This window comes from Callospermophilus lateralis, chromosome 6, assembly GCF_048772815.1.
Source record: "Callospermophilus lateralis isolate mCalLat2 chromosome 6, mCalLat2.hap1, whole genome shotgun sequence".
NCBI lineage: Eukaryota > Metazoa > Chordata > Mammalia > Rodentia > Sciuridae > Callospermophilus > Callospermophilus lateralis.
In genome coordinates this window covers 123,341,554-123,406,619 of record NC_135310.1, presented here as the reverse complement: position 1 = coordinate 123,406,619, position 65,066 = coordinate 123,341,554, and the positions used below count along the sequence as shown (strand labels likewise).

The 65,066-nt window shown below is 40.9% G+C and overlaps 1 protein-coding gene across 1 annotated transcript; it reads left to right on the top strand.

Annotated features, from left to right (window-relative positions):
- Positions 1-20,543: 20,543 nt before the first annotated feature.
- LOC143402022 (MHC class I polypeptide-related sequence B-like) lies at positions 20,544-28,667 on the top strand. The gene is made up of 7 exons (XM_076859542.1): positions 20,544-20,631; positions 22,586-22,645; positions 23,492-23,755; positions 23,992-24,279; positions 24,973-25,251; positions 27,983-27,987; positions 28,539-28,667. The coding sequence occupies exons 1-7, from the start codon at positions 20,544-20,546 to the stop codon at positions 28,665-28,667; spliced, it is 1,113 nt and encodes a 370-aa protein (XP_076715657.1).
- The last annotated feature ends 36,399 nt before the right edge of the window (positions 28,668-65,066 follow it).

Below are 65,066 nucleotides of genomic sequence, written 5' to 3'. Positions count from 1 at the left end.
CCTTATTCTTCCATATATGCATAGCCTGTTTTCCAACACCATTGTTTAAAAGGCATTCTTTTCTCCAATGCATGTTTTAGCACCTTTACAAGGGATCAGATGTCTATATCTATGCCCAAGTGCCATGCATGTAGTATAATTTGAAGTCAGGTGCTGTGATGCCTCCAGCATTGCTTTTTAGACTTAGAATTACTTTGGCTCTTTGGGTCTTTCATTCTTCCAACTGCACAATAAAACTGTTTTCTCTAGTTCTGTGAAAAAAATGTCATTGTATTGCATTGAATCTGAATATTGCTGTTGGTTTTATGTTCATTTAGCAATATTCATTTTGCCTATTTTTGGACATGGGACATCTCTCCATATTCTTGTGTCTTCTTCAATTTCTTTCTTCACTGTTCTATAGTTTACATAGTAGAGGTTTTTTACCTCCTTGGTTTGATTTATTCCTAGGTACTTTCTTTGTTGAGGCTATTGTGAATGGGATTATTTTTCTAATTTCTTTCTCAGGATATTCATTATTGGTATATAGGAAAATACTGATTTTTATATGTTGATTTTGTAACCTGCGACTTTGCTCAAGTTGTTTATTGGTTCTAGTAGTCTCCTGGGGAGATTTTTGGATCTTCTAATTATAGAATTGTTTCATTTGCAATCATTGAAAATTTGACTTCTTCTTTTCTTATTTTTATCCCTTTGATTTTCTCTCTTGTCTGTTTGATCTGTAGAATTTCTAGTAATATATTGAATAGGAGTGATGAGTATAGACATCGTTTTCTTTTTCCAGATCTTCAAGGGAATGCTTTCAGTTTTTTTTCCCTTTCACTATGATGTTGGCTTTGCATTTGCTGATCATAGCCTTTATGATGAGGTAAGTTCCTTCTATGCCTAGTTTCCTTGGTGTCTTTATCATGAATGGGTGCCAAATTTCATTGAAGGCTTTCTCTGCATCTATTGAGATGAGTATGTGATTTTTCTCCTTAATTCTATTTATGTAGTACATTGCATGTCTTGATTTGTGAATGTTAAACCAGCTTTGTATCATTTGGATAAATCCTTCTTAGTTATGATGTACAATCATCTTAATATGTTATTGAATACAATTTGCTAATATTTTATTTTTTGGTATTGATATTTTTGTCTTTTTTTAAAATTAGTTATACATGACAGTGGAATGCACTTATATACTTTGATGTATCATACATAGATGGGATATAATTTCTCGTTTTTCTGAGTATACATATTATAGAATCACATTGGTCATACAGTCACATACATACATACATACAGTAATAATGTCTGTTTCATTCTACTATCTTTCTTATCCCCACATCCCCTGCCTTCCCCTCCTTTCACTTCCCTCTACCTAATCTAAAGTAACACTATTCTTTTGTTGTTGTTGTTGTTTTGCATTACAATTCTTAATTCACATATTTACCACAATTTTTGTATCTCTGTATATAAAGTATGTTGACTCCCAATTCAAGTCTTTATACGTGTACTTTGTATAATGATGTCCATCACATTACACCATCCTTGCTAATCCCCTGCCCCCTCCCTTTTGCTAATATTTTGTTAAGAATTTTTTCATCTAAGCTTATCAGAGATATTGATCTGTAGTGATACAGATCAAATTCATACTATGAATTTGAAGTGTTTATTCTCATTCCATTTTTTGGAATTATTTGAGGAGAGTTGGCGTGAGTAAACCTTTAAAATTCTGGTAGAATTCAGCTTAGAATCATTGGGTTCCTGGGTTTTTTTCTGTTGGATGATGTTTTAGTCAGCCTTTTTGTTACTGTGAACAAAAATTCTAATAAGAACTGTTTTAGAGGAGGAAAAGTTTATTTGTTACTCATGATTTTAGAGACCTCAGACCATAGATGGCCCACTCCATTGTTTTGGGACCTAGATGTGGCAGAACATCGTGGTGGAAGGGCGTGAAGGAACCCAGGCCAAGACCTACTTGGGGCTGGGGGTGGGGGTGGAAATGGGGTTCCTCTAGGTGGAATGGGCTAGGTGCAGAATAAAGGCTAAGAAATATACAGCAAGGGAAAACACCACAGAACACCAAAAAAAAAAAAAAAAAAATATATATATATATATATATATATATATATATATATATTTTTTTTTTTTTTTTTTTTTAAGGGGGAGGAAGGGGGTCAGGGCAGGCTAGCTGCTTCCACACTAAGAAAAAATCAAAATGGAGCCTGTACTTGCTTTATTTATATATTGGGGAACATCAAAGGTTTTCCATGGAGTGTTCCTTGCTGAAAAAGGTACAAGGTGGGCTGTTCAGTTCCCAACAGGTAATGCCCATCTCCAGAGCTACTGTGAGGGATCTTCCTTGTAGAGCAGAGATAAGATTCTGTGCCTTGGGCAATCTATTGAGTGGGAGGAGCCACAAATAGTTCCCTAAGTTAAAACTAAATTTCCTTGGCTTCTATTCCTAGGGAAAACCCTCAAGTAATTCACAGGTGGCCTCAGAGATACCAGGAAGTGGAACTAGGGTGAGAGTGAGAGAGAGTTAGAGAGTGAGAACGAGAGCCAGAGAGTAAGAGCAATAGAGCTAGAGTGAGAGTGAGAGCAAGCCAGCCAGGTAGTGAGAGCGTGCCAGGGGGTCAGGGGAGAGGGAGCGGGGAGGAGGAGAGAGAGAGAGAGAAACAGAGTTTCATTTATACAATATAAGTACCTAAGGTACATCCCCCGTGTCCTAAATCAGGTAACCACAACCTACCTGCCTACAGTTACCTCTGGATTAATCCACTGCTTAGCTCATACCCCTCTAATCACTTCACCTCTGAAAATCATTGCATCGTCTTACATATGAGCTTTTGGGGATACCTCATATCTAAACCATAATAGGTGGTTTTTTCAAATATATTTTTAGTTGTAGATGGACACGATACATTTATTTATTTATTTTTAATCTTTATTTATTTTTATGTGGTGCTGAGGATGGAACCCAGTGCCTCACACTTGTGAGACAAGTGATCTACCACTGAGCTACAACCCCAGCCCCCAGGTGTTTTTTTAAATTGTTGCTTCTATCTCATTGCTAATTATTGATCTGTGTAAGTTTTCTATGTCTTCTTGATTTGATTTTGGCAGGTTATATGTGCCTAGAAATGTACCCATTTCTTCTAGGTTTTCCAATATATTGGAGTATAAGTTTTCAAAACTGCTCCCTAACAATCCTCTGGATTTCTGTGATATTTGTAGTCATTTCTCCTTTTTATTTCAAGTTTGATTAATTTAGGTCTTCTATCTTTTTCTTTTGGTTGTTTGGCTAAGGACTTATCAATCTTGTTTATCTTTTCAAAGACCAACTCTTCATGTCATTGATCCTTTTTATTGTTTTTATATTCTCTATTTCATCAATTTCACCTCTGTTCTTAATTATTTATTCCCTTCTACAAATCAATTTTGGAATTGATTTATTTTTGTTTTTCAAGAGTCTTGAGATGCATCCTTTGATTGTTTATCTGGGATCTTTCTTATTTTCTAATATAGGCACTTATAGTTATAAACTTGTCTCTTAGAATGAGTTCATAGTGTTGCCAAGGTTCTGGTATGTTGTATCACTATTCTTGTTTGACTCTAAGAATTTTTAAATTTCTCTCTTCTATTACTCTTCATCATTCAAAATGTAATGTTCAATCTCCACATGTTTTTATAGGTTCTGTAGGTCTTTTTTTGGTGTTGATTTATAATTTAATTCTATTATGATAAGATAAGATGCAAGGAATTATATCAAGTTTTTTTATTTGGTGTGGGTTGCTTTGTGGCCTCATATATGGTCTGTTTGTGGGAAAGGCCCATAAGCATCTTAGAAGAAAGTATGTTTGGCTGAAGTTAGACGAAACAGTCTCTAGAATCTATTAAGTTTATTTGATTTATAATATTTTTTTTCAGTACAAAGTCTTTACTGAATTTATGTCTGGATGACCTATCTACTGATGAGAGAGGTGTGTTGAAATCAACCAGTATTGTTGTACAGGGGTCTAACTGAGTCTTTATGTAAGTAGTGACTGTTTTATATAATTAGCTATACCACCTTTTGGGTTTTAACTATTAATTATTGTTGGATTTTCTATTTACCATTATGAAATGATCTTTGTCTCTCCTGATTAATTTTGGCTTGAAGTCTGCTTTGTTGGGTGTGACAATGTAAACTCATGTTTTAGGGGTAGGGGGCTCCATTTGCACAATATTTCGATTTCCATCCTTTCATTTACAGCCTATGGCTATCTTTGCCTGTCAGGTGAGCCTTTTACCAACACATCTAGTTGGGTCTTGTTTTTTAGTCCATTCTGACAGCTTATGTTTTCTAATTGCAGAGGTGAGACCGTTCACATCTGATGTTATTACAGAGAGATGTCTATTATTTCCAGACATTTTTATTTATTTCTAATGTTTAATTTGTCCTGTTTCTCATTTGTATAGTGCCACTTCAAATGAGACTTGTCCATTTGTGAACTTTTTTTAAAAAATTTCTTCTGTGTGAATTATGTGCTTAAATATTTTCTATACCACCAGCTCAGTACTCATGAATTCTTTTTGTCTCTGCTGATCTTGGAAAGTTTTCCTTTCCACTTAGATTCTGAAGGAGAGCTTTGCTGTATATAGCCATCTTGGCTGACAGTTATTTTCTTTCAGGGCTTGGAGCTCATCATTCAAAGCCTCCTCGACTTTAGAGTTTGTGCTGAGAAATCAGATGTAATTCTGATAGACTTGCCTTTAAATGTGACATTTAATGGGGCATTTTTCTCAGAGGATTTTAGCATTTTATCCTTGCTCTGTATGTTAGGCATTTTAATTATAATGTGTTCCGTAGAGGTTCCTTTTTGATGTTGTCTGTTTGGGGTTCTCAATGCCTCCTGTATTGGATGTCCTTCTCTTTCTCAAGTTTTTTTCTATTATTTCCCTGAAGAGGTTATTTACGCCATTAGCCTGTCTTTCATAACCCTCTTAAACTCCAAGGATTCTTAGATTTGGTCTCTCAGTCTTGTCCCAGAGTTCTTCTATATTCTGGCCACATGACGTATTCTCTGTAACATTGTCTGAATGTTCAAGGCCTGCCACTGGACCTCGAGCTCTGAGGTCCTGTCTTCAGCATGGTCTTCTCTACTAAAGAAACTTTCAACTGAAGATTGTATTTGACTCAATTTGTCTTCATTTCCAATATTTCTGTTTCTTTTTCAATTCCTCTATCTCCTTATTGAACTTCTCCTTTGTATGCATCACTGACTTTCTTAGTTCATTCAGTTGTTTTCCTGTGTTGTCTTGAGATTCATTATTTTTATAGTCATTCCTTTGAATCCTTAATCTGTTATGTCATCCACTTAAATATCTTTAGAGTCATTTTCTGATGAATTGTGAACTTTAGGGAACTAAGTGTGTTAGCTTGTTTTTTATACTTCTTACATTCCTGTGTTGGGTTTGATGCATTTGGGGGATGGATTTCTCTTTCGCTTTTATGTGTGGGCCTTTTAAGGCATGGACTTCTCCCACCACAGTGACCTCTAGCACTCTAGGTTGAGAACCCTCAGCAGTGTTGTAACCACAGCCTTTGTGATCATTCTTTTTCTTTTTGCTTTGAAGTGGATGTCCAGGAGTGGTACCCAAGGGGCCCCCTAGCCATTCCCACATGGCATTTGTGTTTAGTGTACTTTTTTTCCTTCTATATTTTATACTAAATATTGATGAAGTTTGTGATTGATTTGTGTGTGTATACCAAGTTGTGCTGTCTTGGCTGGGTTTATTTCAGTGACAGAGTGTCTACCCTGTGAACTGTAGTGTCCCTGTAGATTCCCAGCACCTCACAGAAAAAGGGAAACCAAAAATCTCAACAACTGAAACAAATGAGATACAGCATTAAAATCAATACCTGGTGCCTCTTGTGACATCTACAACACTAATCACCACAAAAACGGGAATAGTGGGGTCAACAATTTCCAACAGCAAAAATGTAAATAGCAATCAACTAGATCTGGCATTAAAATCAACAACAGGTGTCACCTATGCCATCCACAGTACTAATAAATGCAATAAAATGAATGGTGTGAGCAGGAGTTATATAAATTAGGCATTCCAAGAAAATACTGTTCAGTAAGGGAGAAGAAAATGTGATAGGATAGTAAAGGGAAAGTTTAGAATATTCAAACTGTGAACAGAGAGAATTTAAAAGAGATGTAGCCAGTATTGGCTGTAAAGAAGAATAAGAAAAAAAAATTAGAAAAAAAGTAAAGGAACAGAGAAAAAGAACAAGAGAATGTGGCTGTTTGTGGGAAAAGAGAGGAGAAAAAGGGAAATGAGGAAAAAAAAAAGAAACAAAAACAAAACAAAAACAAAATAATAAAACCCGAACCCTCAAGACAAGGGAAAATAAGTAGTGTTGAAAAAATGGTAAAAATGAGAAAAAGGAAACAAATACATATGGGTAGATACATTTACAAAATAATCAGCACAGTGAGACCAACCCCTCCAAAAAAGATAGTTCTTAATGAAAACGGAAAGAATTTTCTCCACTGAGGTGGTCAAAACCGTTGATGAGTATGGATGGTCACTGCCTTTGTCCAAGTGTCATTCTTTCTATTTCTTCTTGGGCTTTATTAAGAGACAGAGACCCAGCACTGGGAGTTGTTAACCCCTTCCTCTTTTTCTATTGTTCTCAAAATTGCCAGCAGGAGTGGTCTAAAACTGAAGCTGGTTGAAATAGCTCTCAGCTTCATACCAGTGTAAGGGGTGATGGAATGGGAAGGACTATTGCTTGGAGTTTTCTCTCACAGACCAGATTGATGCACTCCCAGGGTGAGCCTGCTACAGAGCTCTAAGAGGAGAGATCTGGTGGCTGTGGCTTGGGTCTGTTCAGGAACTTGGTTGGATGGTATCTGCTCTGGAGAGATTAGATCAACAACTCTATGTCCAGGCAGATGCGGATCTCTGCTGGGAATCTGGATCTCTGGAGCCTCCCAAGAACTCTACTTGTCGGACAGGGGAGCCAACCCTACACAGGTATCACAAACTCAGCTTCCCACAAATATGGCCTTCCCAGGGTCAGTCCCTGAGTGTGTTCATGCCCTCCTGTTGACATTCCCAACCCTCTTCAGCTGGTCTATTGTGCGACCACACCCAAAGGGAAATGAGTTGCAGTTCTCTCTGTATTTCTGACTTGCATCCCCTGGGTACAGTATTCTCTATGTCTGTTTCACTCATTGTTCTAGGTACAACATAGGCCACACTATGGGTGCTTTTTGAGACAATATGGTGATATTTGTTAGGATTTCCTGAGCTCTGGCAGCAACAAGCTGCAGCATGACCTCCTCAAAATGGTTCCCACCTCAACTGTCTGCTTGCCAGTTGAGAAACAGAGAACTCTTCACACACCTGTTCACTGTGCAGCCTCTGGATCAGTTAAATACATACTGCTTTTCTGATCTCCATATTTTTCTGTGTCAAAGATGTTTTTTCCTCTGATGCATTTTCCCTTTCCCCTGTGGTGAACCAGTGCCACTGCCACAACAAGCTTCATTCCAGTGTATTTTTACTTTCTGTTCATGCACCTGAATTTCTGAGTCTCTACAAGCCACTGACTGATATTGAATTTCCCTGAATTTCCTCTTTCATTCACCATACTGAGAAGCAGTACTCTTACTACTTGAATCCTGATCCACGGAGCAACGGGAAATGCAGACATCTGCTAATGCACCATCTTGAATCTCTCCTCTTTGGCCATTTTTAAGTTGGGTTATTGCTTTGTTATTGGGAAGTTTGAGTTCCTCATATATTTTGGACAGTAACCCCTTATCTGATGTATGATTTGTAAATACTCTCCCAATGTGTGAGTTGTCTTTTCACTCTCTTCTTATTTTCTATTCTGGGCAAAAGTATTTTAGTTGAATGGTATTCTATTTGTCTATTTTCACTTTGGTTGCCTATGCTTTTGGGATCATACCTAGAAAGTTCTGTCCAGATCAATGTCATTGCTCCTGTGTTTTCTTCTGGCATTTTTATAGTTCCAAGTGGGACCCTTTTTTTTTTTTTTCCTCCTTTTAATTGTAAGTGTTCTTGCTCTTTTGCTCAGGCTGGTCTTATACTATGTGCTCATTCTGCCTCAACCTCTCATATAACTGTAACTACTGGCCTGCTGTACTACACCCTGCTTCAGGTCTTACATTTAAATTTTTAATGCATTTGAGTTTGATTCTTGTATAAGGGCTGGCATAAGGGTCCATTATGTTTGTGTTTCTTATGTTTGTGACAATCTTGTTTTCACAACAAGAAATTTGAGATACCCATTTCCCATATTGTATACTTAGCACCTTTGTCAAAAATACATGCACTATATACATGTGGGTTTACATCTGGGTTCTTTTCCATTGGTTATCATGTTAGCTTTCATGCCAATACCATGCTGCTTTATTTGCTGTAGTTTTGTTATCTGTTTTGAAATCTAGTATTGTGATATTCCCAGCATTGTCCTTTTTGATCAATATTGATTTGATTTGGGGGGATCTGTTTAGTCACCTTTTTTCAGCTATGAACAAAAGACCTGACCAGAACAATTTTAGAAGAGGAAAGGTTTATTTTGAGGCTCCCTGTTTTAGAGGTCTCTCTTCTGTAGAATAGACCTCAAGTGCTCTGGCTGACTCCATTCCTCAGGGCCTGAGGTAAGGCAGAACATCATGGCAGAAGAGTGAGATAGTGGAAAGCAGCTCAGAACATGGCACCAGAAAGCAGAGCGAGTGAGCTCCACTCACAAGGACAAAATATCTTCCCAACAACCCACCTCCTCCAGCCATACCCTACCTGCCTACAGTTAGCACTTTGTTAATCCCTCTCAGAAGGTTAATGTGCAGGTTAGATTAAGACTCTCACAACTCAATCATTTCACCTCTAAACTTTCTTGCATTATCTCACCCATTTTCTATCTAAACCATAACAGGGTCTTTTATGGTTCCGTATGAATTTTAGAAGTTTTTGCCATTTCTGTGTAGAATGAAATTAGAATTATGATAACCCTGACTGATTTTGCTCTTTCCTATCTTTTTCCTTTTTTTTTTTTTTTTTTTTTTTTTTGTGGTGCTGGGGATAAAACCCATGACCTCAAGTGCTCTGGCAAGTGCTCTGCCACTGAGCTACACTCCCAGCCTGATGACCCTAAATTTCTGGTAAAGCCTCTGTCTTTGGGTCTCCCCTTCATCCCCACTTCTCCAAGCTCTCACCAGCCGGAGTCTTGGTGCTGACAATCATTGACTGTCAGCACAGTGCAGGGCACCTTGACCTCCCTGCTGTTCTCAAGACTGCATCCTCCATCTTCCTCCAGTGCAGACATCTCCCTCTTGATTATGCCTTGACCACTTCTTCGTCTGAACCCTCACCATTTTGCGGCCTCCATTCTCCAGCCTGCAGGTGCTGGATTCTATCTCTCCCTGGTCCTTCTGCACCTCTCTGCTGTGGGGCCTTTTTCAGCACCCATCCCCTGCCTACCTGTCTTGAGCCCTCACCAACTTTCATGTGTCACAAGTCTGCTCTGGTGGGAACTTTGCAACCACTACAGCTCATCTGCCTTCATCCAGAGCAACACTACTGTCCTCATCCTAACCCAAGTTCTCCCAGGGTCACCTATATGCCACGTTCTCCTCCAACCCACAGGCCACTAATCTCACTTGCCCTTCCCATCCCACTTCCCCATCTATACCAGAAAAAGGCTCTTGGTCCTTTTGCTCCTTGATCTTCCACCTCCTTTTTGGTTCCTAGTCCTCAGAGGACTTTTGCTCCCTCCACCATGAATCCAAAATTTGTGTTTTGCTACTAGGTTGGTCCTGGTGTTCCCCGACGATGGCCTCTCCTAGCACCACTTTTCTCCTGTGATGTTTTTGTTTGTTTGTTCATTTCTGTGTTTGTGGTGGGTGCTGGAACTTGGACTCAACTATGAACTTCACTACTGAGCACCACCCTCATCCCCCTGTGATGGTTTTCTAATCTGATGCTCTTTGGGGGTATATCCAGCTCCCACCACCCTCTCCCAGTCTGAAGGGCCTCCCCCTGGTTGTGCAACTTGTCCATCTTCCTTGATTCTCTCTTCTCAGGCCTCCATTTCCTTCTTTCTGATTCTGCATTAATCTGTAGTACACTGCCCTGATTTCTGTTTGGTGTTTAATTGTGGTAAAATAGATATAATGTACAGTTTTCTATTTTAACCATTTTGAGTATATAATTCAGTGGCATTCTATGTGTTCACACTTTTTATGGAAATTGAAACTCTGTACCCATTAAACAGTAAGCATCCATCCTCCCCTCCCCAGTCCCTGTCGTCTTTCTGCTGGCATTCTACATTCTGTCTCTACAAATTTGACTCCCTAAATGCCTCATACAAGTGCACTCGTACAGAATTTGTCCTTTCATGACTGGCTTTTCCACTTAGCATCATGTCCTCCAGATCACACATAGTGTAGCAATTGTCAGAATGCCCTTCCTTTTTAAGTCTGAATAATATTCACTTTGTATATAAGCTGTATTTTGATTAGAAGTTCATCAGTTGATAGATAGTTGGGTTACTTCTACTTTTTGGATTTCGGGAATAATTCTGTTATAAATGTGGGTGTACAAATGTCTCTGCACTTACCTGCCTTCACTTCTTTTGTGTTTATGTCCAGAAATACAATTTCTGGGTCATTTAGAAAGTATCTCTTGAGCATTTGGAGGAATCACCAAAAAATTTTCATAGCAGCTGCACCATTACATATATAGGCAAGCAATGCACCCGTGGTGCTGTTTTTTCTACCTATTTATGAGCGTGTTCATTCTGCATTCTTTTTTTCTGAACAGTGACCATCTTCATGGGTACAAAGTGGAGTCTTATTGTGCTTTTATTTTCATTTCCCTAATGACTGCTGATATTGAGTATCTCTTCATGGGCTTATTGGCTATTTGTGAACCTCCTGAGCGAACTGGTTATAGAGAGCCTTTACCCAGTTCTGAATAGAGTCAACGTTTTTTTATGGTTGAGTTGTTGAGATTCTTTTTTGTTTGCTTGTTTTGTGGAGTGTGGGTCAATCCCAGGCCCTTGCACATGCTAGGCAAGTGTTTTACAGGTGAGCTATCCCCAGCCCAGCATTTCTTATATATTCTGAAAGTTCATCTCTTAGATATGTGACTTCCAAATATTTTCTCCCATCTTGCAGGGAGACCTCCTCCCATCCCTTCACTCCCCTCTAATACAAAGCACCTCCATACTTACCTATACCCCTCTTTTGCAAAATAAGCATCCACATATCATCATTTCTATGACTATCCTTTGGTTTACAAATGTTTTTATGTTTTTCATTTTGTTGAGTCCAATTTATCAATTTTTTTCTATATTGACTGTGCTTTTGGTGTCATTTCATTGAAAATGTGGTCAAATCCTTTGTTGTGAAGATTATTGCCAATATATTTTCAAATATATATATACACACACACTAGTATGGTGTGTTAAACCCAGAGTCTCTCACATGCTAGTAAGCAGTCTACCACTGAGTTACCTCCAGGACTTTTTAAATTTTTATTTTAAGACAGGTTCTCACTAAGTTGCCAGGTTGACCTGAACTTGCATTCAACTGCTTCAGTTTCCTGAGTAGCTAGGATTACAGGCATGCGTCTACATGTTCAGCTGCCAATGTGTTTTCTTCTAGGAATGTTTGGTTTTCTATTTCACATTTTTTTCCATTTTGAGTGGTTTTTTTTTTTTTGTGTGTGTGTGTGTGTGTGTGCGTGTGTATGTATGTGTATGTACACACTCTGAATATTGAATCCAGGCACTTGCACATGTCAGGCAAGCACTCTATCATTGAGCTACATCTCCAATCTTGAATTAATTTTTATATATGAGTAAGTAAAGGGTCTAACTTCTTTTTTTCTGCCCTTAAGGAATTTACTTCTTTGTTATTTGTTCTTTTTAGTTATATATGATAGTAGAATGCATTTGGACACATTATACATACATGGAGTATAAGTTTCCATTCTTGTGGTTGCACAAGATGTGGAGTTACACTGGTCATACATAAGAACGTTATGTCCTATTCATTCTACTATTTTTCCTATTCCATCCCCCCTTCCCTTCATTTCCCTTTGTCAAATCCCATACATTTCTTTTTTAAAAAATGGTTCTAATTAGTTGTACATTACAGTAGAATGCGTTTTGACACATTATCCATAAATGGAGTATAACTTCTCATTCTTCTGGTTGAACATGATATAGAATTACATTGGTCATGTAATCATACATGTACATAGGGTAATATGTCTGATTCATTCTCCTATCCTTCCTACCCCTATGCCTCCTCCCATCCCTTCACTCCCCTCTGTCTAATACAAAGTATCTCCATACTTACCTAGACCCCCGCCTTTTGCAAAAAAGCATCAGCATATCCAAGAAAACATTTGGCCTTTGGTTCTTTGTAATTGGCTTATTTCACTTAGTATTGTCCATTGTGGTTGGCATATGCCCAGAAATGCAATTCTACTCTTTGCTGATTCCCAAATAAAACCTCTTGCTTGAGATTTGTCACTGTATTTTATTTGACTTCAAATGAGACACAAAAGAGTAGGTGCTGTGTGATTCCATGTGTATAAAACAGACCAACCTAATTTATGTCATTGTAAGGCAGGAAGGAAGCTTCTTGGGCCAAGGGGAGACAGTATCAAGAAAAAGATAGAGAAACATGCTTCTGATCTTCTGTGTCTGTGGGAGTACCTTCAAATATAGCAAATAAAATTGAATTGTGAATAGAGAACTTTGGAATACTTGTTTTACTTTAATTTTAAATTTATTTAAACAACTTGTAGGGCTGTGAAATGCTTGAAACCTTCATTAGAAAACAGGCTAAAGCCAGGTACAGTGGTGCTGGCCTGTAGTCCCAGCTACCAGGGAGGCTGAGGTGAATCACTTGAGCTTAGGAGTTTGAGGATGGGGTGAACAACATTGTGGGAACCAGGTCCAATGAAAAGAAAAGATAAGAGGAGAAAAAAAGAAAAGGAAAAGAAAGAGTCAAAGGCTGTCAATAGCTGGGAAGATCAAAGACACAGCAGAGAGAAGAGGCCCCAGGCCTCCTTATGGGTTTTTCATTAAAGCTTTGTTTCACAGTGCATAATTTATTCTATAAGAAAATAAAAACTGATCAAACAAAGAAAGTATTTTAAAATACACCAAAAAGAAAGATGTAAAACCACCTCTTGTTTCCACTGGGAGGATCCTGGTTAACCTGGCAGATGAGTTGGGCTTGGGTGTGAAGGGGCCTTGGGAGCTGTGCTGCACAGAGACCCTGCGGCCCACCCACTCCTTTCCGTGCAGCACTGCACAGCCACAGCCCCTGCGAGGACTCTCTTCCTGATGAATCATTTTGAATCTTGCATTTAGAAACTTATTATGATTGATAAGCCACTTTGTGTGACATCCAAACACTTGGTAAACATTGTTTTTGTGAGCTATAAACTATTTAAAAAAAAAAACAGAAGCAGTCCTCTTCTATATCTCTGCCCCCTTTTTTTTTTTCTTCTTCTTTTTCCTTTTGGTTGGTTTTGTTTTACTTTGTTTTTGGTAGTAGGGATTGAAGCCAGGGCTTGGAGCATGTTATACACATGCTTTTCCATCAAGTTATATCCCCAGCCCTCCTTTGTATCTTTTTTCCTTCATCATCAATAATGTCTGATTATTATCCTTTAATGTATATAAAGATTCTTCTGTATTTGGGACTTTGGTTTAAAATTATGAATTTGTTGAATAGGAATAAATTAAATGACATGGGCATTTTTAAGTCTTCCTATACTTATGGTTGAATTGCTTCTCAAAGCATTGTACAAACATATTCATCCATGGACAGATGACTGTTTCTCTAGGCATGGATTGTGTTGGCTTACAACATCCTATGTTTAGGCAAAAAAAAAAAAAAAGGCCTTCTGGGGTGGGGGCCTTACTTCCTCCCACCAGGCCCTTGTTTCTGCGTCAGGTACAGTTATGGTTCTACACGTAGAGAGAGAACAAAGTGATGGTAAGAATTCAAAGATGAAGCCAAAATCTACCAAATCCCAGAGTAAATGTTAAAATCTTGGGTATCTTAGGAGATGGTACATTCCACTCCAGAACTGGGTTCACTGTGCACTGCTGAAGGAAGAGAGTCCTTCCAGGGGCCCTGAGATGTAAGGGCTGTTGGGCTGCAGACACAAACAGACAGGTACTTTTTACTCTAGACCTCACAGACTTCCAATCAACTTCATGATATCACTTGAATGAAGATTTGGAGGTTTTTGAACATTGGTTCAATTTGAGCCACTGCCTGAATGTAAATGTGACATGGAGATTCTGCCCTAGTGGAATTTCTCTGATGGACTTTGACATCCACAATGACCGCCTGGTCTCCCCAACCCCTTTTTTAGAGTCTCACAAGCTGTTGGCCGCTGATTTGATGAGTATCATCACCCCTCCTCTGAGGGAAAGGCTCAGGTATACACAATGTGAACCACTGCAGCAGAGCCAAGGTGGGAACTTTCCTAGATACCAGGTGAAGTACTGGTTGACTGTCCATTTATGCACAAGCACATACTCTCTCTCACACACACAGATCAGGGGGTGGGGAGAAGCTTTCTAGGATGGGGAACACAGGTGTCCTTCTTCTCTCAGTGGTCACTCTCTCTCTTTTGTCCTGGACTTTGGAGGTCTCTGTGCCCAGGAGAAGGCTTTTGAAGAAGTAGAGAGACCCTCAGGAGCTTGTCTGGAAAGGGAAAAGGAGGAAGTAGACATGGGAAGTGGGGCTGAGTAGGAGGTCAGAAAGCTTAGGAAGGAGGGGCCTGTTCAGGGCTGCAGGGCTGGAGCCCAGAGTCTTAGAGCTGAAGCCTTCTAACTAGCACCAGAGGGAGAGGAAGAGTTACTGACCCTTCTACTGGCCAGAAGAGTTACAGGTAGCATTTGGCTTTTTTTTTTTTTTCCTGCAAATGAACCAGAGTGGGTCATATGATTCCTAATTTCTAAATGACAGTTTACACTCTGCTCCTACTAAGAACTTGGAGAAGAAAGTCAAGTATTCTGGGGGACCTTGGCTTCCCCTCCAATAGACCCAGATTTCTGCTTCTGCAGACTCTCCCAGGTCCATTTGGTCCTCTCCAAGGCAAACACAGAGTAGAGGAAGGAGGGGATTTTGCAAATTTCCCCCCCCCTCCCCATTTCTAAGTCTGCCTGAGTATTCTCCCCTAAGCCACAATCACAGTCCCACCCTGGGGGCCCATAGAGTCCTACAGGATTTCTGTTCTTTCCATCCCCACTACTATGTGGAGTCCAAGGGCTTCCCCAGATTGGCTATATTCCTTACAGAAAACCACCTTGCCCAAAGGGTTTTGAAACTTTTTTAAATTAGAAAGTCAGTCTTGGTATCCCTTTTAAAAGCAGTTTGGGGAAGATTCAAAGCTATGAAAATATGAAGGCTTATCTTAAGGGATTTCCTGCTGATGGATTGTAATTAATATTTTGGTTTAAAAAATTAGTATTTGAATCTGTGGTTTAGCTTATTGTATTTTCAATCTGTAATATTCTGTCTGACACAGAATATTACATATAAACTTGCTAATCCAAGTTTATATGAGAAGACACAATTCCAACATTTCAGAGAAAGTGACAGACACTGAGTTTTCCTTGTTCCTAGAAGTAACACTGTCAAAATTGGGGGCAAAATCTTCCAGGTTTTCCCACCATTAAAAATGTACATTATGTAATTGCACTAGTGGCGTTAAAATCTAGCATTTTCCTAACTTAAAAAAAAAAACTGTTGGGCACCTCTTTTTACAGCCATGCATTAAAACTTATTCTGTTCCTTTTGATGGCTGCATAGAATTTTATTGCACAACGTTTCTTTGGGGGATAATCAGAATATTCTTCATCTTCTTTATGGTGGTGGTGATACAAGTGTATGTCAGTGCCCAAATTCAATGAACTGTACATTTCAAATAGACACATTTTATGTAAAGTGTGGCTCAATAGATAATTTCTCTTCAAAATTTGTACTTTGGCTATGTAATGAATGAATGAATGAATGAATAAAGCAAACCCTTTATTCATAGATCCTGACACATCTGTATTTAAAAGGATAGGCTATCTGAAACTTATACTGACAGGTGCTGTCATTACAAAAACAGCCCTATATTTAGATATGGGGGTTAAAGAAAATAGCTCTTTTAAAATGTCAATAAAAGACAGAAAGTAAGCAGAGTGCTAAACTGAAAGTTAAAAATAATAAAATACACATTTGCCTATTGTAGAAATTGGCATTTTCTGTTCCCACTTAGGAACAGTAGCAGAAAATCAGGGTAGAAGCATCCATATCTCCTATTTGACCTTAAGTTCACAGCTATTTACACAGCTCATTGCAGTATTGCAGGGAGCTCAACACTCTTGTTATACTCATTGCTGCTGTAATATTATGGTACTGATTAGACCTGCTCCAGTTCTGGCTATTTCAAGAGAGAAAGAGATCTATTATTATTATAGTTTAGTATTTCAATCATTTATTTGTTCATTTATGGTATCTTGATAACATCAGATACTTAATTTGAAGTCAAAGAGGTTTTTTTTACTTGATTTAAAAAAAATAACAGCGGAATATATTACAATCCTTATTACGCATATACAGCACAATTACAGCACAATTTTTCATATCTCTGGTTGTATATAAAGTATGCTGACATCAATTTGTGTCTTTATACATGTACTGCGGATAATGATGTCCATCACATTCCACCATCCTTGCTAATCCCCTGCCCCCTCCCTTTCCCTCCCACCCCTCTGCCCTATCTAGAATTCATCTATTCCTCCCATGCTCCCCCTCCCTATCCCACTATGAATCAGCCTCCATATATCAGAGAAAACATTCGGCATTTGTTTTTTGGGGATTGGCTAACTTCACTTAGCATTATCTTCTCCAACACTATCCATTTATCTGCAAATGCCATGATTTTATTCTCTTTTATTGATGAATAAAATTCCATTGTGTATATATGCCACATGTTTTTTTATCCATTCATCCACTGAAGGGCATCTAGGTTGTCTCACAGTTTAGCTATTGTGAATTGTGCTGCTATAAACATTGATGTGGCTGTGTCCCTGTAGTATGCTGTTTTTAAATCTATTGGGTACAGACCAAGGAGAGGGATAGCTAGGTCAAATGGTGGTTCCATTCCCAGATTTACAAGAAATCTTCATACTGCTTTCCATATTGGCTGTACCAATTTTCAGTCGCACCAGCAATGTATGAGTGTACCTTTTTCCCTACATCCTCGCCAATACTTATTGTTGTTTGTCTTCATAATAGCTGCCATTTTGACTAGAGTGAGATGATATCTTAGAGTAGTTTTGATTTGCATTTCTCTAATTGCTAGAGATGATGAACATTTTTTCACATATTTGTTGATTGACTGAATATCCTCTTCTGAAAAGTGTCTGTTCAGGTCCTTGGCCCATTTGTTGATTGGGTTATTTGTTTTTTTGGTGCTAGCTTTTTGAGTTCTTTATATACCCTAGAGATTGGTGCTCTATCTGATGTATGAGGGGTAAAAATTTGCTCCCAGGATGTAGGCTCTCTGTTCACCTTACAGATTGTTTCTTTTGCTGAGAAGAAACTTTTTAGTTTGATTCCATTCCGTTTATTGAGTCTTGGCTTTAATTCTTGCACTATAGGAGTCTTTATTAAGAAATTTGGGCTTAAAAGTGAAGCAGGTTGCATCACTATACCAGACCTTAAGCTATACTACAGAGCAATAGTAACAAAAACAGCATGGTATTGGCACCAAAACAGACTGGTAGACCAATGGTACAGAATAGAGGACACAGAGACTAACCCACAGAATTACAATTATCTTATATTAGACAAAGGTGCCAAAAACATGCATTAGAGAAAAGATAGCATCTAGAACAAATGGTGCTGGGAAAACTAGAAATCCATATGCAAAAAAAAATGAAATTAAACCCCTATCTCTCACCATGCCCCAAACTCAACTCAAAGTGGATCAAGGTCCTACAAATTAAACCAGAGACTCTGCATCTAATAGAAAAAGTAGGCCCCAATTTCTATCATATGGTATCAGGCCCCAAATTCCTTAATAAGACTCATATAGCGCAAGAATTAAAATCAAAGAGCTTTGTAAATACTTACTCTGAATAGTAGGGAGAGTCTCCATATTTGAAACATATATTTGGTGGGTATTTTGTTTTTGTCTCATGTTTGTTGCTTTTCATAGCCTGGCACATGCCAAGCAGGTACTCTACCACTGAAATACACTCTGGACTGCCAATACACTTTAAAGATGATATTTTAAAAATCTGTTGGATTCTGAATCATGGAAAAACATCAATATTATTATACTTCATTCCTTCCATTTGTTTTATATTGGATCTAGTTTGGTTTTAAATGTAATCAATGTAGGAAAACTGTAGCTTTCTCTGCAGTGGGTGTTGTGGGGTCTTGGTCCTCCTCTGGGGTCTTAAGTGGACAGCAGAGCCCAATCCTAGGGGAAGGCAGAAGAGGGCAAAGCCTGCAGTCCCCTCAGTTCTGCATCTCTTGCTCTTTCCTGCTTTGTCCTTGCTTCTTCTTCCTATATTCATGTTATTTTCCCCAATCCTCACCCCTTTTTCTTCCTTTCTTCAACACATGATCCATGTTCCACCACCATTTGCTTTTCTCCACTCTCCATTTCATCCTTTATGGTTTGGAACCTAGTGCCAAAGGCACTTCAGTGCATCCACTTGAGACAGACCTGATAAAGCAGGGTTCCTCACCAGCTTGTGTAAGCGGTAAGGCGCTGGGTGGCCTCACTGCAACATGATTGTTGATTTTTATTCCAGATCTGGCAGGTTTCAATTAGGACCATCCTGAGGCAGGCACTTCCATTCTTGGTGGGCTGTTTACACAGCTCATTGCAGTATTGCAGGGAGCTCAACACTCTTGTTCTACTCATTGCTGCTGTAATATTATGGTACTGATTAGACCTGCTCCAGAGGAAGCAGTTTCTGATCCTAGAATCCAAGATGCACCCCCTGTGCCCCCTGTGGAAGTGGGGGATGAGACGGAAGAAGCATTTCAGTACCCAACCGCATCAAAATACAGGCAATGTTGGTTGAAGTATGCTGGATTTCAGATCTTGATTCACACTTCAGAATGTCCTTCCGCCAGCCACTGAGTCTGCATTCTCACAGCTCACAGGTGTATCTGCCTAGCAGTCTGAAAACCCCAACCCAAATGCAGCTTGCCTGCCTCCAGGCTCCCATAAGCACCTTCAATCTGCTTTTACATCAATCAACAGGTTTTATTTTAGTTAAGCCCGCGTGGGTAACAGGTGATCTTCTGGGTAAATGTGGCCGCAAAGACCTGAAATAGTGCATGAGACCCGCCCTGGGTTTAAAGGACACCGCTGATTTCTGTTGCTTTTCAGGACTCAGCAGTGAATCCTAAAGTGGGTGAGAAGTAAGCCACCCCCGTTCTTATGAGTTCAGAGATGCAAAGAAGAGAGGGGAGAGAGAAGCAGTAGTTCATTGGGCAGAGCAGAAGAGTCTGAAGGGGGAGGGGCGGGGTAGCAGTATTTTGCACAGATGAGAATCTAGGAGGCTTGCTGGGGGGAGGGGCAGCTAGGCCTTGATCCTGGGCACTGCTCAACATCTGGAGCCCAAGACCTTCAGGGCCTCCTCTGAGGCTTCTTCTCTCCTTGAGCCATATGAAAATGCTCCCTAGCATGTAATTATTAAGGTAGGAAAAGTCTTTGGCTATGGGTGGAATGAGACAGTTTGCTGGAGCTGTCACTCCAAGTGAGTCCTCAAAGGTGCATAGACAACATGGAGATTGAAAGGGCTTGGGATCAGCTCACAGTAACTGTGACCCAGCACTTACTGGAGGCTTATATTAGTTTCTAGAGAAACGGAATCAAATAGAAGCAGGTGGGGGTCAATAAGAGGGGATTTATGATGGGGACTTCCTTATTTGATTATGGAGGTAGAGGTGTCCACTTTATGCCACTGTCAGCTGATGAACCAGGAAAGGGAGGGATCTCCAACTTAACATCATCCCCACCCCTGTAACTAATGAAAATAAACTCTGAGATTGGGACTGGACGCCAATGTCTTCTGTGCTTTAAAAAAAAAAAAAAAAAAAAAAAAAAAAAAAAAATTATCTCAATCAAATACTTACTACAAATGAAAATAAGTCTAAGAAATTGTCAAAACTTTGTTGGTGCATGACATTTCCACTCACAGAAAAAGCACAAGCTAGAGCCTTAGGCAATAGTAAGAATAGCTATAGTTCTATTTTTAGAAAACATTTTTTAGAGGTGAAGAGGTGAAATGAACAAGTTTTTCATGCTGGAGTGATGACACTGGGAGCCCTGTCCTGATCAAGCATAGGCTGAAGATCTACTTTCAAGTTCAAGGCATCTATTTTCATTGGGTGAGTGGATGTGGGAGGGGCCAGGAGGACTATAAGATCAGCCTTCGGGGAACCAGAGTTCCATCCTGCTCACCAGATAAGAGGATGTCAAGTTTGGTCTCTATTGGGCTGTGTCGCGTCCTGCTGTTTCTGGCCCCAACTGCCTTTTGGGCACCCCTGTGTGCTGCCGCTGGTGAGTGAGCTCTATGCGTTTCCCGGAGGTGCGAGAGCTGCCCGGCTACTGCAGGGAGGCGGGCGGGTTTCTGTGAGAGTCCAGGGAACCCTCCCGGTTAAGATGAGTGGTCTGGTTTGGTGGGGAGAGGTGCTGGACCTGACGCGAGTCATTGCCACCACATGCAATTTCGCTTTTTTTTATTTTTTTTTAATATGTATTATTTAGTTATCGGCGGGTACAGCATCTTTGTTTGTATGTGGTGCTGAGGATGGAACCCGGGCAGCACGCATGCCAGGCGAGCGCGCCACCGCTTGAGCCACATCCCCAGCCCCGCAGTTTCGCTTTCTAAGCACCTTGCCACCCCGACGTCCCGCGTCCTAAGTCCGTGCTTACTTGCCCCAGCCCTGCGCCTTGCTCTTCCCTTTTGGACATCCCGGTCCTCTGTCGCCTCTGGATTCCCGAGGTGCAGGCTGAGTTTCTCCTTTGAAAGACATTGAAGGACCCTTTGAGGTCCGCGGCTCACGGAACCTCTTCACAACAGTATTGGGACAGTTCGGGCTCCTGAAGCCCCTGCTCTCCTCGCAGTCATAGGCTTGTTTTCAGCTGAGCTCCCTGGAGTCCCCAGTTAGGAGACCTTTTTCTTCTGGCCCTGAGCTGGTAGAGACGTCCCAGCCCCATAGAGCCCTTCCTGCCTCTGTGAGGACTGTGGCTGCATCTAACACTCAGACTGAGGGAAGTGACCAGCTAAGATTGCTGAGTCAAGATCTTCTTGCTGGGGCTTTTTCCATTTCCACCCACATTGTCCCCTGGACTCCTGCGCCCTGGGATGCTGTCCCCCCTTGTACTCCTCTCACCCTCACATGCTATCTATTTTCTAATATGCCTGTGTTTTCACCAGATCTCTATGCCTCCTTCCCTGTCACCCAACATGTCTCCTCAGCCTGTTGGCTTCCCCTCACCTCCCCCACTCCTGCTGTGTTTTCAGACCCATTTCTAAGGTAGACACTGCATCCTAGGTCTGTGCTTCCTGCACACTAGATACCCTGTCTCCCCAACCTCAGTTCTTTCCTCCTATTCTTAGGGGCCATTTCCTACAAAAAGTTTTATCCACTGTTGCCTCTGTACCTCACCCAAACTTTCCAGAGCCCCAACTTTTTTTTTTTTTTTTAATGATGTTTAGTTCGATTTCCTCTCCAAAAATTTTTCTGTTGACAAATAGTTGAATCTATTTCTGGGATGTAATGTTATGGATGCATTTTAGAATAATCATTTTGGGGGTAATTAGCATATCCATCACCTCAAATATTTATGGTTTCCTTTTGGTCAGAACATTTAAAATCTTTTCTTCTTGTTATTTAAAATATACAGCATTAAGTGGAGAAGCTTTGTTGTGCTAGAGAACACCAGACTCTTCCTCTTATCCAAATGAAACTTTGTGGCCCTTTACCAGTGTCTCTCCTTTCTCTGTCCATTCATTTGTCTCTGTATGCCTGTTTTTTTGTTTTTTAATTTCTCTTAGGGTCCTCTACTTTCTGCCCACATTGTCACAAATGACAAATTTTCCTTTTTTTTTTTTTTTTTTTTTGAAGAAGTTTCTGGTGATAAAATCTGAGGCCTTGTGACTGCTAGGCAAGTCCTCTCTCCCTAAGATACATTTTCATCCTTAATTTCCTTTTGTTAAAAAGGCTAATTGATATTCTATTGTGTGTATATCCCATAATGGTTTGGTTTGGTTATCATGCAGAGCTCCCTTGTGGCCTCACAAACAAGGAGGCCACAAACCCGAGGCCCATCCTCCTGCCAGTCAGAGGACTGAGCCCCTCGGCTGAGAGCAGATTTGCAGCAGGTCTAGTGTCAATGAGGACTTTGGTCAGAGACAGACAGCAGAAAGAACCAGCCCTGTTCCCTCTGCCTCCATTAAGGGGAGTAAGGTTGAATCACATGGCTGACTGTTTCTCTTTTTCTTCTCTAGTGTCCCCAGTAGTGACTGTTATCTGCAGTGAGGCCTTGGAGGACACCATCAATGCCACATGTTGGGCTTTTGGATTCTATCCCTGGATTATCTCTTTGATTTGGTTTTTGGCGAGGGGGTTCTTTTTGAGGGTGGGCTGCTGTTTTTCCCAGGGTGGCCTCCAACTCCAGGCTCAAGCAATCCTCTTGTGTCAGCTTTCTGAGTAGCTGGGATTTTAGGTGTGCACTAGGTGGTTTAAGACAGTCTTTAAATCCACTCATCTTTTGGAGGCCACTTAGGTTGCTGCTATATCTTGATTGTTGTGACTGATGCTGCAGTGAACACACAGTGCAGGGAATCCAGGGAATCTGGATTCCCATTACTTTGGTGTGAATGAGGTAGTGGGATTGCTGGATAAAGCAAAAATTTTAGTTTTGGGAGGAACCTCCATGCTATTTTCCAAAATAACTCTACTAAATTACAACACCAGTGGTGCACACCCCTTTTTCCACCTTCTTGCTATTACTCTTTGTGTCTTCACAATGACCAATCTAATAAGTGTGACACATATTTCCTTTTGGTTTTAATTGGCATTTGCATTCACTCACATATCTGTTGGCCATTTATGTATCATATTTTGACAAATGTCTCTTCAACTTCTTTGCCCATGTTAAATATAAGGTTATTTGTATATTTTGTGTATTAAACCATTATCTGACCTATGATTGTTTTCTCCCAGTCTCAGGGTTGTCTCTTCACTCTATAAATTGTCTTCTCTGCCATGCAGGAATATTTTAGGTTGATGCTATTCCAATGGTCTATTTTTGCTTTTAGTTATCTCACCAGGAGGCCAAAACTATGTTTTGCATGTTCTTGAGCTCCTGATTCCAGGAAGAAAAAAATCATCTGTGGTATCTTCTTTCACAGGGTCCCATAGTCTTCGTTATAACCTGAAAATGAGATCCCAGAACCATTTAGTGCACAGACAGTTCTTTGCTGAGGGTCTCTTGGATGATCAGCCCTTCCTGCACTATGACAGTGAGAGAGACAGGGCAGAGCCTCAGGCACTATGGGCAAAGACAGTCCTGGGAGCCGAGACCTGGAACACAGAGACCCAAGACTTGGCAGGGAGTGGGAAAAACCTCAGAATGATTCTGGCAGATATCATCAGTCTGCAGAGGCAGAAAGAAGGTGAGTGTGGGTGGGGGCAAGGGTCTTTCTGCAGAAAGGCTGGGGGCAGAGAGCGGGGACCTCTTTTCTCACTGCATTTGTCTGGGAAGGTCAAACATGGGGTCCATAGAGCTCAGCACATGGACATTGAAGAGAGAGAGAGCCATGCTGGGATCCTCTGTGGGCTGGAGTTTCTCTTGGTGGGCAGGGAGGCAGAGGCACCAGGGGATGCTAAAGTGACTGGTGGATGGGGGCAGGGTCTCATTCCCTCCAGGAGTCTTGGGGCTGTGAGATGCAAAAGAACAACCGCACCAGGGGCTTCTGGGATTTCTACTATGATGAGGAGCCCTTCCTCTCCTTTCACCCTGTGACTCACAGTTGGACAGTGCACCCTTCCTCGGCTCAGACTTTGGCTATGGAAGTCAAGAAGCACTGGAAATCGGATGATAGTCCAAGCAAGGCTCAGTGGGCCCATGTGCAAGGAACAATTTGTGGAAGACTCCAGAAATATCTGAACTCCTGGATAGCCTTCAATAAGACAATAGGTACCCCAGCCCCTATTCCCCTAGAGCCTCAATATAAGGGGCCTTCTCTGTACTATGGGATGCATGTGTTCTCTGTGAGGGTGATGTATTCTGATTTCCCCATCCTTTTATTTATTTATTTATTTTTAATATTTATTTATTTTTTAGTTCTCAGCAGATACAACATCTTTGTTTGTATGTGGTGCTGAGGATCGAACCCGGGCCGCACGCATGCCAGGCGAGCGTGCTACCACTTGAGTCACATCCCCAGCCCCTCCCCATCCTTTTAAACCACTGCATAAAGACAGGAGGGTTTGGCCATCTATGAACTGTCTGGGCCACAACGAGGAAATACCCTGAGCCTCAGGCAACTGGGGTTAGGCAGGAGTTGAGCCCTCTTCTGCCCACCTGCCTGCCAACCTGCTTATCATGCAGAGCTCCCTTGTGGCCTCACAAACAAGGAGTCCCCGTAACACCCCCTCCTCACATCAACATGTGCAAGTTAGAATGTGAGGCCACAAACCCGAGGCCCATCCTCCTGCCAGTCAGAGGACTGAGCCCCTCGGCTGAGAGCAGATTTGCAGCGGGTCTGGTGTCAATGAGGACTTTGGTCAGAGACAGACAGCAGAAAGAACCAGCCCTGTTCCCTCTGCCTCCATTAAGGGGAGTAAGGCTGGATCACATGGCTGACTGGTTCTGCTTTTTCTTCTCTAGTGTCCCCAATAGTGACTATTACCTGCGGTGAGGCCTTGGAGGACACCATCAACACCACATGTTGGGCTTTTGGTTTCTATCCCTGGATTATCTCTCTGACTTGGCTTCAGGATGGGGAACCACTGAGCCAGGACACACAGCAGTCTGGGAGTCTCTTGCCATATGGGAATGGGACCTACCAGACCTGTGTGTCCACCAGGATTCCTCAAGGACAGGAGCAGAGATTTACCTGCCATGTGCGACATAGTGGGAAAGAGAGCACTGGCACTGTGCCCTGTGGTGAGCCTGGGTGTCCCAGCAGGGGTTCCCAACTGGGTAGGTCAGTGACCAGGGTGGTGAAAGGGAGGAAGTCTAGAGGCTCTGGAACCCAGATGGTAACATGTGTGTTTTCAGGGTCGGCCCTGCTGCTTCAAAGCCGATGGCGAGCCTCTCTAGGTGTGGTTGCTGCTGTTGATGCTTTTCTTCTTCTTCTTCTCCTTTATGTGCTTTGGAGCAACAGGAGGGAGACAATTGCAGCTGCAGAGGGTTCAGGTAAGAAAAGTGGGCAGTGGATGGAGATGGCAGGGTCATTCTGGGTTGAAGGGTCCCTCATGCCTCATTCTACACAGAGTGCAGTGGAGGTGACCAGACTTCTGGAACAGGCAGACAAAGTATAAAAGGATCTGTGATTTGTTTCTTTAGAAACTCTAGAGGAATCCCACAAAGGCTATTGCCTCTGGTTTCTTCCTGTCTGCCTTCCTCTTTCCTGTCTCTCCACCTGTCATGTGCAAACCAATAAGAAGAACCATGAGGCCTGTGGCACCAGTGCCCTGCCTCTGCTTCCCCTGGGAGGCCCATGTAGAGCAGGCCCAGGGGTCTTCAGCACATGTAGTTATCTTCTATCTTATCAGCATCTCCAGTCACTCTTCAGGGGTGTCTTCTGTGTGTGTCCACTGGGTCACTAGGGCATGTACTCCATCCCAGGCCCCACCACAGTGGTCGTCCATCAGGAGAGGCTTCACAGATGTTATGGAAAAATGAAAAAGCAGATGCCTCCAACCATCTGGGGAGAGAAACCAGCCATTGTGGGGCAGCTGTGGTCCCTGTTTTTCTCCTACCTGGTGTTAGAGTTTCTATGTGGAATATCTCTCAAAGGCTCATGGGTTGCAGGCTTGGCCCCTGGTGTCGGTCCTACTGGAAGGTGTGCAAGCTTTAGCAGGTGGGCCTAGTTGGAAGAGGCATTCCTTGAAGGGAACATCTTGTTCCAGGCTCCTGGCTCTCTCCTTCTCTGCCACCTGGCCACCACATAGCCACCATGAAGTAAGAGTGTCACTCTGTCATGTGCTGGCCATCATTATTTTCTTCCTTTCTAGCTCACAGAAATGGGGCCAAGGGACCCTGGGATGAAACTGGTGAAACTTGAGCCAATGTAAATCTTTCCTCCTGAGTGTTTTACCTCAGGTGTTTTGTCAAAGTAGTGAAAGCTGACTGTGACACTTAGGGTTTCCTGTCCAGCCCCAGAGGGCACGCTCCCCAAGGACTGTGTGTGTTGGTGTGTTGAGTCTGTGCTCTATGGCCTCTGCTCACCCTGCCCTCCCTTGGCTATTCCCCTTTATAAGATGGTCATTCCCCTGTGCATTTGGAGTAAGGGATAGTCAAAACCATTCCCTTGTCACCAATCAGTTACTGGAGGGTCAGGAAAAGAGAAAACAGGAAGTTGGTGTTTCAACAGGAAACGAAGTTGAAGCATATACAGTTTGGAGGATCTTTCTGTTGTTTCTGCCCCTTCTGTGGGTTCAGCAGTGGGGGCGGTGAGTGGTTGGCCCCTTGGGGCTGGGAAACCTGCCCCCCAGCAGGAGCTGTTCAGGTAACTCTCCCTCCAGGGCAGATGGCTCAGTGCTCTCTGCTGCTCTCACCTGCAGCATCTGCTGTAGGGTGAAAGCTAGTTCTGGTTCTCTGTGGGGAAAAAGAGTTGCCTACTGCCGCCCCTGTCCAGCACAGGTGGTGAACTAAGGTCACTCGTGTGAATTTAGGATGATGCAAAATAAAACATACACACAAAATACCTTTACACAAGCTTCAGGACAACTTTCCCAGCTCCCGGCCTCAAGTTCCCCAAAAGGAGAGCAAGAGAAAGTCACAGAGGCTGGCGAGAGAGAGGGCAAGCACGTTCAGAAGTGGGCTTTTATTTGGGGGGACGCTGTTGTTTTTTAGAAAGTTCTATCCAAAAAAGGCAGAAGGGTTAGGGTTACAAGGGAGCAGGTGAGTGTAACTCAATCCCAGCGGTACACCTACACTTGAAGCCACGCCTTGCTATCTGAGCTGGAACAATGTAAAAGTCACTAAGAAATGTAGTAGTTGGTCAGAGCCCCCTGTGTCAGGACTTGAAGGTGTGTGTGTTCATTCAGAGCAGCTCCCCACAGCCTGCAATTTCACTGGAACATATGCAGAAAAGAGTGAAGGTTAGGTGTTCGTATTTCCAAATTTCTTCTCTAAATATTCATACCCAATAAAAATATTTCCATTTTCAGTACATCATTTTTTTTCTTTTAGAAATAGTGAGGATTGGGCTGGGGATGTGGCTCAAGCGGTAGCGCGCTCGCCTGGCATGCGTGCGGCCCGGGTTCGATCCTCAGCACCACATACAAACGAAGATGTTGTGTCCACCGAGAACTAAAATAAATAAATATTAAAAAAAAATTCTCTCTCTCTCTCTCTCTCTCTCTCTCTCTCTCTCTCTCTCTCTCAAAAAAAAAAAAAAAAAAAAGAAAGAAAGAAAGAAATAGTGAGGATTCACCCACGAGTGCTCTACCACGGAGCTACACCTCTAGGGTTGTGGCCTGTGTGAGTCCCTGCTAGGGCTGGGAGAAAGAAGGTGAGACAGTCTCAGGAAGCAGGAACCCTTGGGGAGTAGCTGATTTCCTGGGGCAGATGGGCCAAGTAGGCCCTAGGAGGGTAAAGTACAGATTAGGGACCTGAGTAAGTGTTGGGGGTCAGGGATTCTGCATCTGCTCTGTGTGGGCTACTTCAGGTCAGGTGAGCAGTAGACCAGGGGGCAGGCATGTTTTTCTGGCTGGGCCTGCTGGTGCCCCTGGACTTCCTGGTGGGCTTTCCAGTTAGGAGCTGCTGGCTTAAGGCTGAGAGGAAAGAAGGCTGAGCTGCAGCTAGAGCAGACCCTGCTGGATGAGCACCTGCCCCTGCAGCAGAGGACGCCTGGATATTAAGGGGTAAAGGCCTGTGTGTGAACCCTGTGCCCAGGATTGGCAGAAGGAACTGCCTTCTATGGCAGGTCCCTATTCTGTCAGGAATGGTTGGGCAGAGGAGCAGGCACTGGGCTTCACTTTGGGATCTTGTCCCTTACTTCTTTGGTCTTTCATTCCCTTGAGGGATGCATGGTGGAAACTGAGGCAGGTGATGCTGCTGGTGGATTTAGGAGAGGAGGCTGGTGAGGAAAACTAGTGGGGGCATTTTCTTCTCTCACTCAAACTCTGAATCTGATTTTGGAGAGTCTGAGAAGAGAGAGGTCCTGAGGAATAAATGTCATATTCTGCAGTCAATTGAACACTGACTTTTCCCTTCTCCCATAGCTCAGGAGCTCACAAGTCCTGAATCATCAGCAGATGGTGAAGAGGAACCATAACAGCACCTTGCAGCTTGCGTCAAGCTTCCAGGGTGATGCTGTGGAGCACATCTGCCCTGAAGAGTTGGAGCCCTAGTGTGATGAACTGGAGAATCACATTGATGGACAGGACAGGGTTGGAACTTTGAGGTGTCCTTATGCTGAGCAATAGGGGTTCATTGGCCTGGGGGAAAAAAGTGACTGGCGGGTGCTTATGGCCTGAGATATTGAGAGTAAGGGACCCAGAATGTGTGTGAATCAGATACCAGCATCTGCCACCATCAGTCCAGCTGAAGCATGCAGAGTGGTGGCGAAGAAGACACTCCATTTTGAAGAATACGACTTTTTATCCCTAGGGACATTTCTCAGAGTCTCCAAAATCACATTCAGAGTCTCTGTGAGAGAAGAAACACCATACCAGCTACTTGGAAGGCTAGGGCAGAAAGATCACAATTTTGAAGCTAAGCTGGGCAAGTAGTGTAATTCTGTCTCAAAAACCCAGGGAGAGGGCTGGGCTTGTGGCTCAGTGGTAGCATGCTTGCCTAGCATGCAAGAGGCACTGGGTTCGATCCTCTGCACCATATAAAAATAAAGACGATAAAGTCCATCAACAACTAAAAAAATATTAAAAAATAAAGAAAAAGAAACAGTGAGAGGCAGTGGACTGGGGATATAATCAGTGAGAGCATCCCTGGGCTCTATCCCCAGAGCAAACATGCAAGCACACACACAACTAAATTAGTATCAGGATTCACGTTTCTATTGTAGCAACTCCAAGTTAACCATTGAAATGATTTTTGGGGGTGGTACTGGGTACTGGAAATTCAACTCAGGGATGCTTTACCACTGAGCAACATCTGTAGTCTTTTTGTTTTTGTTTTGAGACAGGGTCTCCTTAAGATGTTGAGGTTGACTTTAAACTTGCAATCCTTCTGCCTTAGCATCCCAAGTCACTGGGATTACAGGTGGGCACCACTGTACCCATGATTAAAATCATATTTAAATAGATAATAACATACTCTTAAACTATAAGCACATGGTGTATATCAGATCTTAAGTATTTTTCCATCTTGCAAAATGGAAACTATGTCCTTTCAACAAAACCTCCCCACCCTCTGCCCTGGCAACCAGCATTCTCTTTGCAGATTCTAAGAATGTGACTGCTTTAGACACTTTATTAGTGGAATCTTGGAGTATTTGTGACCTCCTCTGCTTCCATGAGGCCAGAAGTGCACAGTACAAACTGCAGTCTCTGAATGTGAAAACTTAAATATAATGAGCATAATTGGATTCTAAGGTCAACAAGTGGTGGCACTCAGTAGCCAAAGGCCTTAAGGTAGATGTGGCTTCTGTAATGGACACCTGCCATAGCAACAGTCAGAGTAGTGTGGCTGGTGCCCTGATGGCATTAGCTTTATATCACTTATCCTGATATTCCTAGAAGTGAAACAGTTGCAAAGCCTACTCATTTCTTACTTCATGTGTATAAGATAAACATTTCTGGGACAAATGAACACACATCTACCTTGGTTCATAAGAACAAAGACACAATCCCTCCATCATCTGCCAGACTTGAGCCAGTTTACAGACCCAGAACCCCGGAATGAAGGGAAGTCAGCTTCCTCGAGGAAGGATCCCTTTCAGTGCACTACTGAAAATTCCTACAGTTCATCCTACTCCCAGCCTTCATCAAGGGACCCTAGGTGCTATTAGTAGGGAAACTGTGCATTGGGGAAAAGGAAATAATCAAATATTTTATTACTCTTGGACATTGACTCTAAATTGACACTCATTTCCAGAGACACTAAATATCACTATGGCTCCCCGATCCAAACAGGAACTTATGGAGATCAGAAAATCAATGGAGTTTTAGCTCAGTTTCTTTTCAAAGTGGACCAAAATGTTTACCCATTCTGTGGTTATCCCACAGTTCCTAAATGCATAATGCAGTAAACCATTTCAGCCACAGGCAAGGTCTCCAGGTTGACATATTGATGTTAGAATGGGGGCCGTTGTGGTGGGAAGGCACCACCTTCTAGCAGAAGCTGCTAGAAATGCCTCTATCTAGGCAAATAATACTGCACTCCTGGATAGACTACAAAGATTAGTGATTGCTAGCCCAATCCCATTGAACTCAACTGTCTGACCTCTGCTGCAGAAAGAGGAATTTGAAGAATCACAGTGGATTGTTTTAATCTTAACAAGGGGCACCTTCCAATCGCAACTACTATGTCAGATGTGGTTTTATTGCTTGAGCAAAATAACACATCCCCTGGAAACTGATATGCAGCCATTAACCTAGAAAACACATTTTTTTTGGGGGGGGTGCTAAATAATCAACTCAAGGACTATTTACCAATGAGCTACATGCCCAGTCCTTTTTATTTTTTATTTTGACACAAGGGATCGCTAAGTTATTGAGGCTGGCCTCAAACCTCATGAGTTTCTAGAATTACAGGTGCATACCACCACACCTGATTGGAAAATGGCTTTATCTCCATTTTTGTCCATAATGCCTACATTAGCAGTTTGTCTTTAGCTCTCAAGGACAGGAAAATACATTCATATTCTCTCTCTCTCTCTCTCTCTCTCTCTCTCTCTCTCTCTCTCTCTCTCTCTCCCTCTCTCCTCTCTCTCTCTCTCTCTCCTTTATGATGAAAAAAAATTGTATTTAGAATTATCCAGCTGGATGGAGTTTAAATGACCCACATTCTATGGGACCATCCAAAGCAACACAATTAGGAGCAGTTGAGCATGTACCTCAGGATATTTGGGCTACCTCCAGAGCAGCAATGACGGGTCCATTGGAAGATGGGTCATGGGTGGATCTTTCTTTCTTGGTGCTAGGGATTAAACCCAGGCTTTACACATACTAAGCCTGCATTCTACCTCTGAGCTACACCCCCAACCCTTGTATTTATTTGTTTTGAGTCTCTGGATGCCTTTCAGCACTGCTTTCCTGGTCTTCAAAGCCTTGACTTTGGCTTTGGGAAGACCAAGATTTTTCTTCTTTGTTTTCAGAGATACTTTAGTGAAGAGGGCACATTTGCTATCTCATTCCAGAAGATATCAACTCCTAAGACCTGTGTCATAATTTGGTTCAGAAGAGTCTTTTTTTTGACATTGAGTTTTGCTATATTACCCAGGCTCACCTTGAACTTGCAATCCTCCTGCCTTAGCTCCCTGAGTTGGTTGATTTATAGGCACAAACTCTCTGACCTATCCCCTTAGGGTTTTAATTGCTTTCCCTTTCAGAAGAAGCCATGATTTTCTGTTGTATTGATGACATTATGCTGATTGGATCTAGGGACTGAGAAGTAGTAAGACACTTGCATGTTACAGGGGAAAAAATATATTTGACAAAATTTAGGGTCTTCTACCTCATTAAAATAGAAATCCAATGTTAGGAGTAATGGAAAGATATTCCTTCTAAAGTGAGGGAGGAGTCATTGCATCTGACCCCTTCTATAAATATTAAGGAGGCACAATGCCTAGTAGGTCTCTGAATTTTGGAGGCAGAACCTTCTTCATGTGGCGGTGCTACTCTAGGCCATTTACTGAGTGAACTGAAAAGCTCCTACTTTTGAGTTGGGCTCAGAACAATAGAAAGCTCTACAATAGATGCAGGCTGCTGTGCCAGTGGCAGGTAGGGATGCTGCCTAGAACCTCTATCAGCCCCACTAGGTGAATTGATGTGCAGGTCCCTTAAGATTTTGGAGCAAAACCCTGCTATATCCACAGGTAACTTCTTCCCATTTGAGAAATTGAAATTGGCTTTCCACCAGCAGCCTCTGCCACTGAGACTGAACAGTTAACCTTGGCAACCAAGTTACCATATGATCTGAGCTGTCCATCATGTGCTACATTTATCTGACTCAACAAGTTGTAAACTTGTGTGTACATAGGAGCACTCCAGTGTTACAGGCTAGTGGTGTATATGAGTTCAGGCCTGAGCAGGCTCTGAAGGCAGAAGTCAAATACATGAAGAAGTACCCCAGATTCCATGCCTATCACTGCTGCTCTACTACCTCCTCTCCCAATCTGTACCTTTGGTCTCATATCCCTATGCCCAAGTGACAGAGAAAGAGAAATCCTGGTCCTGATTGACAGATGGTTCTACATGATACGCAGACAGCATGCACAAGTGTACAGCTGCCATACTGCATTCTGTTCCTGGTACATCCCTGAATGATCCTGGTGGATGGCACCCTCCCAGTGGGCAGAATTTGAAGCAGGAGAGTGGGCTGTTAACTTGTCTTCTAGAGAAAAAGGCCAAATGTGCAATTATATATCAATTCTTGTGACCAATGGATTTGCTAATGGATTTGGAAGGAACATTATAGTAATTTAGTGACAAGGAACTTTGAGGAAAGGGGTGAATTCAGTAGAGGAAGACTTTAACAGTGAAGTGGATGGGGTACATCATTTTATAGATTCCAGACATCCTCTATCCCCAGCCACTCTTCCTATTGCCCACTGGGCTGCTGATATATGTGGTCATGGTACCATGGCTGGAGGTTTTGCATGAGCTCAGCAACAAGGACTTACTTTTGCTTTCCAAGGCCAAGTTGGTTGTAGTCAGTCTGCCAACAGCAGGAACAATGGAATACCATTTCCCTTGGTGAATAGAAGCTAACTGTGGCAAGTCATTTACACTGGACGGCTACCATCCCTGAAGCAGCAGTGTTTTCTTCTTATTGGAATAGACAATTACCCTCTATGGATTTACCTTCCATACAGGCAATGCTTTTGCCAAAATTTTGTCTGTGGGTTACAGAATACCTTTGGCATCATCATGATGTTCCACACGGCATTGCTTCTGATCAAGGAAGTTACTTCACATCCAAAGAAGTAAAGCAATGGGTTGGTGCTCATGAATGTCTTACCATGCTTCCCACCATCCTGAAGCAGGTGTCTTGGTAGAATGGTGGAAGGGTTTTTTGAAGTCAGTTACAGTGCTAACAAGCTTGCATTACCTTGCAGGGCAAGGGCAAGGTTTTCCATAAGCTTGAATATGCTCTGAATCATTGTCCAATATATAGTGCTATTTCTCTCAGGCCAGGAATCAAATTGGAAATGAAGTGGCCACATGCTCTCTTGCCTCTAGGGACTTATTGGCAAAATTTATGCTTCCTGTACCAGTACCTTTGTGTTTTGCTGGCTTGAGTTCTAACATCCACAGGCAGGAATACTGCCACCACAAGACACATTGAACTGAAAGTTAGGCCAAACCAACAGCCAATCAACAGACTTACTGTGCTAACTGAAATGATGGATGCAGACTATTTAGGGGAAATTGGACCACTATCCCACAATGGAATGAGGGAAATGGGTCTGGAGAGCAGTAATCCCTGTGACCCTCCTCAAAATGAAATTAGCTTTCACCATTTTGCATTTGTACTTGTATATATATGTACAGTTTTGATTTGCATTTTCCTGAATGCCATCTTTATTATTTTAAAATTCCTTTTTAAAAATGTACAGTTAAACAATGAGTGGTATTCCTTATTACATATTCATATATGTGCACAATTTAATTTGGTCAATTTCATTTCTTAGTAACTCATCATTCTCTTACCTCCACTCTCCCACTAGTCACTTTCCTTCCTCTACTGGTCTCCATTCTAATTCCATTACTTTCCCATCCCTTCTGAGTGTGGCATTTTGACTTAACAAACTTCTCAAGTTCCATTCATTCCCCTGCAAATGGCATAATCCATTCTTCTTTGTGGCTGAAAAAAACACCATTTTGTGTATATACCACATTTTCTTCATCCATTCATCTGTTGGCAGGCATCTAGCGTGGCTCCATAATTTGTCTATTGTGAATTGTGCTGTAATGAACAGTGATATGCATGTGTTACTACAGTATGCTCCCTTTAATTCTTTTGGATAAATCATAAAGAGTAACATAACTGAGTATTATGTTGGTTCCATTCCTGGACTTTTGAATTAGCCTCCATACTGATTTCCACAGTGATTGTACTAATTTACAGTCCCACTGACACTGAATAAATCTTTTTTCCACAACCTCATCAGTATTATTATTATTTGTATTCTTGATGACTATCATTCTTACTAGATAAGACAAGATTTCAGCGTAATATTGATTTTTATTTTCCTGAATGCAAATCCCTATAGCAAAAGATGTTGAACATTTTTAAAAGTCATTTGTATTTCTTCCTTTGAGAAGTATTTATTTGGTTCATTTAGCTTTTGGGGGGGTGGTACCAGGGATTGAACCCAGAGACACTTAAGCACTGAGCCTCATCTCTACCCATTTTAAAATATTTTATTTACAGACAGGGTCTCACTGTGTTGCTTAGAGCCTTGATAAGTTGCTGAGGCTGGGTTTGAACTCACAATCCTGCCTCAGCATCAGAGCCATGGGATTACTGTCTTGTACCACCAAGCCTGGCTCATTTAACCATTTATTGATGGGGTTTTTGTTTTGTTTTGGTTTTGGTTTTGGTGTTAAGTTTTTTTATTTCTTTATATATATTCTGAATACTTATCTTGTTGGAAGAGTATCTGGCAAAGATTTTCTCTCATTCTGTAGGCTCTCTCTTCATGGTCTGAATAATCTCCTTTGCTGTTCAGAACCTTCTTACTTTGATGCTATACATTTTATTAATTCTTGGTATTATGTCCTGAGCTTTAGGAATCCTATAGAGAAAGTCATTCTCTTTGCTTATATGGAGGAGTTTTACCCTGTTTTCTTCTAGCAATTTCGAAGTTTTTGTTGTAATTCCTGGCTCTTATTCCAATTGACTTTTGGACAGGGTGAGATATTGAAATGTTCTTTCATTCTTCTACCTTGGATATTTGTTTTTCCCAACACCATTTATTTAAAAGACAGTTATTTCTTTCATGTATGTTTTTGGTGCCTTTGTCAAAGATCAGATGACAGACAACATCTGTCTGGATTTGTCTCTCTGTATTCTATTCGGTTGCATTGATCTATGCATCTATTCTTATTTCAGTACCATGCAGTTTTTGTTACTATAGCTTTGGAGTATAATTTGAAGACAGGTATTGTGATGCTTCCAGAATTTTTTGTCTTTTTTGGGACTGTTTTTGTGGGAGTTTTTTTGTTTGTTTGTTTGCTATGAATAATATAATTGAATTTTGATGGGGTTTGCATTGAATCAGTAGATTGCTTTTGGTAATACGGCCATTTTAGCAATACTAATTCTATGTATCCTTGAACATGGGAAAGCTTTTCATCTTTTACTGGCTTCTCAATATTTTTCCTCAGTGTTGTTAATTTTCAATGTAGAGATTGCTTATTTGGGATTTTTTAATGTTGATACTCATAGTTATAAACTTTCTTCTGACAGCTGCCTTCTTAGTCTCCTAGAGATTGTGATATATTTCTTTTCAGTTGATGTAAAGATTTTTAAATCTTCTCCCCTGATATTTTTTATCACTTGTTAAAATGTCCAAAGTGTATTGCTCAATCTCAGTGTGTTTATATAGTTTCTATAGTTTTTATTGCTGTGGATTTGTATTGATTACATTATGATCTGATAAGATGAAAAGAATTATTATTTTTATTTGCTAAGACTTGTTATTTGATGCAATATATGATCCATTTTGGAGAAGCTTCCATGAGCAGCTAAAAGTAGTGTGAATTTGATTGTTGTTGGCTGAAATATTCTAAAGATATCTGTTGGGTACATATGAATAAAGTTTTAGGCCTGAAGAATCTTTTATGAGTTCATACCTGAATGCCCTATCTATGTGAAAATTGTGTTGAAACCACCTATTATTATTATTCTTCGGCGATCTATCTGAGTCTTTAGGTCAAGAATTACCTATTATTTGTAATTAGGTGCACTGACATTTAGAGTATAAATATTTACTCTGTTTTCTCTTGGTTTTGGAATGTTCTCTTTACTAGGATAGATTTTCTCCTCTGAGTAATTTTGGCTTGAAGTCTACTAAGTCAGATATGAGTAGCTAGTCCTACTTACTTTAGGGTACTGTTTACATGGAATATAATTTTCCATTCTTTCACTTCATCCTTTGAATATTTTGCTGTGTCAAGGGTCATACAAATACCATACAATGAGGTCTTATTTTTTTATAACACTTTGTGACAGCATCCATATTTCAATCGATGATGTGACCACTTAAATTCCTATAAAGAGAAGAGAGATATGTATGAATTCTTGCCATTTTGATAGATTTCTAATGTTTAATTTGATTCTATTTTTTATCTGCTTAGCAACACTTGTGGGAAGTCACTTTGAATGGTTTGTGTTCTCTGTCCCAGAGTGGAGAGGCCTTGACCATCACTACATCTCATAGTGACCTGGACATTGCCCTAGTCCTGGAAGTTTGAGGACACATCTTCAGATGTAGGTGTGTTGCCCTATGGATTGAGCTAGGCTCACCTGTCCCTTTGTGATATTATCCCTTTACCCTGTTTGGGATAGAATGTTCTATGGAAACACTTTGGGTGCGGACTTCCTAGATGTCAATCAACCTGCTGACAGCAGACATAAGGAAGCTAGACTCAACCCCCTGAAACCTGACCCCTTGCCTCATTTGAATGGCTTCTCCTTAGCTTGGCTCCAATGTACTCTTTCTTGCTTTATTCAAAATACCTGCATTCTTGGGTCTCTTGCTGTCTAATATTGAACTTTAGTGAATTCCCTCAGGCACCCACTTCAATGAAACACAGCACTCCTACTGCTTCTATTCTGAGCTGTGGAGCAACTGGAAAGTACAGCCTTTCTCTATTCTGCCATCTTTGATTCCTCGTTCTGTATAAAACTTAAATATTTAAGTCATAAAAACATGGATCCCATTCTTTGCTCCAAAGAAGTAAGAAATGGATCTGGGCACAGTTTCAGAGAGCAGCAGAGAGATATTCTTCACTACCTGCATCTTCCACCTGACTGTATCCCTGGAAGAGAGAACAACATGATCTTTCAACATCATGTCTCGTCATTGACAATATACATCCCTTTTCTCCTCAAGAGAAAAACACATTTAAATGTGGATTTAAGACCCCTCCCACTCTGACACTGATCACTGACCTCAGTAGTCCCTATCTGGCTGGGCACCAAGATGGCTGGTGGGCTTGTTACAAAACACTCAATCCTGTCCACAGACCAAATATCCCAGATCAGTAGGCTGGACTAAGGAGAAGGATGCAGATGCCCTCTATCCTACTGCCAATGTGCCAACCTCACCTGCATTTCCAGGATAGATCTCAGTTCAATGTCTTCACTGAGTGCCTGCCATGTCCCTTCTCTCAGATGCCCTTTCCAGAGTATTCTGCTGCTCCACTGAGGGCTACTCCATCCTGCTCTTTTTGCAGTCTGATATAAGGGGTGTACCACTGATTCTTCCTTCTTATACCCCAGCTTCAGTCCATTAGGAAGTGCTGGGAAGGCAATCCACAGAAAGGATCTAGGATCCAATCACCCCCACCATTTCCATTACTGACACACCAGGGATGAGACTGGCCTCTCTAGTCAGGAACAGAACACTGATTCCCTGCAGTTTCTACTGCCTTTCTTGATTCTCTTTGGCATTGTCTTCTCATCATAGAATCCATAGTGCCTTCTACAACACAAGTCTTTTTATAAGGGAAGTTCTATTATGATCCTCCTGTGCTCAAGCTGTCTTCTACCTCTCTGACTCACACAGAAAAAAGATTCAAAGACTTCCAGGAACTTTCAGGCCTACAGGATCTGAACACATCATTGGCCTCTACTCAGTGACCCTACTCAGGGCACACCAGAGTACTTACTCTCCAATGACCACAGGGACATGCTCCTGCCCCAGTGCATTTGCATGCTGTTTCTCTCTGACTGGAAAGAACTTGATCCTGACATCATCAAGATGATTTCTTATGTTCTTCATCTAAGTCATGTCCACCTGCTGAGGGGTGGATATCAGTTTTCTTAGTCTCCACAGAGGTTAAAAAGTCATGGAAATTACCACAAGCCAAATGGCTTTATGTAGTTCTACTTATGACCTCACAGTTATATAGGTTCCAATCCCCCAAGAGGCTCACAGGGTCAAGGTGTCACAAGTCTTTGTTCCTTACTGGAGGCTCCGGTGAGGAATCTGCTTCCAGGTTCAATATGGTTATTCTGAGAATTCAGTCCCTATCTCCTGGCTGACTGTCATGCAGGGGCCACTTTTAGCTCCTAGAGCCCTCTCTCAGGTCCTCATATGTGCCCCTTATAGCACATCTCATCTTTCTTCCACTGGAACTTCTCATGTCCCCTCTGCTGCATCTCCTCTGCCTGCCTCTCCTGTAGCATCTCTCTGAATCCAGCCAGAGGATGATCTCTGCTTGGAAGTTTTACTGTGATTTGATAGGGCCACCCAGGACAATCTCCCCATTTTCAGATCTTCACTTTGGTTGCATCAATAATGTCCCTTTTTAAAAAAATTATTTATTTATTCATTTATTCTAATTAGTTATACATAACAGCAGAATGCATTTTGATTCATAGTACCCGAATGGAGAACAATTGATTTCATTTCTCTGGTTGTATGTGAAGTAGAGTCACCCATTCGAGTCATAATACATGTATCTAGAGTAATGATATCCATCTGATTCCACTATCTTTCTTACCCCTATTCCTCCTCCCTTCCCTTTCCCCTATCCAAAGTTCTCCAATTCCTCCCATGCTCCCCACCCCATTATGGGTCAGCATCCACTTATCAGAGAAAACATTCAGCCTTTGTTTGGGGGGGGATTGGCTTACTTCACTTAGATGATATTCCCCAACTGCATCCATTAACCTACAAATGCCATAATTTTATTCTCTTTTAATGTTGAGTAATATTCATATATATATATCACAGTTTCTTTATCCATTCATCTACTGAAGAGCATCTAGGTTGGTTCCACAGCTTAGCTATTGTGGATTGTGCTAATGTAGCTGCATCACTGTAGTATTCTGTTTTTAAGTCCTTTGAGTATAGACCAAAAAGTGGAATAGCTGGGTCAAATGGTGGTTCCATTCCAAGGAATCTCCACACTACTTCCCAGACTAGTTGCACCAATTTACAGTCCCACCAGCAATTAAAGAGTGGGCATTTTCCCCCACATCCTTGACAACACTTTTTTTTTCTTGTATTCTTGATAATGATGAAATCTTAGAGTAGTTTTGATTTGCATTTCTCTAATTGCTAGAGATGTTGAATATTTTTTCATATATTTGTTGATCAATTGCATATCTTCTGAGAAGTGTCTGTTCAGTTCCTGGCCCATTTATTGATTGAGTTATCTTTTTTTTTTTTTGGTGTTAAGTTTTTTGAGTTCTTTATATATCCTAGAGGTTAGTGCTCTATCTGATGTGCATGTGGTAAAAATTTGCTCCCATTCTGTAGGTTCTCTCTTCACTTCATTGTTTGTTCTTTCTTTCATTTTTTATTTTAATTTGTTATATATAACAGCATAATGCATTACAATTCATATTACACAACTAGAGCACAATTTTTCATATCTCTGGTTGTACAGAACATAGAGTCACACCATTCGTGTCTTCATACATGTACTTACAGTAATGGTGTCCATCTCATTCCACCTTCTTTCTAATCCGCAAGCCCCCTCCCTTCCCCTCCTTCCCCTTTTCCCCTTTGCCCTATCTAGAGTTCATCTAGTCCTCCCTTGCCCCACTGCATTATGAATCAGCAGCCTTAAATCCATCCCATTTATTGATTCTTGATATTAATTTTTATGCTATAGGAGTCTTATTAAGGAAGTTGGGGCCTAATCTGACATGATAGAAATTTGGACCTACTTTTTCGTCTAATAGACACAGTCTCTCTGGTTTAATTCCTAGGTCCTTGATCCACTTTGAGTTGAGTTTTGTGCATGGTGAGAGATAGGGGTTTAATTTCATTTTGTTGCATATGGATTTCGAGTTTTCCTAGCACCATGTGTTGAAGAGGCTATCTTTTCTCCAATGTACGCTTTTGGCACCTTTGTCTAATATAAGATAACTGTAATTATGTGGGTTAGTCTCTGTGTCCTTTATTCTGTACCATTGATCTACATGACTATTTTGGTGCCATTTTTGTTACTATTTCTCTGAAGTATAGTTTAAGGTCTGGTATTGTGACACCACCTGCTTCATTCTTGCTAAGGATTGCTTTGGCTATTCTGGGTCTCTTATTTTTCCAGATAAATTTCATGATTGCTTTTTCTATTTCTTTTTTTTTTAATTTTTATTTATTTTTTTAGTCATACATGACAGTAGAATGTAATTTGACATAAAATACAGACATGGAATGTACATACATCAATCATATTGTCTATTCTATTCTGCTGCCCTTCTTATCCTCCCTACTCCTCCCCTCCTCTCCCATCCTTTCTCTCTATCCAATCTAATGTGACACACTTTTTTTTCTTTTTCTTATTACAACATCATATATGTATTCCGTATAACATGACGTTCTCCTTCCATCTTCCGTGCAACTCCCCTTCTCCCTCTTTTTCCCTCCCACCTCTCTTCCCTATTTAATGGTAGTCTTCTTCTCATGCTCTTCCTCCCTATCCCATTTTGAGTCACCCCCCTTAGAGAAGACATTCGGCATTTGTTTTTTTAGGGATTGTCTGCTCTAATGCCATCCATTTGCCTGCAAATGCCATGATTTTATTATTTTTTAGTGCTGAGTAATATTCCATTGTGTATAAATGCCACATTTTTTTTAATCCATTCATCTATTGAAGGGCATCTAGGTTGGTTCCACATTCTAGCTATTGTGAATTGTGCTGCTATAAACATTAATGTGGCTGTGTCCCTGTAGTATGCTCTTCTTAGGTCTTTTGGGTATAGTCCGAGAAGGGGAATAGCTGGGTCAAATGGTGGTTCCATTCCCAGCTTTCCCAGGAATCTCCATACTGCTTTCCAAATTGGCTGCACCAATTTCCAGTCCCACCAGCAATGTATGAGTGTACCTTCCCCCTTCATCCTCGCCAGCACTTATTGTTGTTTGACTTCATAATGGCTGCCATTCTTATTGGAGTAGTTTTAATTTGCATTTCTCTGATTGCTAGAGATGATGAGCATTTTTTCATGTATTTGTTAACTGATTGTATATCCTCTTCTGAGAAGTTTCTGTTCAAGTCCTTGGCCCATTTGTTGATGGGTTATTTGCTTTTTTGTTGTTTAACTTTTTGAGTTTTTTGTATACTCTAGAGCTCTATCTGATGTTCCCAGGATGTAGACTCCCTATTCACCTCGCGTATTATTTCTCTTGCTGAGAAAGAACTTTTTAGTTTGAATTTGTCCCATTTGTTGATTCTTTGTTTTAATTCTTGTTCTATAGGTGTCTTATTAAGAAATTTGAGGCCTGCCCCCAAGTGATGAAGATTAGGACCAACTTTATCTTCTATTAGACACAGAGTCTCTGGTCTGATTCCTAGCTCCTTGATCCATTTTGAGTTGACTTTCGTGCATGGTGAGAGAAAGGGATTCAATTTCATTTTGTTGCATATGGATTTCCAGTTCTCCCAACACCATTTGTTGAAGATGCTATCCTTTCTCCATTGCATGGTTTAGCACCTTTGTCTAATATATGGTAGTTGTAATTTTGTGGATTTGTCTCTGTGTCCCCTCTTTTGTACCATTGGTCTACCAGTCTGTTTTGGTGCCGGTACCATGCTGTTTTTGTTTCTATTGCTCTATAGTATAGTTTAAAATCTGGAATCGTGATACCACCAATTTTACTCTTCCTGCTTAGAATTACTTTAGCTATTCTGGGTCTCTTGTTTTTCCAGATGAATTTCATGATTGCTTTTTCTATTTCTGCAAGGAATGTCATTGGGATTTTGATGGGAATTGCATTGAATCTGTAAAGTGCTTTTGGTAGTATGGCCATCTTAATAATATTAATTCTACCAATCCATGAGCAAGGTAAATCCTTCCATCTTCTAAGGTCTTCTTTGATTTTTCTGTTTCTATAAGGAATGTCATTGGGATGTTGATTATAATTGCATTAAATCTGTATAACACTTTTTGTAGTATGATCACTTTGACAATACTAATTCTGCCTGTCCAAGAATAAGGGAGATCTTTTCATCTTCTAAGGCCTTCTTCAATTTCTTTCTTTAGCACTATAGTTTTCATTGTAGAGGTCTTTTACCTATTTTGTTAGGTTGATTCCCAAGTATTTTATTATTTTTTTCAAGGCTATTGCAAATGAGGTAGTTTTACTAATTTCTCTTTCAGAGGATTTGTCTCTGATATACAGAATTGCATTTGATTTATGGATGTTGATGTTATATCCTGCTACTTTGCTGAATTCATTTATTAATTCTAGAAGGTTTCTGGTAGAAATTTTCAGATCCTGTAAGTATATAATCATGTCTTTGGCAAATAGTGATTGTTTGAGTTCTTCTTTTCCTATTTGTATCCCTTTAATTTCTTTTGTCTGTCTAATTGCTCTAGCTAGAGTATCAAGAACTATGTTAAGTAGAAGTGGTGAAAGAGGGCATCCCTGTCTTGTTCCAGTTTTTAGAGGGAAAGCTTTCAATTTTTTTTCCATTTAGAATGATGTTGGCCTTGGGGTTAGCATAGATAGCTTTTACAATGTTAATATATGTTCCTGTTTTCCCTAGTTTTTCTAGTGTTTTGAACATGAAGGGTTATTGCATTTTGTCAAATGCTTTTTCTGCATCTACTGAAATGATCATATGATTCTTATTTTAAGTCTCTTGATGTGATTAATTACATTTATTGATTTCCATATGCTGAACCAACCTTGCATCCCTGGGATGAACCCCAATTGATTGTGGTGCACTATCTTTTTAATATGTTTTTGTATTCAATTTTCAGAATTTTATTGACAATTTCTACATCTATGTTTATTAGAGATATTGGTCTGAAGTGTTCTTTCCTTGACGTGTCTTTGTTTGGTTTTAGAATCATGTGATACTAGTCTCATAGAATGAGTTTGGAAGTGTTCCTCTTTTACTATTTCATGGGATAATTGGGAGAGTCTGGTATTAGTTATTCTTTAAAGGTCTAGTAGAACTCAGCTATGAATACTCTGGTCCTGAGTTTTTCTTGATTGGCAGGCATTGATAGCATCTTCTAATTTATTGCTTGAAATTTATCTGTTTAACTTGTGTATATCATCCTGATTCCGTTTTGGTTGATAATATGACTCTAGAAATTTGTCAATGTCTTCAATATTTTCTATTTTGGGGAGTATGAATTTTCAAAATATTTTCTAATTATCCTCTGTATTTCAGTAGTGTACATTGTGATATTTCCTTTTTCATTATGGATTTTAGTAATTTGAGTTTTCTCTCTCATTCTCTTCATTAGTGTGGCTAAGGGTTTATCAGTTTTATTTATTTTTTCAAAAAAAACCAATGTTTTGTCTTGTCAATTTTTTCAACTGTTTCTTTTGTTTCAATTTTATTGATTTCAGCTCCAAATTTAGTTTGTAATGTCCCTTTCACCATATGATACAACCTCTTCACTCTTCCAAAGATTAGGGTGTGGGAATCTCTGGGAACTATTCGTCAGTCCCTGCCTCTTCTTGTGTTGAAATCAGTGAGGAGCAAGGAGATAGCACTTCTGAGAGGGTGAGGAACAAGGAAACGCTAAGTGTGCAGAGATGGGGAAATTGCCTGGGGTGCCTGGGAGTGCCCATGATGAATGGAGTTGGGGGCTCCCATTTAAGATAGGGTAAGGTATTGGGAATAGGGAGCAGAATGGTCTGAGAACTCAATGTGGAGCAAGGACCCCACCCCAGCTGCTGGCCCAAGAATACATTGTCCCCATGGAAACCCCCAGGGGAGAGGACTTCACTGGGCCTTTGTCCTCCAGGAGACCAGGTTTCTGTTAGAGCTGGCAGGCAAGGATATCTTGAGAGGATTTTGTAGGTTTGTTTTTCATAAGTTGAGAATTCCAGGAGATGTCATGGGAAGATTCCAGGATTTGGGAAGAGGGCACAAGAGGAGACAGAACAGGGGTGTGCAGAGCCTCACGAGGATGACAGTGCAGAATGTTGAAGGGGACCTAGCATGGCTAACCAAACAGGGAAGGGACACAGGTGGTTAGTCCTGGGGGATTCAGGACAGGCAGTGAGGTGGGCTGGGAGAGGGGCAGGTGTGGGAGCAGTTGGGTCTGTTTCTTTTCTCGATAGATAAAGATTAGTTTTGGGTTGTTGGGTCTTAGTGCCATTGTGGAACCTTTCTTGATTGTCATTAGGTGGAGTGTCTGAGGGTGGAGGTTGGCTAGGCTGTGTATGATTTATTCCTCCACTGAGGAGAGTTGGGTGCTTACCCCTAAGGTCAGACCTTCTGACACTTGCTGCTGGAGGTGCCATTTCTGGATACCATATGACACCCTGACACAGAGCCCTGTCCTGCTAAAGGGGACAGAGGCCCAGGAAAGAACAGAGGCTGTGACCTTATCCTGACAGTCCCAGTGTATATATCCACACTATAGGATATTTGGTGGACAGTGAGTTGCTGTTCCCAAGTAAGAGAACATTTTGTTTAAAAAACCTTAGTGACTAGGGTGTTTCCAAATTTCATTTTTTAAAAACAGAGATCTGGGCATGGTGGCACACACCTGGGCTTGGGAGACTGAGGCAGGAGGATCGTGAGTTCAAAGCCAGCCTCAGCAAAAAGCAAGGTGCTAAGAACTCAGTGAGACTTTTTCTCTAAATAAAATACAAAATAGGTCTGGGAATGTGGCTCAGTGGTTGAGTGCCCCTGAGTTCAATCACCAGTATCCTCCTCCCCTGCCCCACAGGAAAAAAAAAATCTGGGTAAAAAGGAGGGGAGGTGGAGGAGATGTTTCTACTTTTCTCTTGTCCTGGGTGTGGTTCTCAAGGGACCAGGGCTGCAAGTTTGGATGGGATCCTTGGAAAGGGCCAAAGACTCCCAATTATATTTCCAAATGAAAGATATGTGTGAAGTAATTATGTGAATTTTATACTATTTGACATTGGATAATATTAGAAGATTATATTAATCGTTTTAGTGTCATGACCGTATTATTCAAAGAAAAATGTTATTTTATAATTAGCATTGATTTAACTTAGGAATAAGTGTCACAATGAATGCTTTTTCTAGTCTTTCAGCAAGAATTATACAACTATAATTTCTTACATCCTAAAAGAAATGTAAGAAAATATTGAAATAATTAGTTCTATAGTGGTGACTATATTATATTGTATTATTCTTTCAAAGTATGGAATCTTTGATCTTTTTCATATAATTTGGAAATAATTTAATTTAATAGTTCCTAATAACATGGGAAATGTTCATAATATAATGCTGGACTAAAATTAGGTTTCAAGTCTACATGTGTGTAAGCCAGATTGGTGGTGCATGCCTATAAACCCAGCTACTCTACAGACAGAGACAAGAGGATGGCAAGTTCTTTGTGGGGTCATGTGGATACCACTGATCTGTGAGTGGAGGAAACATTAGCAGAATTGTTAGAACATATACACAACATTAAATTTTTATTATGTCACAGATGTCTCCATAAGATGCAGTGAAGATATCTAATGCCATATGACCTCACAGTTATGCAGATTCCAACTCTAATATGGGCCTCTCTGGGTTAAGGTCTAGGTGTCAGTTGGTCTGTGTTCCTTACTGTAGGCTCTGGGGAGAAATCTGTTTCCAAGCTCATTCAGGTTGTTGTCAGAATTCAATTCCTTGCAGATGTGGGGATGAGGTCCCTAGTTCCTTGCTGATGGTCATACACGAACAATGTTTAGCTCCTACCTCGTAGAGCCATCCTTTGGATACTTTCCACATGGCCCCTACAACCCGTCAAATCCTTCCTCCAGTGGAAACTTTGCTGTCCCCTCTGCCACATTTCCTCAGTCTGCCTGTTCTGTAACATCTCTCTTACTCGAGTCAGAGATTCTCTGATTCCCCTGCTCCTCGTGGTGCTGGGGATAGAACTTGGCCTCATATGTTCTAGGTCAGCACTCTACCTCTGGGCAACCTCCCATCCCCAGGGTCTCCTCTTCTATGGATTTCTGAATCTCACTGGGCCATGCAGACCGTGCAAGGTAATGTTCCTGTTTTCAGGTCCTTAACCTTAACTACATCAGTAATGTCCCTTCTGTCACGTGATGCTATGTATTCACAGTTCCATTAGGGCCTGAACATGTTTGGGGACCTTTCTTCAGTCACCACATTTTATTGTGTTAAAATCACTGAAGAGCAAGGACACAGCATTGCTGGAAAAATGATGGGGAGCCAGGAGTGAAGAGTCCAAAATAGGGTGGTAGCCTGGGGTCTCCTGGGAGTAGTAGTCTCCTGGGGGCTCTAGTCTGATGACAGGTTAAGGAATGTTAGCGAGGGGACTGTAGAAAAGTCTGAGAACTTCCATTAGGAGCAAGGACCCTACCCCAGCTCCCGGCCCTAGGGAAGCACTCCCACAAGAAAGGACTACAGAGGGACCATGTTCTCCAAGAAACCCAGTTTTCTGTTAGAGCCAGGAGGTGAGGAATATCCTGAGAGAGGACTTTGGAGGTTTCGTTGGTCCTGAGCTGAGAATTCCAGAAGATGCAGTGGAAAGTTTTCAGGAGTTGAAGAGGAGGTGTAAAAGGAGACAAAAGAGGGGTGTGCAGAGCCTAGAGAGGATGAGAGTACAGGACATTGAGGGGACCTGGTGTGACTAATGGAACAGTTCAGTGGAGTCATTGCTGTGCCTCTTGGTGGAAGCATTTCACTTTGGCAGCTAAAAACTCTAGGCCAGCAGGGCATGAGGTCACCAGACAGGAAGCACACACTTTGCTAATGGGATACTTGGGGCCTCTTGACAGCTGCCACTCCCATTCCCATCCCTTGATTCCTGGATCCAGGAATCCTGGCTTGGGAGGGAGGGGGCAACAGCACCCACATGCTGGATGTTAGTTCAGAGCATGAGCAGCCCTGCAAGGTGGAGCCATGTAGCTTGCACTGTCACTGGGTCATCAAAAAACCATGCACCCTTCATCAAGCCAGCTATCTCAGGAGTGAAGAGAACAACCTAGGAGCAGAGATTCCTGAGCACAGGCGGTGGTCACTTGACTTCTTTGGCCATGAAGGGAGTTCCCAGAGCAGAAGCAGAGCTGTGTGGACACCATGACAAGGCATCCGTAAGTATATGGGTGAAGTCTATCTCTCCTGGACTCAGGCTAAAGGATGTGAATGCACCTCAGACATTATCAGATACAGCCACAGCAACCTACTCGCTCCCCTGTCCAGCCCCTGCCCTGATATATCTGCAGTGCAGCTTCTCCTGGCCTGGGAAGAACTTCTTCCAGGTGTCCTCATAGCTAATTACTGCAAGTCCTCAAGTCTTTCCTCAATTCTCAACTCCTTCATGATGCCCACAGTGCCCACCCCAGCACACAGCCCTCTTCCCTGCCTCCCACCATGTGCTTGATCACCTTCCCTATAATACTTGCCACCTCCTGCCATGAACTCTAATGTCCTCCAACTCTGCCCACTAGGACACCTGCTCCTCAGAGAGGACAATTGTCTGATTTCATTTTGCTCCTGTTTCTCAGGTGCAGAAACAGTGTAACCTATCTGACATGCAACAGTGTCAAGTTGGATGAATGATCACTCTGGAGCACCTCCCTCTTCTAGAGATACTATCATTATTAATGGAGCCTCAGGCCAAAGGCTGCCTGTGGCAGCTACAGCACAACGTCCTCTCACACAGAAGTCCAGGCTGCCTGGGCTCTTCTTATAAGAGCTGCTCTTCTTCCCTCCCTCCAGCCACACCAGCCCTCCTGCACTCCACAGCACATCATTTCATTTGCCCCTTTAGGAAGAAAAACCTCCCAAGCAAATGGATTTAATTTTCCACCAACTATAATTTAAATGAGACTCATGAGCTTAGATTAGAACCAGCAGTAGGATTATTAGAGCTAAGAGGAGGTGGAGAACGCAGATGACTGAGGAAGAACAGAAACACAGCAGGAACTTCTGTAAGATGAGAAATTATAGGACAACTTCTCTATGCCTATCCCAGAATCTAGTTCATTAAAAAAAAATGGAGAAAAGATGGAATGAGCAGGAAACAGCCCTAGAAAGAGGCAAAAGCTATATGAATCTGAAAATTAATCTCTTGATACCACAGAAATTCCTGTTCACAGGGGCCACCTTGGTATAGCAGGACAATGACAGACAGAATATCTTCTCTTGCTGCTGTCAGAGATAGGGACACCCAGAGAAGGACAGAGCTCAGTCAGAAGGTCAAGATTGGGCACAATCCTCTGAAAAAAATAAATGAACACAGCAAATGGGAACCTAAGACTCAGGCCTGCACCTAGGCTGATCTGGCCACACAAAGCCCCACTTAAGGTCTTGAACATGGGCAATGTCTGAGGCCCCGTGATCACAAGTCCAGGAGTTCGAGGCTGTACTGAGAGACAAAGGATCAGCAATGACGACTAAGCTGAAGAGTCAAAACCACATCAAAGCCCACAGAGACTGAGCACTGCCTGGCTGCAGCCCTGCCCACACACAGCTCCTCACGGCCTTCTCCTGTGCCCACTGCAGCAGACTCAGCACAGCAAACACATGGATTCTGGGAGGTTCTCAGATCTCTGTTTGTTTTCTCTCACAAATTGTGGAATCTTGTGCCCCTTGAATATATGCAGTTGAATATTATTCAGCCACAGAGAATAATGATTTTATGACATTTGCTGGTAAATGGATGGAACTGGAGATTATCATGAAGTGAAATAAGCCAGTCTCAAAAAACCAAATGCCAAATGTTCTCTCTGATGTACAGATGCTAACACACAACAAGGGGGCTGGGAGGAAGGAATATAAGTTCACTGGATTAAACAAAGGGAAATGAAGGGGAGGGAGAGGGATGGAAATAGGGAAGACAATGAAATGAATCTAACATAACTTTCCTGTGTTCATACATAAATACATCACAGTGAAACTCCACATCATGTACAATATATAATGGGATCATAATTACAGTAATATTCTATGTATGCATAGTATGTCAAAATATATTCTATTGTCATGTATATCTAAAAAAAACAAATTTTTCAGAAGTTAATCCAGGGATGGAGACATCCTGGCCCCATTTCTGCTGGAATAGGAAGGTCACTACAGAAAAGAACACAGGTCAGTGTGGGGACAGGGTCCTGGTGGGCTGGTTTTTCACCTCACATTTTGCCAATAGGAACTCAGACACATTTAAGCCATTTGCAGAAAAAAGAATACCGAGATTCTTGAAGTCACAAGAGGAAACTTGGGAAAATGTTGTGTTGTTCTCTCCCATCAACTGTCTCAAATGACAGGGAAAAAAAAGCATGGACAAACTCAGGGCAGATACACTAAATGGCAACGTTCCAAACAACCCATCACTCACTCAACAGGCCCAAATTCAGAGAATCCCCAGAACCCAATTGTGCCTCCTCCATTCTATCCCCTCCCCCATTTCAGCCCTACAGGGTCTCACTTTTAGAAGCCACAAAGACTCATCAGGAAGCTTGGCATTTTCCTTGGCTGGAAAAGAACAAAAAATAAATAAATAAAACCCACCTAGTCACTCATACTTATTTGCAGCCTGAGCACAACTTCCTCCTTTTGCAACAGAGGGCAGAAAAGTTTCTGTGAGAGGCCAGAGAGGAGGCAGGGCCGTGAGGTCCTAGGGCAATCCCTTAGTCCTGCACCCAAGGGAAGTTTCTAAAACTGTGACTATCGACCCAAGGAAAGATCAGAAGGCAAGAGGAATGGAGATGTGCAGACACTGGACCAACTGCCCTGCTGTGGTCTGTCCTCAGCAGGGAATTTTCCCTCAGACCTGAGTGCTGGAAATCAGGTCCCCATCACCATTGTCACGATGATGCCTTTCTCCTTTGTCTTCCATGTAGTACGCAAGGTGCTGGGTTGAACAAGCATCTGTGTGTGGATGGTGCTTCCTATTAATGAGTCAAGGCACACTTTTATATAGGACTTGAAAAAAGAATACTCAAACCCCCCATCCATTCCCTACCTGCATTCTTCCTCCTCAACATCACAACAGTGACCACAGCTCTAGTGACCACAGCTCCAAGGAGAACGAGGCCAACACTATTCCATGATGGGAATGGTGGGCTGAGGAGGCATCTCTGGGAAATGAGGGGAAAGGAGGTGAGGGTCCCTGTATCCCAGTTCTCAGCACTAACCTTGCTGAGGGTCTCCAGAAAGGCTCCTATTTTCCCTGAAAACAGCCTCTGTGCCCTCATTTCCTCTTTAACCCATCTCAGGTTGTACATGGCACATGCATCTCTGTTCCTCCCCTGAAGGCACAACTATAGCTGCCCACTTCTAGAAGGTTCCATCTCCTGCAGGTCTGGTCCCCCACAAGCTCCATGTCCTAGATCCTCCTCTCCTGTTACCAGGTCAGGGTGATCAGTGGTGGGTAAAAACCCAAGGCACATCTCCTTCAGGGTGACATCTCCTTCAAAACTGAGACGATAGATTACATGTGCCTTGGGGTGGGGGTGGGGGGTCTGCAGGGGAAAATCCAGAAACTAAGACATTTTCATTACCTTCATGGCCACTGAACCAGGGCTTATGTGACCATCCTGAGAATGGACAAGACAATGGAAATGAGGAGAGAAAGAAAAACCCAGACACCAGACTTCTTGGATAATCTCCTTTTACTTGGAAAGTTCTAGAATCAGATTGACCAGGAAAGGATGCTCCAGGTCTCTGAGAAGGACTTCAGGTTCTGACCTGAATGGAAGCCCAGGGACTCAGAAAAGCTGGAGTCAACCTCAAACAGTTTGGGTGTGGAGCTGAGAACAAGGCCTGAGAGGGAAAGTCACCCAGGGGTACCTAAGGCTGCTGTCAGGGTCAAAGCAATCTGCTAAATTATTTCAGAGATCTTCCTCCTCTCCATCCCAAGAAAAACTGGATCCCTTAAATGTCCTAAGAGAAGGACCAACCCTCAGAGTCACTTTCTGGTACAGGATCTGAAAACCCTGGAGGACTCCCCTCCCTCAGGACCCAAAGGAGAGGAATGGAGAAGTGAGTATTCTGATGGCAATCTCATTTTCTTCCCCAAACCTGTCAGGCTCCCCTCATGCCCTGGTACCTGTGTGCAGTATCTTGCCCTTTCCTTTCTCCAGGTATCTGCAGAGTCACTCCAGGCACTCCTCCTGCAGGTAGGGCCTGTAGGGCTCTGCATCCCCCGAAACCTCCTATTGGCAATGGTTGATCTATCCACTGCAGTCCTGGAGCGCAGGTCCTCATTGAGCAAGATGTAACCCACACCATCATAGGTAATCTCTTCATATGCTCAAAGGAAGCCTCTCTCTGGCCCAAGGTCACGCTGTAAAGTGTGAGAGCCCTACCCCACCCCGAGGTCAGTCACTGAACTTCACCCTCTCCTTACACAGAATCCTTCTCACTCTTGCAACCTCCTTGCTCTGCAAGAACCTAGTCCAGGGCTACTCAGATTAAGGCAGGAGCAGAATACAACAGTTAATAATATGGCATTATGTAAAAATGTGGATGTGTATTCGATGTGACTCAGCAATCTGTATTTGGGGTAAAAATGGGAGTTCATAACCCACTTGAATCGAATGTATGAAATATGATATGTCAAGAGTTTGGTAATGTTTTGAATAACCAATAAAAAATAGAATAAATAGATAGATTTGCAAATATAAAAAAAAAAGATTAAGGCAGGATCACCCAGGTTATTCCCTGTGTCTTAAATTCAACTGATCTGGACCTTAAGTTCATCTACAAAATCCCTTCTCAATACCTCCTGGATGCCTGTTTGAATAACTGGGAGATGTTGAATAAGCATGAAAGTGCACATATTTCCCACCCCAATCAAGACTCAATTCTCAGCACATCCTTCTACCTTCCACCATGTGAGAAAAGTGTTCTTCTCCTTCAGAGGAATCAACAAGACCTTGCTCATCTTGGAAGGAGAAAAAAAGTCTTCATCATGCAATTTAATCTGCTTTTAATCTTGAACTCTTCAGCCTCCAGAAGGGAAGGACATTCACACTTATAGTGTTATGGTTAAAACTTCGTCCCAGGGTTTCATAAACTGACTTCCAGATCACTCATGTATAATTGAATCAAGCCTTTATTGAAGCACACCGGTGGTGGCTGACCAGAACATAAAGCTGTTCCCCTGATCAGCCCCAAACAATTGCAAGGGCACTCCTTATAAGCCTGAAAACCTCAAAAGGGATATTCAGGGGGGTCTAGCCAATGCAAGCAAGCCAGGTTACAGAAGCAGGACAGTGCAGTCAAGTGGAGGTAAGCCTAACCAATCACAGTTATCCCAGTCACCCCAGTTACAGAAACAGAGCCCCATTACCCTAGTTACAGAAACAATACCCCATTAGGTAGTTCCGTGTTCTTAAAGGTTTCTATAGTAAAAGGAAAAGAACATCTTGCCCCAGTCATGACTCTTCTACTTGGCATGGTTGTTTTGCAGGATGAAGTCATAAAACAAAATGGAGTCACATTTGCTCCTACTATCACAATAGGATAAAGACTTGATCAAGAGAGAGAAATGGGGCTGAGAGTATTAAAACAAAACTCAGACCGAAAGTAATGGTGTACATGATGCCTGTGGACGGTGTAGATGTGGTTCTGTCTTGTCTTCCTATGGATGGAACCAGAATTTGCAAAGACTGGTGTTTTTCACCCTTTCTTATGGAATGGCACTCAGAGAAGTCGTGCACTCTCTACATACTGGAATATGACAGTGATCCAAATGGATGAAAAAAATCCTTTCTGTATGGAGCTGACATTCTATTGAAGCATCCAGACAATAAACTAAAAAGCAATACCTACATCATGTAATATTTTATCAAGTGATAAACACTTGAGAGAAACAGAAGAAGGGAGATTGGGAGCTGTAGTGACTTGGCATTATCCTGTTTCAGCAAGTTAAGGACATGACTTCATCTGTTCTTCTGCGGTCAGGGAACTGGGCTGGTTTCCATAACTTGGCTATTATGAATCATGCTGCTATAAACAGTGATGTGTCCACATCACTGGAGTATACTGATTTTAGTTCTTTTGGATAAATACCAAGGAGTGGGATAACCACTGGTCATATGGTGTATTCATTCCCAGTCTTTTGAAGAAACTCCATACTGCTTTCCAGAGTGGTTGTAGTAATTTGCAGTCCCACCAACAATGTGTTAGTGTACATTTTCCCCCACATCCTCAGAATGAAATTGACCAAATTATGCTAGGTACATATGTAAATATGTCATAGTAAATTTCACCATTATGTATATCTATAAAGCATTAATTTTTAAAAAAAACTATAAATAAATAAATAGAAGAAAAACCAGAACAACAGAGGAAAGGGAGTGGGGAGAGAGAGGAAGGGAAAGAATGGAGAAGTACCAGGGACTGAAGTGAAGCAAATTATACTTTATGCTTATATGACTACGTCAAAATAAACCCCACTGTTATGTATAACTATAATGCACTAGTAAAAGTATAAAATAAATAAATAAACTCAACAACAGCAACAAAACAAATAATCCAGTTTTTAAATGGGCAAATGATCCTAAAACACATTTCTCAAAATATGAAATTAAAATGATCAGCATTATATGAAAAAATGCCAAACATAACTAGCATCATGGAAATGAAAACCACAATGAGATCTCTTCTTACCCAAGTCTGAATTTCTATAAAAAGACCTAAAAGGGGCTGGGGTTGTGGCTCAGTGGTAGAGCGCTTGCCTAGCATGTGTGAGGCACTGGGTTTGATTCTCAGCACCACATATAAATAAATGAATAAAATAAAGGTCCATCAGCATCTTAAAAAATATTTAATTTTTTTAAAAGACAAAAAAATATGGAGAGGAGGAAAATGGAGAAAGGGAACTTTCAGATAACTGCCAGTTGGAGTGTAAATGAGCTATTATGAAGAACAGCATGGAGTCTTCAAAACAGAGATTTATTATATAATCTATATATGGCACTTTGGAGTACATGTCCAAAGGAAATCAGCATATTAAAGAAATACTTGCACTCCCATACTGCAGCACTCTTCACAACAGCCAATATGGATCAACTGAAGTACCCAGCAAAAGATGAGGAGATAAAGAAAATGCTAAAAAAAAAGAAAATGCTTATTCTCTTCCACCAGTCAAAGCTAAAACAAAGTTGATCTCCAGTAGAGATCTCTGAGCAGAGTAGAAGAGTGATTTCTATTAGGGGTTGTGGGGTAGGGAAGGTTGACAGGCACCAAAATACAGTGAGACAAGAGGAACAAGTTCTAGCATTCTACAACACAGTAGAGTGACTATAGTTTATAATGCCTAATATATATTTTAAGAAGAACTAGGAGAGAGGAGCTCAAATGCTCAAAACATAAAGAAATGATAGGAAATGGAAATGCTGATTGCCATGATCTGAATAATACATATTAAATACAAATGTTGAAATATCATTGTGCTTATAAATATGTAAAATTGTTTCCCATTAAAGGAAAAAAGAAAAATAAACAAATTTTTAAAATAACAGGCAAACAGTGCTTGAAGAAATTTGAAAGAAAGGGCTAATCCTATCTCCATTTGGATAAGATGATTATATCCTGAAATTCACAAGAGAAATGTTGGAAGCTACTGTATATAATGTAGCATTTAGCAAATTAACAGGATATAAATTATTCACCAGTAAATGATTACCTTTAATTATATAAATAGTAGCAAGTTAAAGTTTGTATGCATGTGTGTTGGTGGGCAGTGCTGGCGATCAAACCAAGTGCCTCAGGCATGCTAGGCCAGCAATGTATCACTGAGCTCACAAGTGAAATTTTTTGAAAAGATGATTTCATACACAATAGGAAAAATAAAAATATTTTTAAAAGTGAAATACAACTTAATAAGAAGTTTGTAAATCCTATATAAGGAAAGCTTTAAAACACATATTTTACAAATTCCAAATTTACAAAGTTATATCTGAACAAGTGGGGGATATTCTTGGATAGGAAGACAATACAAAGCTGTTTGGTAGACTGCATTTATAAATGTAACACACCCTGATAAAATGTCAACATTTCTCAAGCTGGACAACAAATATCTATCTCTCAACCTGGACTTATTCATTATAAAATTCACATAAGAAAAGAAATGCAGGGGCGATTCAAGATGGCAGATTAAAGGAAGGCTGCATTTCCAGTTGCTCTGTGATTTGGGATTCAAGTAGAAGACATACTGCTTTTCAGCAAAGTGGGTGAAGGAAGAACTTCACTAAAATTCAATACTGGACAGTCATATTATCTTAGCAACTCAAAAATCCAGGTGCATTGAACAAAGAACAAGAAAGAGTATGCTGGAACAAGTCCTTTGGAGCAGCGGAAGTGGTGCTGGTTCCCCAGGTAGGGGAGGGGTAACAGAGAGAAAAGCACAACAGACAGATTTTGCACAGAAAAGCCTGTATTCAGAAAAGCAGCCTGAACTTAGCTGATCCAGAGGCTGCATGGTGAACTGGTGTTTGAAAGCTGCTGCAGGGATCAGAGCAAGCATTGCCTTACTGCCCTGGCAATGCCTAGGTGTGGCTTAGGGTATATCCAGCGGAATGTGAGAGAAATAGGCCAAAAGAAGACTGTACCCAAGAGGAGTCAAGTCAGAAAAATGAAGGGGAGTACAACTTGTTTTCCCTTTGAACCTGGTATTTCATGTGACCAGTTGAAGAGGGTAGAGAAACTGAACAGGCAAGTATGAATACATTTAGGGACTAAGTCTGGGAAGGCTGCATTTTGGGGGCTGCAGAGTGTGGAGAATTGGTGCTCCTGCCCAGCTAGTAGAATTCTTAGTAGATTCCTGAGATCTGGATTCCCAGCATAGATTAGCATCTGCCAGCACTGATGAGTACATTGATCTAATCTCTCCAGAGCAGATGCCACCCAACAGAAGATCTAAGACCTCACTAGACCCAAGTCCCAGTCACTGGAATTCCCCTTGTAGACTTCTGCAGCAGCCCCACCCAAGGAATGCATTGACCTGGAATGTGCAACAAAACCCCTAACAACAGTACTTCCTGTTTCCTCCTTAAACTGGTGAGAATTTCAACCAGTTTCAACTTTAGGCCAATTCCACTGGCAGCTTTATAAGCAAGACAGAAGAGGAAGTGGTTAACAATCTCCAGCCCTTGCTCTTTCTCTCTTCTTTCTCAATAAGAAACAGAAAAGAGAGTTGGGGATAGAAAGTGACCATCCATTCTCGCTGATTATTTTGACCACCTCAGTGGAGGCAATTCTTTTTTTTTTTTAATTTACATATACATATTTGTTGGGGGTTTTTTCCCTCATTTTTTAGCATTTTGGGGTGGAAGGGATATAAGGGCTTGAACTCAGGGGAAGTCAACCCCTGAGGCACATTCCCAGCCCTATTTTGTATTTTATTTAGGGACAGGGTCTCACTGAGTTGCTCAGCGCCTCACTGTTGCTGAGGCTGGCTTTGAACTCGTGATCCTCCTGACTCAGACTCCCTAGCCACTGGGATGACAAGCGTGCACCACTGTGCCAGACTCATTTTTAGCCTTTTTTATAGTTAATTTTTCCTTGTCTTATCTTTTGAGGGGTTTGGGTTTTGGTTTTTTAATTTGGTTTGGTTTTGTTTGGTTTTGTATTGTTTTTGTTTGTTTCTCTCATTTCTTCTAACAGCCAAATTCTCGTGTGTTTCCCTCCCCACCCCCTCTCTCTCCACCACTTTTGTTTTTTCTATTTTCTCTTTTCCTTCATTATAACCATCACTTGCTACATCTTTTCTGCATTCTCTCTGTCCACATTTTGAATGTTCTAAAATCTTTTGCCTTCCTATCAAATTTCTTTTCTCTTAAGGAATTTTTACCATCTTTTCAAACAATGTGGTATATATACCTCCTGCCGGCACCATTTGTTTTTGCAATTTTTAGTGCTATGGATGATAACTGACACCTGATGTTTACTTTAATGCCAGGTCTACTTCGAAGTTATTTATTGGTTTCACTTTTCACAATTGCTGACCCCACCATTCCTGTTTTGTGGCAATTAGTGTTGTAGATATCTTAGGAGACAACAGGTATTGATTTTAATGCTGTACATTGTTTGCATTGGTTGATGCCATTGTTTCCCTCTTTTCTGTGAGGTGCTTAGAATCCTCAGAGACACTATAAGTTTGCAAGGTAGAGACTCTGCTGCTGAACTAAATGCAGCCAAAAGACAGTGACCCTTGCTCCACACAGATTAACCACACTTCAACTTCATATATACTTTAATACAAAGAAGAGAAGAGAAAAAGACCTAAACCAACAACCAGACCCAAAGTAGGAACAGCTAGGGGTGGACCCTCAGGTCCCATGAATGGACATTCACTCCTACAGCAAAACCAGAATTAACAGAAAAGCTGTGGTTACCACACCAACAAGGGGCTCACTCTAGATCACTCTAGGATATTTTGGTAAGAGAAGGCTGTGCTCTATAATGGCACAGACCTAAGAATGAAAAAGAAATCCATCCCAATAGATGTCTAAAACTCAGCAGAGGAATATAAGAAATATGAAAATAAAAAGTAAAACAATATCCCCTAAAGTTCATAACTCACCAGCAACTGACTCCAAAGACATTGAAGTGGATGAAGTATCAGATAAAGGATTCAAAAGAATCATTGTAAAAATAATCAATGAATTCCAAGAGAACACATAAAACAACCAAATGGATTAAGGAAGTCAGTACAGAATATGAAGGAGAATTTCAATAAGGAAATAGAGAGAACAAGAAAAAAAACAGAAGCCTTGGATATAAGAGGCACAATAAATCAAATAAAATGTTCAGTTTAGAGTAGACTATGCTGAAGACAGAATCTCAAAACTGAAATACAAAGTAGCCAGCCTTGAACATTCAGACAAGATTAAAGAAAAGAAGTAATTATGACCAGAATATACAAGAACTCTGGTGGCAAATTTAAGAATCATTAGAATTGAAGAAGGTTGTGAGATGCTGGTTAAAGAAATGGATAACCTCTTCAGGGAAATAATAATAGAAAAATTTCCAAGTCTTGAGAATGAGATGGACATCCCAATATAGAAGCATTCAAAACATCAAATAGAGAAGATCAAAAAAAGAATAATGAAATGAAGAGTTTTTTTTTTGAAAATATTATTTAAAGTGATAAGCCTTTAGACAAACTATCCAAAAGAAAAAGAGAAAAGACACAAATTTTAAAATTAGAGATGAAAAAGGAAAAATTACCACAGGAACACAGAGTATCATTAGGGACTATTTTTGAAAACTTATACTTCAATAAATTAGAAAACATAGAACACATGTATAGACACATGAAACGTGCTGAAATTGAATCAATAGGATGTAGAAAACCTAAATAGACAAATCACCAGCAATGAGATAGAAACAGTAACAAAAGTCTTCCAACAAACAAAAGCCAAGGACCAGTTGAATTCTAACTCATCAGCAACTGACTCCACAGACATTGAAGTGGATGAAATATCAGAGAAAGAATTCAAAAGAATCATTGGAAAAATGATCAATGAATACCAAGAGCACACATAAAAATAACCAAATGGATTTAGGAAGTCAGTACAGAATATGAGAATTTCAATAAGGATATAGAGAAATTAAGAAAAAAAACAGAAGCCTTAGATATAAAAGGCTTTAAATCTTTAAAAAATAACTAATGTCAATGCTCCTAAAATTGTTTCATAACATAGAAAGGGATGAAACACTTCCAAATTCATTTTATGAAGCCAGTCTCACTCTGATACCAAAACCAGATATAAACACCTCAAGGAGAGAAAATTACAGACCAAAAATTACAACCTTCTGAACAATTTAGTACATTATCTCAAGGTTTTTTAACATTGAAATAAGCCTTAATAGTGCTCATCACTCATTAGCTTCCAGGTGTGGGAGAACCATCGTAGTTATTGACGTTGGAAATGACCAAACTTCAGGGACACAGGTGCATCTTCCGCCACCAGCTGTAGCATCTGGGGCAGCCCCAGACGGCCCTGGGGAGTGTTCCTGACTCAAACTGCCACCAGGCACAGGGAGCAAGAGCCTGCGAGACTGTGCCTCCAGGTCAGGTCTAGATTTGGGCTCCCAGCAATGGAAGAGCCAGCTGCCACCGCTTTTCCAAGTCACCGCTTGGAAAGTCCTTGCTGCGACGTGACTGGCTCGCGCACGTGGCAGCCACCACGCGGATTCACGCACCCTCCCGTAATGAAAAGTATTCAGTAACAGCCTTTTGCTGCAACTTTTTTTCCTGATAATCCTTCCTCCTCTGAGCTTTCTTTTTCTTTCTAACTAGAGTTCCTGGGCTCTTATCAATATATACCCTAACTGCTCTTGGTTCCACTGGGGTGCCTTCTTCCCTTAGTAATTTACTTAACACCCCTTCCATATTTTCGTCACAAAGACAATACAACATTTCAAGACAAAACAAGACACAAACAAACTGTATCAATCTTCTACATTTTCTCAAAATGGCCATTTTTCCTCTCGCCCTATCTGCCTAGAGATGAGCAGATTTGCTCCCGTCTATGTAGGGACGGGCAGCTTTTTTTCATCACTTAGCCCCGAGTGTCCCAGGGCTCCCGGTACAGGCCACCATCTGCCGCAGTCCAGCTGCAGCAAAATAACGGGGGGGGGGGGGGGGGGGGGGGGGGACGAGCAACTTGTATACATTGATACAGCAGGAGTGGGAGCCATTTATTGTAGGACAGGAGAGGTATATATACATTACACACAGCTTATCTTAATTAACATAAACTAGATACAGAAGTCAATAAGGAATCTCCACACTTAATGGCTCGCTGGCGTTACTTCACAAACCACTCCCTCTGGCAAAATGCAAGGCGCCATCTTGACTTGTTTACAGACCCTAACAATCCCTGATTAACTCAAATGGAAAAATCCTTAATAAAATATAATCAAATTATCTTCAATTAACATTTTAAGAAGATTGTACATTGACCAAGTTTGTCTTATCCCATGGATGAAAGGATGGTTTAACATACACAAATCAATAAATGTAATTCATCACATATATGGAATTAATGACAAAAATTACATACACATTAGATGCAGAGAAAGCTTTCAAGCAGTTCAGCACCCTTTCATGTTAAAAAACACTGAAGAAACTAAGGATAGATGAAATCTACTTAACATCATGATAAAGGCCATATAAGAAAAACATAGTGAATGGGGGAAAACCGAAAGCATTTTCTTTAAAATCTGGAACAAAACAAGGATTCCCCTCTCACCACTCCTATTTAACCATAGTACTAGAAATTCTAGGTATAACAATTAGACAAGAAAAGGAAATAACAGAGACAAATGTATGAAAGGAAGAAGTCAAGTTATCACTGTTTGCCCATGATATAAGCCTATCTTAAATGATCCAAAGAATTACATCAAAAGACTGCTAGATCTAATAAACAAATCCATCAATGTAGAAGTTAACAAAATCAGCTTACAAAAATCAATAGTTTTTATACCAATAACGAAATTGCTAAGAAAAAAGTCAGGAAAGCAATCCCATTCACAACAGCCTCAAAAATAATTTAAGACACCTAGGAGTAAATCTAACCAAAGAGGTGAAGGACCTCCACAATGAATAGAACATTAAATAAAAAAATAAATAAATAAATAAACTGAAGAAAACACAGAAAATGGGAAGACCACCCATGTTCATGGATAGGCAGAATAAATAATGTTTACATGTCCATACTACCAAAAGCAATCTACACATTAAATACAATCCCCATCAAAATACCAATGACATTCTTCATTGAACTAGATACAGCAGTCCTAAAATCCTAAAAAACAGTCCTAAAATCCATTTGGAAGACTAAAAGACCCAGAATAGCCAAATCAATTCTAAGCCCCAAAGGCATGCTGAGGCATCACAATACCTAACTTCAAATTATACTACAGCGCTATAGAAACAAAAATTGCATGGTACTTGACATAAAAACAGATGCATAGACCAAAAGTGCAGCAGAAGACACACAAACAAACCCACACAGATACAGTTATCTGATCCTTGATGAAGGTGCCAAAAACATGCATTGGAAAAACTACAGTCTTAAACAAATGGTTCTGGGAAAACTGGTTATCCATATGTAGAAGAATAAAATTAAACCCTTATCTCTCACCAGGCACAAAAGTCAACCCAAATGGATCATAGACCTTGGGAATTAGACCAGAAACTCTGCAACTACTAGAAAAATGTAGGATTAACACTCCAGCAAATAGGCACAAGAAATAACTTTCTCAATAAGACCACTAAAGCTAGGAAATGATGACAGGAGTTCATAAATAGGATGGCATCGAATTAAAAAGTTTCTGCACAGCAAAGGAAATAATAAGAATGTGAAGAAAGAACCTGTGGAATGGGAGAAATCTTTGCTAACTACTCTCTGACAGAGGATTAATAACCATAATATATACAGAACTCAAAAAACTTAACACTAGAAACAAACCCAGTTTATTAACAGGCAAATGAATGAAACAGACACTTTGCAAAAGAAGAAATACAAATGTCCAATAAATACAGGAAAAAAAAGTTTGACATCATTAGTAATCAGGAAAAGGTAAATCAAAACCACACTGAGATTTCATCTCATTCTAGTCAGAATGACAGCCATCAAGAAGGTGAACAACAATAAATGCTGGAGAAGATGTGAAGAAAAAGAAACACTCTTACATTGTTGATGGGATTGTAAATTAGTATAACCCACTATGAAAATCAGTAGTAAGGTTGCTCAAAAGACTAGGAGTGGAACCACTTTATGACCCAACAATACCACTTCTTGGTAATTATACTAAAGAGGTAAAGTTGTCATACTATAACAATTCATGTATACCCAGGTTTATAGCAGCACAATTCACAATAGCCAAACTATGGAACCAGGTTGGGGGTCTATCAATGGATGAATGGATAAAAAATGTGGTGTATATACACAATGGAGTTTTATTCATCTATAAAAAAAAATTAAATTACGACATTTTCAGGGAAATGAATGGAATTTGAGAAGATTAAATTAAGCAACATAAGCCAAACTAAGAAGGTCAAGAGTCATGTTTTCTCTCATAGGTGGGAGCTAGAAAGGAAAAAAGAAAAGAAAGGTGTGGGGGAGAGGAGGGAGGGTCTCATGAAAATCCAAGGGAAATCAGTAGATTAAAGAATATTCTGGAAAATGAAGAACAAAGTGGTGAGGAAAGAATATCTAGCCACACTCCATATTTGACAATTTTACAAACTCAGTGTCATCAGAACAATTTGGCTCTGCATGAACAGACAAACCAATGAAGCATAATAGAAAAACCCCAAAGATATTCAAATGCATAGCAACTTGCTCTTCTTTTAGTGACTTTAATTCTTTCTTGGACATCCTGACACCAAGTAAAAAACAGAAAATTAGAATTAAAATCCTAATGGTAAAAATTACTTATGGTACAACCTATACAATTACAAGATCCATTGATAAATTTTATAGATAGAAAGATATTTTAATCAAGCAATGAAAAATATTCTATGTAACTAATGAAGAGAAACTTCAAAGTAATGTGCAATTCTTCCCTAAACCAGTGTACTGACTTTGTGTAAAGATTCATAGTAAAAACTGCTTTTAAAACCACATTTCAGGAAGTAAAATTGTTAGAGATGTTGAAGTGTAAAAGATGCATGATCCAAGATGGTTAACAGATAAGAAGGGGGAGGATTCTAGGCCAGAATGTGCCTGTTTCAAAGACAATTCAAATTCTAGCCTTTAAAACAGGGAGTTTCGTTTCAAGTCTAGCCTTTGTTAAGCATGTGTGGTTTATTCTGTACTATGGTGGGAAACTTAAGTTCTTGTTGGAAACATCTAGTAGTAGATGGCTAAAGTAATGCCTTGTTAAACTTTGATGTCTTGAAGAGTATGTTGAAGGTTCATTGGGTGTGGGGGTGGGGAGGAGAAAGTATGCAGAAAGAAACATTCTGTGCCCCTTAGATTAGTTCAGACTGTCTAGCCATTATTATTTGTACATTTTAGTTAATATTGCCAGGTATTAAAGGGTAAATTCTAATGCCCCAAGTTTGTTAGAAGTAGAAAAATAATTCCTATATAAACATCATTTTGTTAGTTTTTAGGAAAAACTGTCTTCTGGGAATGACCTTTGTTAATCCACCTCTTGGAGCTAGGCATAGTCCTGAACTTAGTCACTGGAGTGGTGAAGAGGGAGACAAGGAAGGGTGAGGGGAAGTGCTTTTTTTGAGTATCTCCATAGCCAGAAGACATTTTTGGATTGCAACTATAGATCTATATGTGCATTTTTGGTAAAGTATTCAAGTTCATTGTGCACAAAGTTCATAATTTATTTCCCAACATCTAAGCTTTCTAGATGTCCTGAAGTGACAGTGTATCATAAAAAGTAAAGCTAGTGAATTAGCCAACTTGTAAGAAAAGATGCATCTTGGACATGAATTGTTTTATCTCTGGGCAGTGTGTATCATGACTAGTTCATCAGGCTAGCAGCAGAAGGGCACACAGAAGCACACGGGGAAAGGTGGGAGCAAATGCTCAAGGATTTACATTCTGATGTGAGCCACTAGTGTGTGTGCATCTTCTAGCTGTACTATAGGAATCCTTTAATTCACAGGGAACATGCATTCTTGCTAATATTTTAGAAGTAGAAATCTGATAATGAACACTCTTAAAAATATGCTTGGTATGTTCTGTTGCTTTAGCTAATTTTAAATTGACCATTAAAGTATGCATCATTTGAATTGTCTATCTAGAGGCCTGTTAACATTTCTGTCTTCAGTGAAATTTTAGTCCCCAAGAAAGGATTACAATTTTGTTCCAATAAATTGAGTTTGAGTAGTTGTTTCAGTCAGCTTTTCATTGCTGTGACTAAAGGACCTGACCAGAACAATTGTAGAGGGGGAAAAGTTTATTTAAGAGCTCATAGTTTCAGAGATTTCAGTCCATGGACAGCCAGCTCCATTCCTCTGGGCTTGAGGTGAAACAAAACATCATTGTGGCAAAGTGTGGCAGAGAGAAGCAGCTCACTTGATGATCAGAAAAACACAGAGACTCCACTCACCAGATACAAATATATACCCCAGGGCCATACCCGCTTCAGCCACACCCAACTGGCTTTTAATTACCATTTGGTTAATCCCACCAGGAGATTAATTCACTGATTGGTTAAAGCTCTCACAACTCAATCATTTCTCCTCTAAACCTTCCTGCATTGTTTCACTCATGAGCTTTGGGGGTGGGGGACACTTCATATCCCCCCAAAGCTTTTATGTGAACTTCTACAGACTGTGAGTCCTACAGTCTAACCTTTCTAATGCAGAGTTTTGGGAGGACCCTTCACATCCAAACTATAACAGTAGGTATTCTTGATTGTCAAAAATACCCATGTAGCTTTGGGATTTTGAGTTGGTGAATATTCATGATGTGTGGAAAAGCCTGATGTACATACAATACCAATTACACAAAATGGGATGTTATATATGTATATTCACAACCTGGAGAGATA

What these genes read in the sequence shown, in the direction of transcription:
- LOC143402022 (XM_076859542.1), top strand. Translation starts at nt 20,544, where the DNA reads ATGTCAAGTTTGGTCTCTATTGGGCTGTGTCGCGTCCTGCTGTTTCTG. An exon ending in ACCCCTGTGTGCTGCCGCTG is followed by an intron (nt 20,632 to 22,585) that starts GTGAGTGAGCTC and finishes TTTCTTCTCTAG; the next exon opens with TGTCCCCAGTAGTGACTGTT. An exon ending in GGACACCATCAATGCCACAT is followed by an intron (nt 22,646 to 23,491) that starts GTTGGGCTTTTG and finishes CTTCTTTCACAG; the next exon opens with GGTCCCATAGTCTTCGTTAT.